This window comes from Ornithodoros turicata, unplaced genomic scaffold, assembly GCF_037126465.1.
Source record: "Ornithodoros turicata isolate Travis unplaced genomic scaffold, ASM3712646v1 Chromosome86, whole genome shotgun sequence".
Classification (NCBI taxonomy): domain Eukaryota; kingdom Metazoa; phylum Arthropoda; class Arachnida; order Ixodida; family Argasidae; genus Ornithodoros; species Ornithodoros turicata.
In genome coordinates, this window is record NW_026999394.1 from 478019 (window position 1) to 550107 (window position 72089).

The following is a 72089-nucleotide window of genomic DNA, read 5'->3' on the forward strand; positions in this document are numbered from 1 at the left end:
TTCGTCCCATTGCGATAAAATCTACCTCCTGGGCGCTTCTAGTAACTATATCAATCAAAACTTACCCAAGATTTGATGAAAAATTCTTCGTGAACCGGGGATTAGGCCTACCGGCCTCCATCGCTTCTGGCAGGCTCTGGCGAAATGCGCATGCGCCGTGCAGGAAGCTCGCTATGTGCGGTGCCATTGGCTTCACAGGAGCAGGTTGTAGAGCATGGGATGGTGATCCAGGATTGGCGAACGAAAGTCTCACGTGATCAATTTAAACCCGACGTCATTAAACCAATGGTTTAAGTAAGTTGGTGAATACGGGTACATGAGTCTGCCTTAAAAAAAAGAAACGACCAGATGTCGAGCAAATGACGTATTTTGCTCGATCTAATCTGCCTGTAATACAGAGGTGAATTGTTCTGATCCCCGCAGATATCTCAGGACAAGACCAGGTCCAACACAGGAGCTCTATCCCGTATAACCCTGAAGACAGTAAGTCACCATCGTCACCTCCAGCATCACTTCACCGAATCTTTTCATCGAGTCTGCGTTCAGTAGCCAGTGTAGCATATACAACTGCAAAGACAGAACCTGACCGCGTAATATATAGTGTGTACCAACTAGTACGTCGAATTACATAGTTACAATTAGAGAGCCACCCATACGTCTTTGTGTAGCAAATGGCGGATGCCTAAGGCCTCTGGCGTACTGCTGTACTTCCTATAGAATAGCGCATAATATCTACCACCGTATAGGAACCTAATGCAATCGTTTGTGGAAACATCTCTATGAGACAGCATCGTCACTATATCACTCTTAAAAATGAACTTCACCGCATAGCACGCTCCTAGCCAACCATAATCTCGAATGATATCGTTATGTGCCCCGATTTGTTGAAAACGGGAGGCGTACGCCTTTTTTGTGACACTCAAGGCCTGTTCCGACATATAGCAGCGCATTAATATAGCGCTACAAAGTAGCGCACAAAAACAGCGCTCAGTGTGATCGGATGGTTCTCACTTGCAAACCGGCGGTAGCACTATAATTTAGCGGAAGTTGGGTGGTTGTTTCCGGTCTCTCCCATCATGGCGCTTCAGGTATTCAACGGCATGCGGACGAACAAGTTCCATCACTTGACAAAACTGAAAATTGCCATACATTTTGGATGACAAACTCACCGGTTCCAATGCCGTCGCCGTGCCACGAAATGCGGAAGCAAAACAACCCCACGGCTTCCGCGACGTCACCTCTGAAGGGCCTTCTGATTGGCCGCACGAATGTAGTGCTAATATTAGCGCTGAAAAAGTTGACAGGAGCTCAGCTCCGCGACGCTCTAATTTTTAGCGGTTTGGAGCACTGCGAGGAGGAAAATATCGCGCTATTTTCGAGCGCTATATAGCAAATCGCTATATGTCAGAACAGGCCTTCATGCTGTTCATAATTGTCACAGAAAAGGCGTACGCCTCCCGTTTTCAACAAATCGGGGCAGATAACGATATCATTCCAGATGATGGTTGGCTAGGAGCGTGCTATGCGGTGAAGTTCAGTTTTAAGAGTGTACGTGTCGACGAAATTCCAGTCGTTGGTTGGAGCTAGGACTCGGAAGTGGTAGGTTCGTACTCTATCATCAACAGTCTCAGGTTTTCCCCGAGTGTTTTCACTGCCTATGCAGATTGGTGTCTGCTCAGTTCCCCCTGAAGACATCAAGAAAGGAGTAAAACGGGGAGTAATCGCAGCTTCTACTCCCCTAGTCTGCGATTACTCCCCATTTTAGTCCCCTAACCCGACATTTAGTCCCGACATTTACTCTCCAGGACTGCAAATTGTTACTGAACTTCACGAATGGTCTCCCGAATGCAACAGTCTACGTAAATATGTGCCCTTGGTCAATTTGAACGACATAAGGCTGTATAACTCAGCCAACGTAGCAATTCTCCAGTCACACAGAGTAAGAAACAGTTAGCGCATCTTTCTTCGCAAATTGTGCCCTATGTATGGCGCAAGATTTTATATGACTCGATATGTAACGGTTGACGGCTTGCTTCAAAGTATTTTCATGCATGCACACGAATTATGTACTTGAGAGAGAGAAATACATGATGACGATGATATGGGGATGACTTATGTACTTGAGACTCTTACAACAGCGCGTGAAATGCGGTCTTCACTCTGTAACATTCATTTACTCCCATGCAGGGCCGGCGATAGGGGTAGGCGAGTAAGGCGACCGCCTTAGGCCCCGCGCACGAAGCCCTCAACCAGAGATTACTTTTTTTTTAAATATCAAGTATGCACTTAATCGCACGCAAATGAGAGAAGAATGTGTTATGTGCCATTCCGTCATGTGATGCGAAAAAGTCCCACTTTTAAGAAAACTTCACCAACCCTGCAAGCTATAACCGAGGATTTCGCACCCTTCTCTCCTGCTGCCATATCTCGTACTGCTATAAATCTCCCACTGCAAAAATCTTATCGGTTATCTTTTCATTACTGCTGGTGTGAAACAGGCCCCGCGATGTGCCCTTGCCTCAGGCCCCGCACACCCCTAGCACTGTCCCTGTTCCCGTGCATTTACTCCCGAAAGGGACTATTTTTTGTGGCACTGCATTTAGTCCTCAAAAGGAGCAAAAATATTTCGTTTTTTTTTTCTTAGAGTGGAGGGCGCATACTAATCGAACGTCTCACGCCCTTTTTGTTCTCTGCCACCCGTTTCTCTAAATCCGTACGATGATCAAATCACAGTGATAACACGAAATATTGTCTGGCAACGCGCAAGGAGCACAAAACCCCACCCATATTCTTGCGCCTAAACTGGATGCGGAAAAGGCTCTCTGTCCACTGCACTGAGAATGTCCAGCGGTGTCTTCTAGGTCAGTGTTTCCCAAAGTGTGGTCCGCGGACCCCTGGGGGTCCGCGAGAGTGTCCGTGGGGGTCCGCGACCGTCTCTCACATTTCAGTGAGGATTTTCGTCCCCACAAGCACGCGTTCGTACATGCCGCCCGATTTCCAAACACCCAGACCTTCCAAAATTGCTACAAGCATGCTTCAACGGCTAGCTTCTAATTTCTGATAGAAAAGTCCTGCAATGCACGTTTGTCCGCGTCATACACATACAAACAAGAAGAAGAAACCAGTTCGGAATCGTTTCTGAAGCTGTATCGAAAGCGCGCAGCAGCTGACGAGGTTGCTGGTTATGCACTGGCTGTGACGGTGTGTGTGTGTGTGTGGGGGGGGGGGGGGGGGTCCGTGAATTGGTTCTCATCGCTTCCGGGGGTCCGTCACCGCCAAAAGTTTGGGAAACATTGTTCTAGGTCACGGGTGCAGCTCGCATTCCATGCATAGTTGCGAAAGAGGTACATTCATGGGAAAACTGCCACTCAACGAAAATCAACGATCGAAGCCAATGTTCGGGAGCTGCCGATAATTGAAACAGAGTCACTTTGTGTTCTACAGAATAATACACTCTTAAAAAAAGGGTGTACTTTAACTCTTTTTTCTTACGACATATATTACTCCCTTTTTGGAGAGTACGTTTACTCTCAAAAAGGAGTCTCCTCACTGCCTTCAGACCAGTGATTTCCCCAGAAATTCACTACTGGGGGGGGGTGCCGAGCTTTCAAGGGCGGGGGGGGGGGGGGGGGTGATGCTTGGTGAAGGTTCCACTTAAGGAATTTTTCTTAGACACGGAAAGAATCGTGGCAAAACGGTGACATATCTGCGCAGCTTTCCCGGTTTATTTGTACATGTTACTACTTTAGAACACAGTACATTAGAACAGAGATTCATTGTGAACGGCATTTCAACATTAAGACGCATAATCACACGACCGACAAAGATCAGAGACTACCATCTTGTCAACGAACACCTACACTCTAAATCTTTTCACACCTTTAAAGGTGTAACAGCGTGCATGGCGCACGCCTTTTTAGGTGTAATTTTGGTAACATCATAATGGAGCATGGTTTCGCACAATTTTTCTTTACTCGAGTGTTGTCTGTCGTGCAAAAATTCAGTCTTGCAACATCTCAACATTGTTAAACAGTATTGTAGACACTTGCGCGTGCTCGATTATCGATAGCGATGCATATATGCATTAGCTCGTACCTACGATATCCAAGACATAAAGAAAGCAAGATTTGCACTGACACTTGATCTTTAGTAGTGCTTTCCAATTTTTGTAAAATATCATCCTGGAGATGCAATCTTACGCAACCAGGTTGAATGTGCATAGCGCACACCTTTAAAGGTGTGAAAAAGTTTACAGTGTAGCAATCAACGGTGAAAACCTTAGAATACCTCGCTTGGTTGAGTTCAGCGCAAATGGCTCTTGATGATCCACATTGAGTTTGCGTGCTCGTACATACGCGCAATATATGCATTGCACAGTCACTTTCAAATGATTTTGGACAAATGCATGGTACGATCATCTGCATGACTGTGGTCCTACAGCCCAAGTTTGACAGTACAGGATGTAATTCGCTGCGCCTGACTCACTACCAGAACGTGTTGGTGGCCGAGCTGGGTGGAGTCACCTGAGAAATTTCAGGGGGGGGGGGGTTGCAAAAATGCAGGGGGGGTGTAGGGAAATCCCTGCTTCAGACTCTTCAGAGAGGAATGTTACTCTCCAGTAGGAAGTTAAAGGGTCCGAAGCGAGTGAGGAGGTTCCTTTTTGAGAGTAAACGTACTCTCCAAAAAGAGAGTGATATATGTCGCAAAAAAAAGGAGTTAAAGTACACCCTTTTTTTAAGAGTGTATAGTGTTCGTTCGAAATATCGGCGACTTCAGTCCTGGGCCTTTTGCTTCCACGCTCTAAGAAAAAAAAGGAGTAATAGGGGGAGTAATTGCAGCTTCTAGTCCCCTAGCCCGCACATTTACTCCCCAGGACTGCAAATTGTCACTGAACTTCACAAATGGTCTTCCGAATGCAACGGTCTATGTAAATATGTGCTCTTGGTCAATTTGATGGCACAAGGCTGTATCACTCAGCCAACTTAGAAATTTTCCACTCCTACAGAGTAAGAAACAGCTCTTCTTTCTTCGCAAACTGTGCCCTATGTAAGTCGTAAGATTTTATATCGCTCGACATATCATTGTTGGGTGTCTGATTAGAAGTATTTTCGTACAGGCGCACGAATTTTGTTCCTGACACTCTTAGAACAGAGCGTGAAATGCAGCCTCCACTCTGTGACGTTCATTTACTCCCGTGCATTTACTCCCGAAAGGGACTATTTTTTTGTGGCAATGCATTTACTCCCCAAAAGGAGTAAAATTAGTCTTTTTTTTCTTAGAGTGCACCTACCTTTAAAAAACGTCTGTATTCTGTACTTTTGGAGATCATGACGACGTTATTCCACAGAGTGGGATAGTACTTCGAACATCGTTCTTCAATGACACTCTAGTAAGGCGCACAAGAGGTAAACGAAAATGAGAGAGAAAAGACCACGCTAAGCTTTCGTATATAGATGTAGCTCAGTCTTTTTTTAAAATTTCCTCGTAAAGACTGCGAAGCAACTGGTGTTATGAACATCACAGATGTGGACGGATGCAGAGAGAAGGAATTAAGAATGGAGAGGGAAACAGGGCTGGTAGTACGCGTCATGTGCCGGATTCTAGGGGAAGTCTTTGGAACGAGCTTGGAGCTACGACACTCTAAGAAAAAAAAAAGGAGTACTTCTACTCCTTTTGGGGACTAAATGCATTGCCACCAAAAAATAGTCCCTTTCGGGAGTAAATGCTCGGGAGTAAATGAATGTCACAGAGTGGAGACTGTATTTCACGCGCAGTTGTAATTAGGAATCCCAGGTACATAATTCGTGTGCACGCACGAAAATACTTTGAAGCAAACCATCAACCGCGATATATCGGGTGATATAAAATCTTGCGCCATACACTGGGCAGAATTTGCGAAGAAAATTGCTATGGTGGCTGAGTTTATTTATACTGCCTTATGCCATCAAATTGACCAAAGGCACATATTTACATAGACTGTTGCATTCAGGAGAACATTCGCGAAGTTCAGTGACAATTTGCAGTCCTGGGGAGTAAATGTCGAGAGTAAATGTCGGGTTAGGGGACTAAAATGGGGAGTAATTGCAAACTAGGGGAGTAGAAGCTGCGATTACTCCCCGTTTTACTCTTTTTTTTCTTAGAGTGTGGGATGTCTTCGGGGGGAACTGAGGAGACGCCAATCTGCATAGTCAGCGAAGACACTCAGGGAAAACCTGAGACTGTTGATGATAGAATACAAACCTACCATTTCCGAGTCTTAGTAATTGTGTCCAGGGGAGTAGAAGCTGCAATTACTCCCCGTTTTACTCCTTTTTTGTCTTAGAGTGTACTTGTGAGTGTATGCTGTGTGTCTTGCATCTTTTTCTATTTGTTCCTTGAATTGTCTCGTACCTCGACCTCACTCCATGTTGACGTTTAACCAAAACCTCTATGCAGTAAGGTACAGGAAGCTCGTGCCTGTAGACGATCGGTTCACACCTCGTATAATCGCTCCTCCAGAAAGTAAGTAACCCAGCAGAGCAGTGATCGCACGACGTAGATATAATGCACTTAGGCCCATATTAGTAGCTTCAAGAAACACCAGCGCTGTTAGCTCTGAGAACACAATTGCACGTTACCAGGCGACCAGGAACCGTCGGCGCATGAAAGAGTTGAAACACGTGGTAGATTATTACGTACAGTGAACCCTCGTTAATATGACCCCCGATAATCTGACATACGCGCTTTACGACCATACTCATGGAGAGCAATGCAGTGAAACCTCCGCAAATCTCCCCCGTTATAATATGACAATTCCGCATTATGACCAAAATTTTTGGGAAACGACCATGGACATAATAAACGAGTGCTCACTGTAAACGAGAGGTTCGAAAGAGAAGAACCTTAAGAGGAGTAAACAGCATAATTCTGAAATGTGTAAGATTAGCAATTATGTTTCATCGTTGAATATGTATATGTGACGACAAACAGAGAACGTCCGTACCCAATGGAGTTGGCGGGCGCCCGCGCCAGCCACATATGTGACATATACCGGGTGTCTCAGTTAAATCCCAGGGCTAAATAATTCGCGAACCGGTGCACCAATCGAATAACTTTCTTTTCTGCAAGTATCTGTCCAATACCGCCTACAAGATGCGCACCGCGTGAATGAGCGGGAGGCGCTCATTATTTGAATAAAAATTCGAATGAGTTTCGTGAAAAAAGCTAACTTCTAAAGCAGGGCGCCGTCGGCATTAAAATGGGTACTACCCTTTTTGGGACCTTCAGTGGACACCTTTTAGAGAAAAATCTGCCACCGAAGCGGGTCATTTGTTGCAGTAATTAATTGGTTTCGGTTTACGTATTTTTGTCGCGGCTGGTCGCGGCGAAGCGCAAAAGGACGTAATTCATTGGTGTAATTCATTGGTGTAATTCATTGGTGTTATTCATTGGTGTAAGGACGTAATTCATTGATGGATAAGGGAGTGAAAGAGCGTCCTTTTGCGCTTCACCGCGACCAGCCGCGACAAAAATATGTAAACCGAAACCAATTAATTACTGCAACAAATGACCCGCTTCGGTTGCAGATTTTTCTCTAAAATGTACCTGCTGAAGGTCCCAGAAGGGGTAGTACGCATTTTAATGCCGACGGCGCCCTGCTTTATAAGTTAGCTTTTTTCACGAAACTCATTTGAATTTTTATTTAAATAATGAGCGCCTCCCACTCATTCACGCGGTGCGCATCTTGTAGGCGGTATTGGACAGATACTTATAAAAAAGAAAGTTATTCGACTGGTGCACCGGTTCGCGAATTATTTAGCCCGGGGATTTAACTAACACACCCGGTATATTTAGGGTTCCGCGTTTTCGGTTTTAATCGAAAAACACCGAAAACCATACGTTGTGTAAATTTTCCCTCATTCGGTTTTAATCCAAAAACACCGAAAAACATACGTCGTGTAAATTTTCCCTCATTCGGTTTTAATCCAAAAACACCGAAAAACATACGTCGTGTAAATTTTCACTCATTCGGTTTTAATCGAAAAACACCGAAAGGGACATTCCAGGACATGACAGAGATAAATTGCAGCAAATGCCCAGCACGTTGTTGATACAGATCAGAAAACCATACAGAAATGCGATGGTTGTGAAAAATATCCGTTTACTTTTTCGTTTGTCATAAAATGCCACCGCAGCGAACAACGCCATGTTGAATGAGCATCGTGCAGAAATTAGATTGTGATTTCTAGTCGCCGATAACTGTCGGGTAAAAGATGTACACGCGGGGAAAAAAACATCGAAAAACGCCGATTTCGTGAAAATCAATAAACATCGAAAAACATACGCCGAATCTGCCCAAAAATAAAAACCGGAAACGCGGAACCCTATATATATGTGACATATATATGACACATATATGTGACATATATCAGTTGTATTGTCAATATTATTAAATGTCAATATACGTGCCAATATGCATCGTTATGATGATGGTGTGCACACAGGAACGGGCAATGTTGCCGTGTGTTACCTACAGCCGGATAAAGGACCCTGCATGGGATACTTCCCGAGGTTTTACTACGATCGAGAAGCGCAAAGCTGCAAGACTTTCATCTACGGCGGTTGTCAAGGCAACGAGAACAACTTCGCGAAGGAGGAAGAATGTCTGGGGGCATGTGGGGGTAAGTAACAGTGATGGTATATATGTGCATGCATGTGTACAGGGTGTCCCAGCTAAGTGCCAACATATTTTTTAAGAAAAAGAAATATATATATATATATATATCTTTTCCCGAGATGAAATCAATTGCAATACAGTGAACCCTAGTAAATACACTCTAAGAAAAAAAGGAGTACTTTTACTCCTTTTGGGGAGTAAATGCATTGCCACAAAAAATAGTCCCTTTCGGGAGTAAACGCACGGGAGTAAATGAATGTCACAAAGTGGAGACCGCATTTTACGCGCTGTTGTACGAGTCCCAGGTACATAATTGGTGTGCATGCATGAAAATACTTTGAAGCAAACCGTCAACCGTGATATATCGAGTGATATAAAATCTTGCGCCATACTAGGGCACAATTTGCGAAGTTTAGTGACAATTTGCAGTCCTGGGGAGTAAATGTCGGGACTAAATGTCGGGTTAGGGGACTAAAATGGGGAGCAATTGCAAGCTAGGGGAGTAGAAGCTACAATTACTCCCAGTTTCACTCCTTTTTTTCTTAGAGTGTATGACTCCCGTTAATCTGACATACTCGCTTTCTGACCTGACCTTTGTTTTCGGGAACCGTTCTGCTGGCATGCAAATCCCCGTCGATAATATGACAATCCGTTTATCGGACAACGACCAAGATTTTGTCACAAGTAGGGTCGAACACAGACATTATCTTCCCGCTATTATGACCGCGTCGCGTCAAGTGCTTAGAACGGCGGTGACCAGGTCACAGTGTGCTACTGTTTTCTCGTGAACATGGTCGGAATGAAAAGCTGCGTTACCCGAACGAGGCAAGCGAACCCCTACAGGTTGCCGCGTTATTTTTTGAGCAGATCAAGGTCGATAACGTGTCCGCAATTGATGGTGCTATTGTCCATTTAGAAAAATTGTTTGACGTAGTTATTGTTAACAGATTTCTCAGAAAATAAATCATAATCACGTCGGCTTTTGTTGTGCGCAGCGGTGTGTCCGGTCCGCGGAGGGTGCGTTTCTCCTTAATATGACAATTCGCTTCATGACCAAAATCCGCGGGAACGGCTCTGGTCATATCTAGGGTTTCTGGTTTTCGGCATTTATTTTCAACCCAATTCGGGGCGTGTTTATCGGCATCTATATGGGGGACTATAAATCGGATTTTTTCGGCATCTATATTCCGCCCAAAAAATAAATGCCCGAATACGGGCATCTATTTATTTCGCATGAAGGAAAGCCTATTTTGCGCGTGAAGTGACAACGAACCGAAAAGAAGTGAATCGATTCATGGCTTCATTAACAATGTCTTTTATTGCCTGTGCCAAACCAGCAAACAAGGAGACTGCCTCTTGTTGTGATAGATGCAAGCGCACATCATCATGCTCGCATCTGTCATAGCGGCTCGCTCCTTGCGATTAATAACACGCAGTTTAGAGAACGCGCGCTCAACATTAGTGCTATAAACAGGAATAGCCAGTATGCTTGAGGCGCACCGCGATAACAAAGGCCAAACAACAACTTTATTTTCGACCTTGGAGAATGGGGTAACAAAGGCCATGTGCTGGAACGGGTCGTCCAAAACTCAATAGCAGATATATCCACCTGAGGGGAAGGGCATACAGCATATTCGAAAAACTCGCGCTTTATATCATCCATACGAGATTCATCTCGTAGAACAAATAAGAATAAGTCATACTAATAAGTCCTCATACAGTGAAGTGCCTTGAAGTGCCTCAGGAACGGAAACAGGGGTCACTCCAACTAGTAACTGGAGGGGAGTAGATAGAGGAATAGAAAAAACACAAAAATTAACTAGAAGGCTAGGGCAGGGGATGAGCGATCGGCTTTTGAAACTGTTTGGGAGCTCCGTACACTCGTGATCTCTTTTTAACCCGACAACAACATACCATAAAGGTTCTGAATAGTAAATTCACTAAAGGTAGGTGTGTCACTAAGTACGTGTGCTGCTAAAAGGCGGTCACCGACCGACACACACAAACGCAAACCGAAACAAGAGCACAGCCCGAAGATAATGCCACGCTTGAGAAATAGTCGACAAAGGGAGATTCCAAGGGGATTTCTCTTTGCCGTTCCAGGAATGGCAGCTGTCAGGATACGAGAAATTCGGATTTTTTCGGAATATTCCGAATCTGAAAAAAATCATTCGGGGGGTGTTTTCCGGCATTTTTCGGAAAATGCCGAAAACCACGAACCCTAGACTCATATCAACGAGGGTTCACTGTATATGGTGAAGGGACCTCCCTAGGAAGGCATTAGCGGTTAGCGGGCTCCTAAGACAATGTCTTAACTTTCAATAATTAACTTTTTAATTAGAAAAACTACGAAGTTGCTCCAATGAGAACGTCTGATCTCTTCGGTCACCTTATACCGGGTTCATTTTCAGAAAAAAAAAATCTGTTCGATATAGATCGTCTGCAAAAAAATTCGTGAAACCGTTACAAAACCGGTTCGGGAACCGAACTGTAAAGAACCGGTTTGAACCATCATAATAGCCTTCTGGAGCTGAACCGGAACCGAACCTTTATCGCCGAACCTAAACCGGAACCGGACCATTAGACGTTTCGGTTCGAATCTCATGTGTCACCAGAAGCTTCGGGGGTTCAGTGGGACATGGGGAAGTCGCACACAATGCTCTTCCTCAATCGGGTCAACGTCTTCCCAGGCGATAAATACAGTAGAGATTCAGGTCTACTTGTCTTTGCACACAAAGACAGGTATAATTTGTGTGAATGCTCAGTAACGACCGGAGTAACGCGTTACTTTTCTACTCGTTACTCAATTACGTTTGGAGTCGAGTACCGGTAATTGGTAAAGGTAATCAATTACTTTTTTCCGTACAAGTAACGGTAACGGTAGTTAACGATTACTTTTTTCGAGTAACGGGCACAAGTCTGCAACTGATTAAGAAACACGGAAAGTGCGTGGTTCGGGAAGGTTTATACTAAGGCCAGTGGAGGAGGGATGTGCTCTGATAGGACATACGCCGATCAGGCGAAGCTTTACGAGGGTAAAGCCTCGCGTATGTTGTAACTAGTGATGTCACGAACCTGGCAAGGTTCGAGTTCGCAAAAGTTTCGCAAAACTTTCGACCTTTTCTCAGAAAAATTCGCGAAAGTTCGCAAAAGTTCGACTTCACAGCGCATGCGCTGGCGTGCCCTGCCCGGATACGTAAACACTTCAACGTACGCCACTCAAGGCTTAATTATGCTTAATCACATCAGACAATATGGACTCCTGTACGGTATGTTCGATAAATCAGTTTGCTTTCCTTGGATTTGTACTTTTCTAGCAGCAGAAACTTACCTGCGCCTACCACGCTACCACCTAGCATTCTTACATACACCTCCGCAGAGTAAACAGAGAGTCGGTAAGGAAAAACAAAGCACGTAAGGACAACGGCGCAAAACTGTTAGCAGTTCAATCTTAAATGTACAAACTTCGTTTACCACGAAGCCAGAACACTAGTGCGCTCTGGTCTGGAGACGACTTTCGTCGCTTACCTGTCATCCAAGACCCCACGAAAAAAATCCGCTAAATTCAGCTGAGAATTTTTGCGAACCTCTGCGAAAGTGACAAGAAATTCGAAGGTTCGTCCAACCTTGCGAACCACTAGGTTCGCCAAAAGTTCGTGACATCACTAGTTGTAACAGCGCGTTGTCCTTCTGAATGGTCTTCCTTGCATGATGCGATCAACCAATGCATCGCCAGTTTCAAAAATACTTGAAAGCGTCAGTTTATGTTTAAGAGACAATCTCTTCTGCGCAAGACAACAGAGAACGTTTGTTCGCAAAGCGTTCAGAAACGGCGTAAAATACCGTCAAAACAGAAGTGCTGGAGTGTTCTCCTTGTATTACACTTGTCAATGACACATTTTTCAGAATTCCAGGACTATCCGTTGAGCCCGAATTCGCAAATATTTTAGTGCGCGACACTCTATCGAGATGACAGCACATGTTCGGGACGCACCAAACTTTCATTTATTAAAAATCAACGGCTTACACATTGTCCTCTAAGAAAAAGTCATTGACTAGAGAAATGCTAAGAAAACACGCCAGTACCAATGTTATGATGGTCGTTCAGTGCGTCCACGTATCTTGTGAGAACGAAAATCGCCCATAGACTTCTGAAGAAGTGATGTCGCCTTAATGAAAAGCCAAACAGATGATTTCTTATGGTGCTCACAGCCACCGTGGAAAATAGTTGGATTAACGTTGCTACACTGTAAACTGGAAAACACCCTTATGGGTGTAAATGGCTTGTCCTATAACTGACACCTCTTTTTACACCGTACATGGTCTGGAACACCCTTTTTAGAGGGTGTATTCCGTGTAAATCACCCCTGGAAAGGGCGCTTTTCTTTGAAAATGCCCTCTTTTGCACCCTTTAAACACCCTTTTAGGAGGGTGTAAGATCGTTAAACACCCTCCTAAAAAGGTGTATAAAGGGTGCAAAAGACGGCATTTTCAAGGAAAAGCACCCTTTCAAAGGGCGTTTTACACGGGATACACCATCGAAAAAGGGTGTTCCAGAACATACGGTGTAAAAAGAGGAGTCAATTATAGGACAAGCGATTTACACCCATAAGGGTGTTTTTCAGTTTACAGTGTACCGCTTATGTGTTCATAACGAAAGCTTCGGCAGTTCGTGACGTCAGAGTTTCGGTTCATGTTCTGTTGGAGACATCAATCCACTCATTAGAGACAAAACCTGCGCATCATATTTCACCCATATCTCAAAAGATAACTCTCAATAAATCCTACCTCGGCCTCACACATTCCTGCTGTCCTCAAGTAGCTATTGCTTAACTCAACGCGAGATGCAAACCAGGCCTGTGAACTCAGTCGTGAAATCTCATTCTTCTTCTGTGATTCATCTCATCATTCCTTCACCGTTTGTTAGTCATCTTTTTTTTTTGTCATCTTTGTCATTAATCTACCTCATCCTTCTTTGATCATCTGTTAGTTTTTCGTTATTTCCAAATTATTTTTCTTTATTTCTTATTTCTTAATTTTCTTCCTTTAATTCTTTCTTATTCCTTCCTATTTCTTCCTTTCTTTAATTCTTATCTTTTCTTTTTATTTATTTATTATTATGTCTTATTTCTGGAATAGCAAGCCGACGTCCCGTTTGGCTGACCTTCCCCGTTTTGTTTTCCTTTTTGTCTAATAAATATATCCCCCCCAAACCAGGCGTGAAAGTGACGTTCCTTCCGCCCATTTGTCTCCAAAATAGTTTGTTTCACATCCTCACGTAGCTTACAGTCCAGCAGAGCCCTAATATCAAAATTGACCGACTGCCCTTTAAAGGTACTATAAAGCAGTCGAGGTCGAACCTATACAATCGGCATGACGTGAGAGTGCTAGACTCAAACGTTCAGCACAACAAGTAATATGCGTAGGAGTTTACCCTAAGTATTTCTAATTGGTAAATACAAACGCAGTCAAGAATGTCGGTGCGACGCCTTTTGAGAAGAAGTCCTCAATTTGTCAAGCAACCCTGTAAACAAGGAGACCGATAAACAGATGCTTTCCTGTTGGGATTTGCAAATACTATCTTTTGAGAAAATGTAATTTGTGTGAAAGAAAATAAACAAAAGTCGAAACTTGCACTCAGTAGCTAAACGTCTATACCTGGGCCTTGTTTCAGCGCCGTGGCGCTGCAATCGTACGTCGCTCTGTTTGGCCCAGAGTCGTGCGCATGAGACATTTTCGCCGCCGTACTTGGCGGAGTTGGCGTTTCGTCGGTCTGCTTCGCCACAGCGTTGCCAGTAGATTTAAATTTGCATTTTTTCGGGAGCTATAAGGTCTATGTGAGAAATTTTTGCGGCATTTTACTCCTGAGGACGTACACAATTCAGGGCACACGAAACATGAGGTTCCACCTCGACTGCTTTATAGTACCTTTAAGGCTATTCTCCTCTCATTCCTCTACTTATTAGCGCAGGCGCAAAGAATCACGCACCCAGAACCGAAGAGGAATTATGTACGTCAAGGAATAACGATTATTGAACTCAACTTCATCCACATACTAATTATGGTTTACACTCATTTCGATATTTCGCAGGAAAAAATTGGAATTCACTTGCATCTGAGGTTAAAAAAGCGACTAGCCTTCATATTTTTTAGAAATATGCTCTCATATAAGATGTGAATTTAATTATGTTGTTGTCGTGACTCACATTGGTTTTTCATGTACAGGGTGGGTGCTAGAAAAGGTCAGTCACATCTTTGCGCGTGGCGCGGTACCTACTAGAGAGCGTAATTTGTGCCAGAAAAGCCTGGGAATGAATCGTAGTTAACCAGGCACTACATAACAAAGTAAATACGACCGCACAAATTTTCATCTTCATGCATTTCTTTTGCGCATACCGATGTAAACACGGTGGTCTGCCACTAGTTGAGCGCAGCTTCCGTCTAGGGGCGCTAGCGGTGTCAAAAGCGAAAACAAATTCGTGTCGGCTAGCGCCCCTTTGCGGATGCTATGCACAACAATTTGCAGATAGCCGTGTTCACATCGGTACAGCGCATAGGAAATGCACGAAGAGGAAAGTTTGCGTGGTCGTATTCACTTTGTTATTATTATTATTATTATTATTATTATTATTATTATTATTATTATTATTATTATTATTATTATTATTATTATTATTTATTGGTCCATCAAGGGGCCTTTAGGCTATTACATGAAGGAGTGAGCACGTATATGCAACACACTGGCACTGTATATCAAACAATGAACATCGACTAAAAAAAGAAAAAAAAAAACAAAACAAAAAAAGACAGCAGACAGAAAAAGATTATAACAAGGTGAAAAGCAAAGAATATATCTACGATAGAGAGCAATGATGTGCGTGTACATGGAGCGACAATGGTCAAGTGAACTCTGCGATTAATGCGTTGGTAAACTGGATATGATCATTGAGTTTGTTATGCAGTGCCTGGAAACCACACTTTTTTCAGAGGCTTTTCTGGTCCACCACAAATTACGCTCTCTGTGGTAGCGGAAGCCTGTCCGTCAGGTCGGTATCGCGCCACGCGCGAAGACGTGACTGACCTTTTACAACACCCACCCTGTACGCCGTAGGACTGTACCTATAATGTTGTCACTTTTATTATGCTCACATATGTATTTAGTTTGTATGCATATTTAGCATTACTGCAGATTTGCGGGACCGCAATACGGGTTCCCTAGCGGTCCTACCAAATATCTTTTGAACGCCCCCCTGATGGGACAATAAAATAAATCTCTCTCTCTTAACAGTTGTCGAGCAAATGATGTAATCTTATTTTGTCTGATGTGACAGAGATTAATTGATGCTTATCCTCGCAGGTATCTCTGTACAGCACGAGATCCAACAGAGAAGCTCTATCGTGGATGCCCCTATCTCTGATAACCGTAAGTGCCGGTGATAATCGTATCTTCGTCGTCGATCCAATCTTTACATCTTCATCCAACCCTTCAGCTCTGATGTACATCTATCGTTTCTTTCATGGCAATTTGTGATTGAGTTTGATTAATGGTAATGTATGAATTTTTCTGACACCGGTATTATTAATGACACTTCAATGATGCTTGTCGATGTTCAAGCTAATTTCTCCGTCAGTTCTTTTAGCCTGGGCATTTCAGTTTTCGAGTAAATTCGTGATATTTCACTGATTTTGCAGTACACTATAGTACACTTACACTGACGTACTAGTGTAACGCTAGTACACTATAGTGTACACTTTACAGTACACTGATTTTACAGTACCCGAGTTTCTTTTGCGCCATTACAACTCAAATCATCATCCTCAGGTGGTCACACAGCATAGAAGATTGGTACTAACTTTAATTTCTATCCGATTAATTATGTTGACGTGTCACGAATGATGATTTTATTATTTTTCATAGCTCCTAGAGGGGCAGTCAATATGTCGAGGGAAAGACAGTAAGATGGAGACGCTAATAAAACAAAGAGTAAAATCAAACTGCTGCGATAAAATGGGAAGACCAAGTAGCTTTTCTTTTCTCGTTATCTCGAGACAAACTATTCTGCTAAAAGCTTTTTACTGTTCCTATGGACGTTCATCCTTGCCCTCCACTGCATAAGAGGAACGGGAACGTATTATCGAGGTAAAGGCCTCAAGTCGTGAGGGCTTTTGGCGTCGCGGAGCAGAAAAAAAAGAAAGCCTAACTGGCTTCGTAGCTAACGACGTAACGCCGTCAGGAGTGTATACTGACGCTCATGGAGTTCGTTGCGCAGGGCGTACACTGTAAACTGAAAAACACCCCTATGGGTGTAAATCACTTGTCCTATACCTTACACTGCTTTTTTTTTACACCGTATGGTTTGGAACACGCTTTTAAGAGGGTGTATTATGTGTAAAAAAACCTTTGAAAGGGTGCTTTTCCTTGAAAATGCCGTCTTTTGCATCCTTTATGCACCCTTTTAGGAGGGTGTTTAACAATCTTACACCCTCCTAAAAGGGTGTTTAAAATGTCGTCTTTTGCACCCTTTATACGCCCTTTTATGAGGGTGTATAAAGGGTGCAAAAGACGGCATTTTTAAAGAAAAGCACTCTTTCAAAGGGTGTTTTACACAGAATACTCTCTCTAAAAGTGGTGTTCCAGACCATACGGTGTAAAAAGTGGTGTGAGTTATAGGACAAACCACTTACACCCATAAGGGTGTTTTTCAGTTTACAGTGTAGTACTAAATGAACGTCGAAAGTATTTTCTATTGAGTACCACATATAAGTAATTATTGTTTTTGAGCGTCGTAACACTATTTTGTGGCAATCCTGGGGAAGAGGTGGCTGAGAAGACGGCGAAAAATCACCAAAGTAGCCAGAGTAGCGGAAATGACGTCATAACTCTGCGGCGAAAACTAGTCAGTGTAGGGAGTGACAACTCTTCTCTGGGTAGCCGTTGCTATGACGTCACACACAAGCTAGCAGACGACCACGCGTCGTCTGCTACCAACCGTTCTCTTGACAGACAATTTGGATGGCGTTCAATTTGGAAATGTAGGACTGGTTAAAAACTGCAGTACATTTTCAAAATCAGCTAGAGTGCACGCATTTGCGGTATAAGTTGTTAAACAGACAGTATGCACCACTTCCACGTCGTCTCACCCGTCAGGCCAGTCCGCCATTCTCAGCGCAGAGTAACTCTAGTCATTCGAGAATTACGGCCAAAGGTGGCTACTCTGGAGTCACGTGATAACGAAGGTTCTGACGTCGTTACCCAACTCCCTGGCTACTCGGGTTGAATAAGAAAACACGCCAAAGTGTCGCCTGCGTGGGTCAGAGCAGGCCGCGAGCAGTTCAAATCCATCTCGCCTCGCCGCGCATCCTGAATCCACGAAGCGCTTCACTTCGGGCGCGTTTTCTTATTCGACCCGAGTAGCCAGGGAGTTGGGTAACGACGTCAGAGCCTTTATCATCACGTGACTCAAGAGTAGCCAGCTTTGACCGTCATTTTCGAACGGTTACTCTGCGCTATAAATGGCGGACTGTCCTGACGAGCGAGACGATGTGGTGGTGGTGGCATATACTCTCTGTTTAACAACTTACCACAGATGCGTGCACTCGAGCAGATTTTCAAAATGTTCCACAGTTTTTAAGCAGCCCTACATTTCCAAATTGAACACCACCCAAATTGTCTGTCAACAGAACGGTTGGTAGCAAAACGACGCATCGTCGTCTACTATCTTGTGTGTGACGTCAGAACGACGGCTACCCTTCTTCAGAGCAGTTGAGTTTCACCGCCGCTGGGTGTCTCTTCCGGGTGTACAATGGCAAGTTCGATGTTAGCCTATGAGGTGTCCACATCCTCGTGTTGTTCTCCCACTTGCGGCTTTCCAGTGTCATGGACTGTTGCATGGCGAAACGGACACGTATAGCAATCTCTAAACAGCCTTAGTCGCTGGGCGAGAGTTGGTGTTCAGAATGTTGCTCGAGTCTGTCTGAGTTGCTACAGGAAGCCGGCCCCTGTGGCCGGCCTTCCATTTGATGTCAATATACTCTCTCTTCAGAGCAGAGTAGAGTAAAGTTGTCACTCCCCGGGCGACTCCGGCTAATGTTCGCCGCAGAGTTATGACGTCATTTCCGCTACGATGGCTACTCTGGCTATTTTGCGCCGACTCAAAGTAAGACGAAGTTGCCAGACTTGAATAAGAAAACGCACCCTTGGATAACCAACACCATGTCACTGCTGCTGCACAAGGACATAAGACGCTCACAGCTCTCCTTGCATTCAAAATGACATTGCACGCCACTTTCTGACACGCTGAATGTGGGTAGATCGTATAGGTAGACAATCGTATTGCACACGTATAATGTGATACTTTTACAGAAGAGCTACCGCGTATCTGTTATCAACCGAAGGACCCAGGACACTGCGAGGCCTACTTCGAGCGGTACTACTATGACTCCGTCGAAGGTATCTGCAAGAAATTTATCTATGGCGGTTGTCAAGGAAACAGCAACAATTTTAAGACGATTGAGCAGTGCAACATTACTTGCGGTGGTGAGTGAAAGTTTTGTCTCCTACGCAGGTACATCACCGTTTCACTCCATGATCTCATGTCCCTCTTATACAGCACAGTAAATCACTTTACACCTTTCTTTGCTAAAAAAAAAGGTGTATTCTTATACAAACACCCTTTTCTATTCCGGAAAGGGTGCAAGAAGAGCATTACTAAAGGTGTAATATCGACATACCCCACGTTTTATCCAATGTCGATCATGAACGGTGTAAAGTGGGGTGTTGAAACAGGTGTTTACCGGCTAAAACATTTTTTTTTACACTCCATTTGTATTGGGAATATGGTGTTAAAAATGGTATTTTATTTCGTGAAAGAAAAAAATATGCTGGTTTCACAGCTCCGCTCAGCGAGTAATCACATTATAGACGATAACCTGAGTTAAAAACTGAGTTAAAAACTCATTATTTGACAGGGAGGGATGTTAGGAATTTAGCTGATATCTTTGCCTCGTCGCAAGCGTGGATGTTAATTGCAAAAACGCATTCCCGTCATCGTTACAAACGTTCCCCCCCCCCCCCCCCCCACATGTAACGAACGTTCCCCAAGAAATTGTATTTCAGCATGTGATTCATCCGACAAGGTAATATAGGCTACTGAGGGTGGCCGAGGTCTGTTCAAGCCTCGGCACTCACGTTGGTCCCACAGTGTTGTTACCAAGCTAACGAGGCGTGCCTGCGACGCATTGCGCTCCGGTTTAGGTCCCACGACGGAACACCGGCTGGAAGTCTACCGTGTTCGCGGTGCTGCTTGCCATAGAGGCAAGAACGTCGAACTGTATGTCTCGGCCACTGGTCACGGCATGCTGCCGCGGAAGCTTCTATTACACTAGCTATTTGCGAGGGAATATTTGCCAGTAAACAATTCCATCATAAAAGGTGTTTTCAATCGAATACTCCCCTTTTGAGGATGTTTTTGAACGTCCATTATAACAGTGTTTTATTAGGACTGCGGACGTCCCACTAGGACGTCCCACTGCTAAGCGGCGCAGCCGCGCAGGACACAAGATGGCGGTCTCGCTCGCCGGCGTGGCTGAGTGTCGCTACTCTGCTCCCTATTTAGTGGCTCTACTACCTGCGTTGCCGGTCGGCCACAGGGGTGACACATTCCCGCCATTGTTGTAACTACCCTCAAGCGGGTGCTTTTGGCAAAACTGCCATCTTGTCCTGGTCGCACGTCATAGGAAACGTCATTTTGAGGTCATGTGACTCTGTTGACATGTCGTTTTGCCGCTTACCGACATATTTCCGTTAGAGCCCTGCGCGGATGAGATTTTTGGCATCCGCATCAGACCCGCATCCGCGCACACGTTATCCGCGTCCGATCCGCATCCGCAGCATACACAACATTTTACATCCGCATCCGATCCGCTGAACAAAACGCACCAACCGCATCCGATCCGCAAGATCCGCACGTTTGGAATGACGCGTAAATACCGCATGTTGGTGTCATTTCGGATGCCTCCGTGCTCTCACGGAAGGACTCTCGACGACAAGCAAAGTAAAACCTTTCAGCAATCGTTCAACAAACGCGATATGGAGAGACTTCTGGAGCGCGTGGAACACTACCTCGCCGGTGCTCGCGTGGTTCGAGACGCCAGAATGCCTCCTCTCCAGTCTTGGCCGTGCACGGTCAAAGGTGTACCCGAGCATGCGCTCGCTGTCGGCGCGCAATTGCTGGTGGAAAGATTGCAGCACGCGGTATATCCGCATCCGATCCGCTACCGATCCGCTGCTTTCGCATCCGCATCCGATCCGCACCCGACGTCAAGCCTTCCGCATCCGATCCGCACACCGCAGAAAGTGCTAAATTTTCATCCGAATCCGCCACTGTCTTGCGGATATCCGCGGATATCCGCTTCCATCCGCGGATGGTGCAGGGCTCGAATTTCCGTCGTCATAACGCCAAGAGATGAACGTATTTTGCCAGCGTAAACTATGCGGTGCTTCTTCCGCAACATGGTAGCCCATTTCTCTTTACTTTAAGTACATCGCATCGTCTCAGTGAGTCTTAACGTGCGGTCGTCATCACATCTTTGGAAGTCGTCAACAGTAGGAGGCCTCATGTGCGAAACTGCACGTTTTAGTGCGAGATTATCGGATAAAAATAATTGCCGTGATCGAAAGACATCCAAAACGTCGCGCAGAAACGACAACCGCATTGTTTACAAACGGTTTGGCCGCCGATCACGGGCGCCGCCATCTTTAAGGTCACGTGTGCCTTGACGTTTCCTGTGACGAGCAATACATTGGATGCCACCCCTGTGCGGTCGGCGCGGTTTCGGTTCCCCTAGAAGTCGGCCCAGGACGCACATTTCCCCAGGGCATCAGTCGTGACGTCGCCCATCAGACGTTGCCCACATACGTGAGGCCGACAACGGCAAGCCCTTTCACCACCACCATCATCGGTTTCAGCTCACCTGCACATTAAAATTCGGCTTATGGACATTTTAACGCGCGTGCGTGTTTCAGGATTTCCTAAACGTGAAATGCCTCGTAACTGGGACAGCCTCTCAATATGCAATCTCGCTTTTGCCCGAAATCCCCCAATTAAAAACTTAACGCATTTTAGGGTAATTAGTCATCTCGTAGTTGCGCACTTTCTTGGAAAGGATGTGCGGCTGGCCGCAGAACTCAACGGCTAAAGCGACATCTATTGTTCTCGCGTAGCCTTCTTATAAAAATGTTGTAAAGCTCTAAAAAAAACCTGAATACTGAAACACCGAAGAAATGCACTTTTTGTCTGTATACCGAGGCAAGGTGACGCGTTGTTATGAGCGATGAAGCCGTCGGCGTCGTGGATTGATTTGGTAGAGAAGAAAGATTTGATGACGTCACTGAGGGCCAGAGATCGTCGGTACGCCATGCGAATGATTAATCATCATGAATCCATCCAATAACAGAATTATTTCACGGCGAAAAAAAAAGAACTAACAAAACCCACTAAAATGTACTCCAGCTGTATCTGACGTGCACGCGGCCTGGGGGCGACACTGGTAGTTTATTGAGAACGTGGAGGATTTAGAATATTTCGCGCGATTTTATGTGAAAGAGGGCGCCACTTGCACGATTATTTTTGCGCTCGTACCTGCGTTACATTGATGCTATAGAAACACTTTTGTTGTATGAAATCCTCACATCATCGAGGGCAGTACGAGCGCATCCTAACAGGTAATTATTCTGTGCAGGCGATTCGAGACACCTGACATCTCTCTACTCGAAGGAGACCGAAGCTTCTGGTCATGGTAAGCACTCCTTAGGCTCAGAATTTACGAAAAGAGAAAAGGAAGCACGGACACACCTTATATCTTTTGACCGAATGTCTCGGTGAGAATGTGTTCGCTCACCGTATCTTGGAAAGAGATGCAAAATTTCCGGAAATTTGGAATCGCTCGAAAAAAAAAAAAAAACGGTTTCTTTCGGGGTTTTTTCCAAAAGATTGGGAAAAATGAAAACATACGCGGTTACTGCTGTTTTGGGAAAATCTAGATTGCAGACTACTCGGGAAATTATTCGAGCTTACTGTATTTTTGATAATGGAGGTAATTGTGTGAGCAAGTCCTCGATTACGTTATCTGAGCGGGAAATACAATTTCTTCAAGGTGGGCACGGGTGAACCTTAATATCTTTTCACATTTTTTCCTCGTATAAGATAAAAAATATTACTCGTGTACTTGAACTTGGGAGTTGTGTGGCGCTGTTTGTATTTTTCCTTTCTTTTTGCCTACCTCTTGTGTCAGTAAAGTTGGAAGTGACGCTCGTCCTGTCTGTTCCTCCGTCTCTTTGTCTTTTGCCTCGTATTTACCTCATTATGCATTCGCACCAACTAGCCCAGTTGCTCTTCGTGCTGCTGAGCGTGCGATGCATTGCAGGCCAAGCCACAGCATACAATGAGGTAGAAACTTTAGTAGTGTCCAGTGGCGTAGCCACGGGGGGGCTAGGGGGGGCTCGAGCCCCCCCTACCTGCCGCGGACCGACCCACACAAATCGTGCAAATCCGAGAACACGACGATCCGTGTGACGATCGCGAAAGTTCTTGCAGTTCATGGCGTCTATCTAAGAAGCACTCTTGAATGGTTTTCAAAGTATGAGCTTTTCAAAATACCTCCAATCTCGTGACACCACTTCATTGGTCATGACAGCCTATACATGTAATCGTACTGTGAACGTCTAAATCAACTATTTTCGTTCCTTTTTTTAATCCTCAGTTCGCAGTGTGCACAAGTATGTGTGTGTGTGTTGTCGACACAGGATCAGCGGGGGGGGGGGCGAGTTTTCGTATCGAGCCCCCCCCCCCCCACCTTGGAGGTCTGGCTACGCCACTGGTAGTGTTCACCCTATAGACATAAATGCAGAGCAGAGCATCCCATGAGACTACTGTCTACTCAGCGATAGGTAATTGGAACAACCCGTCCACTCCGAATAGAACTCCGACATTATGTGAACGCGATGGCGATCGCTTGAAGCAACCAGACGGAGCTCTAAGTTGGTGGTTGCTGGCGGATTAGAGGCACGTAAGGCACTGTTGGCGGGGGTTGGAACGCATCGAAGGCACGAAAATTTACAGTTTTGAATTTTGTCGCCTGGACATTTTGGGCTATTTTTTCCGGAGACGAGGAAAAAAACCGAAAAAGAACAGTTTTTTCCCCAAAATTTCCGGGCTTCGTGTCTCTAATCTTAGGTTAGACAGCACGGAGCATTTTATTACCTGGGAAAGTAAAGTGTCTCGAATATTAGGGCTAAACCGAGTTGTTTTTGGGAAGTAGGCGTAATCAGACTTTTCTCCGTATCGGGGAGAAGTCGTCCCTTCGAGACAGGCATTTTCGGAACAAAAAGGGCTCGGATAACCTCTCCTGGTCAACGCACATTGCGCACAACACCTTCAACCTCCACTTCGAAGACCAAAAAATTACAGACAGATAACTCAAAGATGCGTTATTATTAGTGCGCATGCGCGCAGTGTTTGTTGAAAAATTATGCGCGTAGTCAACTGTAGTCAACTGTAGTCAACTATCATAGGGGACAATGAAAGAACAGTGTGTAGCTGAAGTCGGTACCTTTTGTGCCTTTGTAAATTTATATTTGTATAACTTCATGTGATGACAGTGATGACTTCAGGAATCCCTAAATAAGACAGTTACTTGGTGCAGTGACCGGGGTATGGATATCAATTCAGAAAAATGCGCAATGGTAACTTTTACCAGCCGCCGTAATCCACAAGAAAAACTGATGTTCTGAGGCTGGAACAACATAGAAAGGAAAAACACATACAAAGCCTCAAATTGCCTAAGAAATGAACGATGAAAGATGAAAGTCGCTGAAAAGGTTAGCGAGCTGTGGGACTGGAACCCGCATCTTCTGGATTACCGGTCCAGGGCTCTACCAATTGAGCTAAGCTCACACGACTCCCCAGTGACTTCTAAGGGTGCGTCATCTGAAGGTACAAACCAGTCACTCTCTCTCATGAGGATGAGTGCGAGAGAGTGGCTGGTTTCTCCCTTCAGATGACGCACCCTTAGAAGTCACTGGGGAGTCGTGTGAGCTTAGCTCAATTGGTAGAGCCCTGGACCGGTAATCCAGATGATGCGGGTTTGAGTCCTACAGCCTGGCTTTCAGTGACTTTCATCGTTCATCGACCATAATCCACTACTTTTAGCCTATAAAATTGATGGGTTGCCTGCATTTAGGGTTGATTTTTATAAATATTTAAGGGAATGTATAGATTTAAAAATATTTAAATATCTCGAAGCGAAGCGACAGGAGGTGATGGACAACACAGACACTGACGTCGCTTTATGCATCCGTCTAGGGGTTACTTTGCATTCTCGGCTTTCTTGGTATGCTCACATCGAGAATGCATGTTCTAAAGCTCTGAAAAAAAAGGTAGGCTTCCTGAGGATGTCTCCAAAATTTTCAACTGTCGAGACTATCCTGCTCGAGTACAAAACTCTGGTAACGTCCAGTTCTGGAATATGCTAGCGAAGCCTGGAACCCTTACCGCAACTCTGATACAGAAAACCTCGAGCAGGTCCAGAGTATAAGGCAGTCAGACTTATCTTGGCGAGGTACGACTCTTTGTTTTCGCCAAGTACGGAGCCTCAAGATCTTGGTCTCAGTCCACTTAGACCGCGCCCTCTCGCTCTGAGGACTTTTCACGGGTTCATTAGCGGTAAAACTGAAGATTTCTTTCGGTAGATACCTTTCTTATGCCGGAGCGTCCTCTCTGAGGAGTGCTCATCATCTACATCTCACGCAGTTTCCATACCGCGTAGACTGCTTCAAGTATATAGTTTCTTTTTCGTGTTGTGTCACCTCCTGGAACACAATGGACGGCAGTGTTCGCGAACTGCTACAGATCAACGAAGAAAGATGAAAGTCACTGAAAAGGTTAGCCAGGCTGTAGGACTCGAACCCACATCTTCTGGTTTACCAGTCCAGGGCTCTACCAATTGAGCTAAGCTAACACGCCTTCTCAGCGACTTCCAGGGTGCGTCATCTGAAGGGACAAACCAGCCACTCTCTCTCACTCATCCTCCTTTCACTCATACACACATTTATCCGACAGGGATCGACGCGAGCGGCAACTGTTGAACATCCAGCCTCAGAACATCAGTTCTCTCATGCCTATAGATCGCTTTGTTAATGCACTCTTCCAATAACCTCTATTGAGCTTGGCGTATACGTAAACAAACAAACAAATAAATAAATAAATAGACAAATTTGTGCGAAGGGTCCAATGCGGTTGTTCCTAACCTTCCGTCAACCCCGCGTGTGAACCAGGGGGATGAAAATTCTATTGACAACCGGATAGCTGGGGGAGCGAAAACCCGCATAGGTATGCTGCTCCACGCAAGAAATATATACCGGCCATTACGCGAGGTTCCCCCTGCAGTAAATAGGTGGCGCTACGGATGAACTTTGTTTTTAGGTAAAGACAGCCTTGTACGTATTCGGAGTATTGCGCTATTTTGGTACTCTACTCAATGCTTTTTGTTTTGTGTATTTCTACTCTATTTAAAATACATTTTATGGTATTTTCTACATATTTTGGATCTCTCTCTCTCAAACGCCCTGTGTCTCGTCTTCCCATTATCCTGCTTGTTGAGTGGAAATTTGCTGAGTCAGTCGGACTTGACTTGTACATTTGCCCTTCTTGGAAGTCTCCATTTAGAGATCATGCCCCTGTGTAGTAATCCTTGGCGAGTGAAGCTTTTATTATGTGTGCCCTGACGCGGTATCGCCTAATTCTGACCTCGCCGAGCAGGGACCCCTTAGAAGTTTGCTTTGTTCTGGGTCACATACACTTAGCGGAGTTATGTGGTATCTCTTTGTCACCTTTTTGGGACTCGTGTTTAGATGACTCCTATCACACAGCGGCGGCAAGCGTAGTGCGCGGGGTTTAGTTGATTCATGTCACATACCGGCGATTTGCCGCATGACCAGTGACCGGTGACTTTTTGCGTTCGAGGGTAAATAGTGTCTTAATTGTATTTCAAATACTTTTTGAAGTATTTCGTACTCTATCTTAATTACTTTAATTTGTACGCATTTATGCTCTGTCTTAATTACATTCTAACGTCAGTATTTATTATCTTACCTTAAATACATTTTTGAGTATCTTGTACATGTCTGATTACAGCTGAACGAGGCTGGTTCGACCCGCCAAAGAAGATTCCAATTGGAAATGGTCTGTGCCTGTACCTAACAATGACAATACCGTGTTAGCAGAAGAGTCTGCAACGGTAGGTGTGCTAGCTACTTTTTGCCCCCCCCCCTGTAACAACAACAACAACATAAATATATGAATGAATGATGATGATGATGATGCGGGATGTTTCTCTGCCATGGAGGAAGGAAACACAAGGAGCGGCTCTTCACCCCAGACTAGCGTAGCCACCCTCTAGCGGTCGCTCGAGTCAACATCGCTCATTGCAGGTCCCCCAAGGTCCCCATTTTCCCATGTATTTGTTCCTATCCTAATGCGTGCAATGCCGGAGGCCGCCCTTAGATACCCCATTGTTACCAGACGTTGGCTTGCGTGGATTGTAGCGCGCTAAAGATCCAGTTGAAGCACAATCCAAGCCAGGCCAAGTCACCGAAGGAGAAATGGACGACTGCAGCGCCTGCGGCGCCTGGTACGACAGGTACGCTATGTGATGCACGCAGCCGTGCACTAGATCCTTCCGATCGCTCAACACGTTTAGAAACGGACCAAAAAGTGAAACACGACAGAGAAAGTTGTTATATGCGTTTTATTTGGACATATAAAGACTAGATTCATTCGCAGAAACAACAAAAACATTTTGCCGCTAAACTTAGCGCGCTGAAGTGATCCGGAACGGCAACAGTGGGGTATCTAGTGGCGGCCTTCTTCGTTGCACGGTTTTCCGAGGTGAGTTTGGGGGACCTGGCTCATTGCTTCCTGTCCACCACGTGATCCCCTCTAAAGTTTCGGTTTTGCGAGGCTTTGTTTCTCGCGCTGCTCTCCGCATGATTTTGGTTTTCGAAAGTAATTTATTGTGAAAATGTGTTGCACCATCGTGGACACGACGTGTGGTAACGTGTTCCTGTCCCGGCTTTAGCTCTCGTTGAACGGAGAGCAGCTCTCTCAAGGGAACGCGTTTTGTTCGTAAGTACACGGTCAGTTGTTTCAGTCGCCCTTGTGTGTTGGAGTCATCTTGAATTGTTCATTTGGGACCTCAAACTGTGCCGCAGATTCATTTCATATCTTCTGTTGTTGTACAAATCTGATTAATGGAACGGCATTCTTTACCACTTAATCAAGGAACGTACATACGTTGGAAGTAACCGTTGCCACACGTGATGTTTCTGGTCCCGCGTACTCCTTTTGCGTTCTGCACGTTGTGACTGGTCTTCTAATAGAACAGCAAACATTGGAACACATAGAAATAAAGTTCAAGCACGCATTCAACGTATAATACTGCCATCTGAACTGTGACACAATTACAGCTCGCGTCGTTTGCTCTGCTGGCGCCATGCTGTCTAGAGGGTCACGTGGGTGGTCACGTGGTAGACAGGAGCATCCCAGAATGCTACGCTCGTCCCGATGGAAAACTGTCTGAGAGGCCGCTCCTTGCGTGTTCTCTGCGCTGAGTACAGGACCCATTCCAAAAAGGTTCACATGAAAGGATGAAGTGGGAATGAAAACAAAAGAAATCCCTACAGTTATTGAAGGTGGCCCTCAGAAAGGAACGAAAAGCGCCAAGTGTACGGTACTGATGTGCGAGGTTACTCCATGGGCCGAGAAGTTTGCAGATGTTGAATGGCCTCTAATCCAACAGTTCAAGTTCCGTCGCTCACATATGTACTGACTATACAGTCATCTATAACGTGTCGGATTGTTGCCGGGAAACCACAGTTGCACTTGCCGGTACTTCAATAAAAACAACTCGAGATCCGGTAGCTTCGTACGCAGACCACGCGCATTCCTCTGGGGGAGGGTGGATATGTTTATTACAAAAAAAAAAGGCAGGCAAAAAGGAAAGGTCAGCCAGGCAGAAGCCGACTTGATATTCCTTGCAAAAAAAGAAAAGAAGAAAACAGAACCAGAAAAGGAAAAAGACGCCAGCGGCACATGGGCAGCAGGGGGGCATGAGGAAGCATTCCACTGGAGGATGGCAGCCCGCATATACATATGGTCCACGAACGTTTCAGAAGCGAGTAAGGCCTGGACAACCTGGAGTCCAGCGGCGTCCGGGTGCGCCGCTAAGATGGCCTTGAAGGCGGCTAGAATCAATAATAATTGGGGGTTTACGTCGCGAAACAACTGAGATCATTAGCGACGCCACAGCGGTAGGTCTGTGGATTGCTTTTGCCCACCTGAGGGTTCTTTAACGTGCGATGAAAGCTCATCCCACGGCACCCCGTATTTAACTTCCCTCGCGGAAGACGGCGTGTCTAAGCAACTTGTACCCTGCCACTAAGTTACTGGCGTCCTCGGCCGTGTTCGAACCCGCGATCTCGGGATCATATGGCGAACACGCTACCGACTGAGCCACCGAGGCCGGTAGGCTAGAATCAGGGGGACCAGCACAGCTGCCGGGGCACCATCCGCTCACTTGTCGCTCAGACTACCTCAGGCGCGGAGGGGAGAGGTGTGTTTGTATGTGCACCAATTTGTGAAGCCCCAGCGGCCCTCTCGACAACTAGAGGTATACGCCGCCGCCGAGTGCATAAGCTATGGTGGCTAGATATCGTATGCCTGGTGTACGAGGCGCGCGCCTTGAGGCGGAACGGGCAGGATCAGGATCAGGATCAGGATCAGGGTCGCCTTATCCCTTTTGAATCAGGGCAGAGCTCGTGTAAGAGCTTCACAGGCGTAGAGACAGGAAAAGTCTCTGAAAAAAAAAAGAAGAAAGAAACACTACAATATCGTCAACTTTCTCTCGACACTTTTTGCCAGGCTTCCAGGTGGCGCTTTGTCTGCTCTATGCTCTGTGTCGAGTAGTCGCTGCCAAAGCCCAATAGCGAGGACATTGGTTCCGGTTTCGGTCTTGTTTGTTCCAGTGTCGGACAAGAGAATAGTATGTGTTGGAGGTCCTCGTCTTCCCCGGTGTTGCAGATGGTGCATTCAGCGCTGTCAGTGTGGAACAAATCGTGTATTCGTCGTCTAGTTAATAGGGATCCAGTCCGGGCTTGAAAAAGGAGTCCACTTCTGTGGTCGCCCCTGTAGAACGTTTCTGGTGCTCGCTGATCTTTGTTTTCACTGTAGAAGTCCATGTTCTTCTTTTTACCCGTTGCGGTTCGCCACCTTTCTTCTTCTATCTTGTTCATTTCTTTGGTGATTATCCTTGCCCACTCTGTTTCGCTTTTGGCTTTCTGTCTTGTCGTTCCCTTGCTGTACATCCGGTCTATTTCGTTGATTCTTTTGATCCATGAGGTTTTAGTGTGTATGTACCGGATGTGGCGGAACATTCGTCCTATGTAGCTATCGTCGGGACTGTGTATGAGCCGGCCGAGATACCTGAGTTTTGACGCGGAAGACGGCGACAGGTGGCGCGCCAATGCGTAGGTATGCCAACCTCTGGTGAAGATGCAGTGGAAAAGCGGCTACCGAGCAGCGCATGCACGAGTAATTGTTGGCAAGAACGACAGCATCATACTTTGGTGAAAATATTACGACAAAATAAGCACGCGGTCTTCACTCTGACTCGAATTAAGCTCTTTTTTTTTGTTATCCCTTTCACTCGTAATCATGAATGAGATGTGCAGCGAAGGATTCTTTTTCTGGCAGGGAGGTGTCACTGAAGTCGTCGCATACAGCTTAACATTAGTTAATATACACTCTAAATCTTTTCACACCTTTAAAGGTGTAATAGCGTGCATGGCGCACGCCTTTTTAGGTGTAATTTTGGTAACATCATAATGGAGCACTGTTTCGCACAAATTCTCTTTACTCGAGTGTTGTCTGTCCTCCAAAAATTCAGTCTTGCAACATCTCAACATTATTCGATAGTATTGTAGACACTTGCGCGTGCTCGATTATCGATAGCGATGCATATATGTATTAGCTCGTACCCACGATATCCAAGACATAATGAAAGCAAGATTTGCACTCCCACTTGATCTTTAGTAATGCTTTGCGAATTTTGTTAAATATCATCCTGGAGATGCAGTGTTACGCAACCAGATTGAATGTGCATAGCGCACACCTTTAAAGGTGTGAAAAAGTTTACAGTGTAGAACACTACTCTATATGTTGTATTGTCTTTTTGGTTCCAGTTTATGGGGTAAGGGTTGATTGATTTTAAAAGAAAAAAAATGGAGATGGTCGTCTCGAGCCACTCGGGACTGGCTACTCCAGGACGCGTTATTAATAAAAGAAAGGGAAACTACACTAAGGGGTAAGGGTTCTTGCATCTAACTAGCACGCGGGAGATCGTGAACAGAGGATATCGATTTCAGATGCGGTGCCGTCGTAACAAATATAGATATACATGCAGATACATCTTCGTCGTACAATGGCTATTCACTAACATACTTCAACCCAATGACAAACCAATACCACGTAATTTATTGTGCGCTACACACATACACCCGCACATGAACAAGACCCGTATACAACTTCAATCAGCGGGCAACAAACAGCAACATTTTGGCAACCCTGACGGCTTAACGTCGTTCCCTCTTCTGTGGTTAGCGTTAATAAACGTCCTTTTGAATTTCTTTTTTTTTCCTGCTATCTCGCAGTCCTCATCTAATTTCTTTCGCTTCTGTCCTCCCTTTCGTGGTTCACAGCATTAGTTTTCTACAATGTATACGCTATATTAGACATTACTATAAAGAACATAACATATAAAATACTGTTTTACAAATCAAATGAACATCCGTACAAACTAGTTTCATTGTAGCTTCGCTTCCTTAACAAGTTTACACTTTTTACTACGTTCAGCCGAGCGCGTTTTTTGCCCTTCAATAAGAAGTGCATTCTTGTTAGAGCATAGAATATGACTATATGAACGAGAGGACGCTCTCTCAAAGATGTCAGGCAAGAGGGTATCTGGTCTGCTGTTCGGACGCTCGAAGCTCTAAGTACGACAGCGATATTGTAAACGAAATTGCGCCTCACTTAAAAGGCTATTCTTTGGAGATGTTTCTCATATACTGCTTTACAAGATGACCGCAGTTTTCGCCATATTGGACATCACTTTCACGCTCCTTTAATTGGATATTCTACTTGTGCATTTTAACAGTCTCGGGTACACATTTGGAATGATCAGCAAACCATCTTATCGACAGGGGTATCATATGGGAGCAAGCATTGTGTATATTTCAGTCATTTACTGCAGTGCGAAAAAATATGGAGTGGAAAGAGCTTTTTTTAGGTTGCAGCAAACTAAAGGCTTTTATTCTCTCTCTTGCAGGCAGATGAGGCGAAAGAAAAGACTCTCGTAATAAAGCTGAAATGAAGCTCGAATTTTTGTGTGTGTTTGTCCCCATCTTCATGTGCTCCAGGTCATAGGAGCATACAACACGAGATTGCATTACTAGCAACAGTATTGCTAATTTGGAAACTTAGTAACATACTGTAACATACATATTGTAGTGCCAGCACGTACTCTAAAGTACCTTGTATGTGGACTCCTGCGTTGTTCCACACATCAAGCGTCATAGAGCCTCTGGTCGCACCAGTGCGACGTACGTTGGCTAATTTGGTCTGTGGTCTTTCGAAGAAATGCATGGAAGATACTTGGTCCACTACTAGGCATTACTTTCCTTCGTGCCGACATCCCGTACGCAGCTCTCTGCAGTCTTGGTCCGTTGCATGGCGACGACAAGCACAAACAGCAATCCTTAACGTGACGTCATTTCACGAGGAAGAGTTGGTATTGCACTATTTCTAGTTTTAGTCCTAGTTTGTTGAGATAGCAAATATCGGAACCAGTCCTTGTGACTGGGCTTCCGCCTCAATGCCAATTCACAGGATTGTTCTGAACATGACAAGGGATTAAGACACCTCGTGTAGGCGGGAAGGCCGCGAGTAGAGGGCGCTCCGTTCAAGTATAAACCAGAGCCGTTTATAGAGAGAGTTTGGCCATTAGGAGGAGCCTAACTTAAAGCGCGTCATGCGACGTCACGGCTAAACGACCTCCCTCGTCGTGCTCCATTGTTATCCAGTCGTCAATCGGTCGCCGACGCCATATTGATGCTGATCATTGTTTACATTCCAAAGAGAGAATACACGTGCGTACCTCTTGCTTGGAAAGCTTTTCGTCCTTGAACTCTCTCAGTTCGGACACAAAGCCCCCCTTATCACTGGCGCGAGTGGGTCATAAGCCGGTTATTCCTGTAGATTACCTTCAACGCGACCACGAAGCTGTCGACCAGCTGGCGGACAGCATCAATATGGCGCGGACTAGATGGCTGATAAGGGGATTCCGCTCGGATTCAGGCTTTTTGGGCGGCGCAACGACGACTCTGACGTCAAAATAAGCTCCTCCCATAAGGCGGCAAAAGATCAAAGAATGGCCAAACTCTCCCTATAAATGGCTCTGGTATAAACAAATTCACTAATGGAATCCATGATGTAACACACGTTTCCCGCAGATATTTATGCTTAGCAAAGCTGATATTCCCAATACTGGGAGAACCTTTCATACTGCACCGAACAACCTAGGGGTTACTTGATTACATTTTATTATTATTTTTATGACTTCGTGTTAGCGCCGCGAAGCAACTGTGGCTATGAGTGGTGTACAGACGTGGACAGATGAAGAGAGGACAGCAGGAAGGATTAGTATACATCCTGGGCTGACTTCAAGGGGAACTGTGCTGACATTGTGTGTCTGGAAGGTCCGCAGAAAAAGCACAGGGGATTTGAACCCTTGTTGCCTCTCGGTGCAGAAAGTTGTCACCTTAGGTACTGTGCAATGGGAACTGCATGGTTACTCATCCCATACTTGCAAGTTCCAAAACAAACATTCGGTAGCGTGGTAGAAGTTGTTTAGTCATGTGGTTTCCGCTATATACTGGGAGGGCTACCGCGTACTCAGACTTCAGGGTACTTTAACTGAGCATGGAAGGACTAAAAAATGTCAGGAGCTGCAGAGATAGGGACTAGGAGCCTTAGGATATATATATGTATTCACACAAAAGGTACACTGTCAGCCAAATTTCTGCACTCCTCCTCCAAAGCGATAAAAATTATGCGTCCACGTCAAGTATAATAATTGCTTTCCTTCTGCAAGGTACTGTATAAGTACTAATTTTTGCGAGGACCTATTTTTCGCGAAATTCGCAAACGCCCTTTTTTTTCGCGAATTTAAAGTGCCGCAAAATATTCGAACCAATGGCAGAAAAATACAAGAGGGAAATATATAAGAAGTTCGACCCAGGACTCTGAGGCAACTTATGACACGGGGTTTCTTACACTATTAGACTGCATTGCCTCGCAAAGTGTTCAGTTCGCCGCTGCAACTGGAGTCCAGCCTTCATGTACAAATCCCATGCGAATGTAGGTGCCCCATGATTCCAGTTCTTTGTAAGCCTAGATCATCCCGCATGCGTGTACGCACTCTGCCACTCGGATAGGCCTTTGTAAAAGTTGCCACATCACTAACGAGTGCCAATCGCACCTGCTCTATGTGATGACAAGTACAGGGTTTTGACTGTACAAAGCATTGCACAGAGCAGCAAAATGAATAAGAGGGCTAAAGGGTTTTGACTGTACAAAGCATTGCACAGAGCAGCATAATGAATAAGAGGGCTAAATGGTTTTGACTGTACAAAATATTGCACAAAGCAGCAAAATGAATAAAAGGGCTAATATTTGACTGCTTTACACATTGTAGTGACTAGTATTCCGGGACTTCAGTCGTGATCACAACACAGAACGCAGCAGACAGTCAAAGCTAGGGCAGATTCTATTTGTGCTTTACAAGGTAGGGCAGCATGTGTGAGAACTAAAACTTGTCAAGTTTTGACTTCATATCTTTCCATGCATGTTCGTGAAATCTGATGCGCTCAATGGCAATCCACTTTTTAGAAAACACCACAAAATCAGCCCACTTACATTCCGTTAACGGCATTCTGTTCTCCTTGACACTTGACCAAAGCACGATGCTGTGAGTCTGTGTAGGCGCCCTTGGTGCCAGCATGGGCTAAGTACTTGCTGCCTTGAGTTTAGTTCCAGCTCCACGGGCTCTTCCAGTGATACACTGATATCCTGGCAAAAGCAGAAACACGAGTGAATATCAGTAGTGAACCTGGCATTGCGAAGAGCGATTTTTTTTTACACTGAGAACACAAAGCGGAAGGCTGGGTTTAAGGCTTGAACAAAGAAAACTTAGGTGTCATCGCATCGTCTTCCGGCCTACTTGCATAGAACATTGAGAATGTTGCGATGTTCATTGTAGCCTTTGCAGAAACCACTACCCAGGCTATTGAGTGAAAGCAACGGTGTGGGCGAGTTGCTACATACAGACACAAGAAACAGTGCAGAGACAGGACGTGAGTATACTAACAGCGGGCTTCGTTTGTCTACTCACGTCCTGTCTCTGCGAGGTTTCTTGTGCCAGGCTATTGAGACTGAGAGCAGTCACAAGGTTCTATGCACATGGGCCCTGCGTGGTGTGTGCAAAAAAAAAAAAAAAGAACGATGTGGTAGAGTGGAACATGTATGAGGGAGCGATAACATTTGCTTGTCCCTCCAAGTGACTCCTGTTCTGGAGGGGCCAGGTTGTTAAAAAGTACAGTCCTTGACGGCTACCATGGAATGTGTGGTTTGAGTCCTGCAGCCAGCTCAGTAACCATTCCAGCGCCTCCATGCAAAGTGTAGACGATTTCCTTTCACTGAATTGTGTTTGTTGTAGTTATCTGTACAATCTCGACAATGTAAGTACACGTGTGACCTCTGAAGGATTACATGAGGGCATTAACAAGGCCATACACTTACAATCAGTATGATTCGTTCTTCTATGGTGAATCCGTCAGGAAACACATTACGCATAAGAGAGACAGTTCCGGAACAAAATTGATCTTACTGGACCCTGCTGAGATGTCAGCAGTAATCCATGCCTTAAAGTTTGCAGGAAGACTTCCTTGTTGGTAGGTCATCGGCGAGCAAGGATGTTGCTGAAAGGACTCCTTGCAGCTCGCAGGACAGCAGCGAAGTCGTGGTTCCCCAGGTCAGCTTGACGTCCTCCCAATTTCTGTAAAGAAGCCAGCTGGTGCTGTGGCTCCGGATTCCCAGCTCGTGCGTCGAATAGCCGTACTGGCATTGGCTCACGGGGGTTCCTCCATTCCAGATCTTGTACCCTCATCGATCCAATATGCTGACGACGAGGACGCCTCCACAGTTGAGGAAGCTCTGTGCACGCAAACTCCGGTGGTGCCTCCTTCAAGTCCATTCTCTTTAGCAAAATAAGCAGTCGTGGCGTTGCAAGGATATGACTGCATGGACTGTCTTTTCCAATGGGGCACGCAAAACATGCATCAGTGACTGAGCAGCTCTCAAATTTCAGCTGCACTTGATATGGCGGGCCATTTTTGTTCTGGCTTCGGTAACAAGCTGCCCGAGCATAGATGATGCCATGACTGTAAAAGAGCAGAGTAAAGTGAAGAAATTTTCTACTTGCTTATTATATCAATCATCTCATTACACCACACGTTTCGCATGATAATGAATAGTATGTAACCACTCCACGGGTGCAATGTGCACCGAAATCATGCCTTCAACGTTTTGGGAACCGCATTTTGCGCGAGTCAAGCAGGCTATAGAGCTACGTATATTTGCTAGGTCGTAAAAAGAGCGCGCAACGCTTGCGCGACTGCGTGCACTTTCTCGCGCGGTCATCAACTAGACGTTCAACTTGACGAGAGCACGGGGGGCAATGTGTACCTGATGTGACAGGTGTTTGTAAATACCGACGAAGGCTGGCCGTACGCCTCGACGGTGAAGATGTAAGATTTCCCCAGTGTTACCGAGACGACGGCTGCCCCACTGTACACAGACCTGCTACTGTGTCATCTGACAAACAGGGCAGTATTTTTCCGCAGGACGCTTTTCTGCATGTCATGACCAAAAGATGGGAAACGCGACCGCGGTCGTCATCGTAGAGCAGACAAACACAACGCACGTTTACCGGAGGTTCGACACAACCAAGATGGCCGACGAAGCCTCGGGGCTCGTTGTTGCCAGATGCCAAGTTAATTTTGCATAACGCCGATTCTAACTTTCCGCAGGTCTCGCAGTATTCGCAGCATCCCTAAAACTCCGCGCCCTGAATCGTCAGCAACACGGTTGCTCTCCTTGCAATAAAACACGCTGTCAAACATGCCATTGCATAAACCCTGAGTAACCCGGACACCAGTGCCGTGCACTTGGCGCTCTTCTTTCCTTTCTGAGGGCCACCAGCCTCCTTCACGAACTGTAGGGGTTTCCTTCCCTCGTCATCCTTTCATGTGAACCCTTTTGGAATGGGGTAGGGTCCTGCACTCAACGCAGGGAAACATCCCACATCATCATCATCTATTCATCTATGTTGTTGTTGTTGTTGCATAAACCCATTCCCTAGTAACGCCGATTCCTCTGCATTCAAGACCCGACACTCTTTGCACTGCAATTGGTTTAATTCACGGTCTTGGATTATGTGCGAAAAACGCAACATCCAGTGTATTGGTGAAACATGAAACTCCATGCGAGAAATATTTTGTGGCCCAAACTCCAATATAGCCCCGCCCCTGTATCAATACACTTTAATGCATAGGGACAGGAATTTAATACTCATCTATCAATTGTACTCCTTGAACACGAATGTGAAAATGGCATAAAATGAAAAAAAAAAAGAAAAATCGCGAACCCTACCTAAACTTTGCTCCCTTCAGCCACATAGGTTAAACATATACGCTGGCCCATTACAGTTGTTCAATTTCCAATTAGCCATCAAATAAGTCGTCCTTCCGTAGTCCAGGAAATGGGGATGTTGAAGGAGGGGTGTCCGACAGCGCTGCCGGCTGGAGACCGCAGAGCGACCTTGTGCCTTCCCCGAAACCCGGGACCCAGGCAGCACAATGTACTGAAAGTCGAGTGCAATGGGTGTGGACAGGTAGGTGGAAGGTCTTGAACAGACCCGTGACGCTAAAGCACATTGAGAAGACACACACCGTCCACCCCCACTGCACTCGACTTTCAGTGCATTGTGCTGCCTGGAGAGGGAGGATCTGGAGGGTCGCCTTGCGTTTTTCGGCTGTCTGCGCTGTAAATTTTCCCCTGTCCTATGTAGGTCTGTGACACATGTGTTGTAGTTGCTGATCTGATTCCCCCTTTACTTATTATATTTTCAGCCTCCTCGGCTAGCTGGAACAGCGTCTTCGTTTGTGTTTTGGTCTTCTATTTCCCTTAGATATTTCCATCTTTCCCTTCCTCTCTACTTGTACATACGTCCAGTTGTATGGCTACTCTTTGACCTGACGAACGGTACAGGCTCTGCACGAAGGTCTTGTTTGTGTTAATTGTAATAAAGCGTTCCTGCCCGTTTCTTTTCTTCTCTCTGTGTAAATAGTGTATACATCGTTTCTCAGAAACATCCTTTCCAGAAATATCGTTAACCGAAGTACCGTTTATCCTGAAAGAGGGAGCAGTCGGATGAGTAGATTTCGACGCACGTGTCATTGGTTGGGATTATCAGTATGAGAACATGCCCTGACATTTGTTGGAACCGATTACGTGAAAGTACTTATACAATATATATAATACTACATATATATATATACAATACTACAACAATACTAATACTAATACTACTAATAATAATACAAAAAATATATGCAACTTCCGGTTGCTCGTATTTATTGCTATGGTAGATCTGAAAACACTGCGGTATACTGTATACGATGAGCGAGGAAAGTATTCTGAGTACCGAAGAAAGTACGTTAAATGCCTCAGAAATACTTGTCGCAAAAAGTATGGAGTAGATACTAAAATATCGGGAAAAGTATTTAAAATATTATGCATGTTTCAAGTACGAACTCAAGATACATTCAAGCATGGTCATATACGCTTGCAATTCTGATGCAGCTTTTCTGTGGCTAAAATCAAGCATCGTAGAGGATGAATGTTTCCTACGTTACGTTGCGAGATACTTGTTTCCTAGCAACGACGCTCCCGCTGCTCAAGTGGCTTGCCGCCTACATTTTTATACAGGACGGGTTTTGTGGCCTTCTATAGGATTGGGCTGTAAACGCAGCAAAGTTTATTATAACGACAACATTGAACGTGGGGATAATTTTGAATAAGACGGCAAAGCCGGAGGGTTCTCTCTATACAGCACACGTGGCAGTCATTGCACCCTTTTGCGCCAATTATCTGAACAGCGGTAGTGGGAGTGTACAATCTGTTTCCTTTAAAAGCAAACTGCTTCAGTATTCAGATCTAACACAGGATGTCCTTCCAATACGTGACCTTCTACAGTAATGATGAGGAGATATGTAGGAAGCGGTTGCAAACGAGACTTTGTACAAATTGTTTCCGAAACGCTTCGAAAGGAAATCGATGTCGTTCATATTTCAATAACATTCACCGTGTGGGCGAGAACTTCCCGGTTGCGATTTGCTTAGTCTACGGATCGTACTACCATGCTCATAAAGCGAACAAATCTTCTACTGAACAGAAATGCAATGAAGGATCGCTAAACGTGATCCAAATACTTCAATCGAATGCGTTCGAGAGAAAGTAACAATATTTACGCGTTATTATTAATGAAGAAATCATTGACAGGAGTGTTTCTTATTGAGACGAGTTAACCATGCATTCTGAACCTTGTGTTGAGGCAAGCACGCAGCCTTCTTGAGAAATAACCTCGTTACCTGCAAACGGCGGGGCAGTGGATTAGAAATTAGAAATAAAATGCATCAACAACCATCGACGAGATTCTAAGCGTAGAAAATCCAACGAGAATGTAAGAGAATGTTGAGTGAATGTTGAATGTAAGTAAGAGAACGTTGAAGAAAGTACCTGAGGCCGGTTTCACGTCAGTTCAGGCAGGGAGGTCCCATCGACCTCTTGGATTTTCATTATTTTTTTTATATTTAGAAGCTCATCGTACATGATGACCAACAGCGGTAAAATGAATAATTTCTACGAAATAGTTTTCGCGCAAAAAAAATCCTGAAAATCCGGCCCTGAATTCGAGTGTTTCAGTTTTGCCCTGTTCGCACGCGTATATCTCAGAAGTTTTAAAAGATACTGCAGTGAATCTTTTTAATGCTTTAGTATGCCTACAGGCCAGCAGTCCAAGCGCAAATTTTGGCGCGCAGTAGCAACGCTCTATAATATAAAAAATGGCGAACATGCTCTCTCGCGCGGTTTTGTTTCAATTTCGACGCGTGATTTCTCTGACTGTAGATATTCCTCATTACTCTATTTGGCATCATTTCACTCAGCTTTTAATGCTCTTTCATCTGGTATATATATCGTGCGTATACCCCCTACAGGTATCTGCTGAAACAGCCAAATGTTAAGGTATATTTCGAAAAAACAAGGGTTTTGACCATCCGTTTCTCGAAAAGGCCCCTTTTTATTTCATTTATATTTTGCCAGGACATGGCCCGATGTTAGACATTTCATTTTACGTAAAAACATCCTGCTTCAAAAGACATACACTGGCGATTAGACCATTAAAACGCGGCCCTAGTCTGCGTGCGTATTTGTCGGAGCTCGGCTGCCGGTACCGTGGGATGGCGGGCCTCCTGTCGATGTCGTACAAGAAAGGGACAACTTTGTGTTATCAAAAGTGGTAGTTTATGTAGATATATTTACGAGACTGCGAAAAAGCAGTATTTTGCAATGACAGCGACAAATGATTTCACTAATTTTCTATGAAAATGTCACTCTTCTGCACTCACTGTCCACAGTACTAGCTATAAATGTTTCTCGGCCTAGACTTTCCGGTGTCTTGCTTTGCCACGCATGCGAACCCTGTATGCCACTTTGATGCGGTATAGGTTTACCCATTGTAGCCACGTCCTCAGGCCGTACATGTGGAGTAAATGGACGCGCGTTAGGTGTTTTGGCAAGCACGTTATCGCATCTTGTGACTCTAAGATGACGTCACGCTCGATTGAACGCAAGTTAGGTGTCATGACATGGTGCTTGATTGCTGTCACACCGATCCTCTCACACGCACTTTTGTCGTGGCCTGTTCCTGAACAGCCATGTCTCGCTCACAAAAGTAGATTTGCAGAGCTCTAACAGCCATGCCGATTTTTAAAATGGCTCGCCGTTCCATCTGACACGTAAATCATTAGCTGGAAGAGGAACATTCTCGTCAAGACATTCTTCAATAGCTATGGAAGCTAACAGTGACTGTGCTGAATCGTGACAGAAGTCTTAGCTCACCACACCAAAACTGTGTGTTTCCGTGCCAGCTGTTACCACACATGTGAATATGGAAATCTGTTTTCCACAGTGGCACGCTTGTATTTCGCTAGGTATGGATATACTGTCCAGTTTTGAGCGAAATAGGAGTGCATTAGGTGCGTATCCCCTATGGCTCTGCTCTGAATGTATCTAATGTAACTCTGACAAATGCGAGAACACGCCCACTTCCCTAGCTCTGAGAAGGAATGTACTGCTGCAACTTCAGCACACACACACGCATTTCGTGCTAAAAGCCCTGTGCATAACTTAAAAATATCGTAAAATGAAGTAAACCAAGCTTCGCAGGAACTTGCGGGAACCCTGAAAAAAGCAATTCCTAACTCGATATTTATTTGTGCAGTATTGGTATCACCGTTGTACGGAGCTTGCAAGAGTAGAGGTTTTACCTTCGCTGACCATTAAGTTTGACCTAGCCTTTGAAATACGGCTTTACGGCAACGTAGGATTTCATTATGATGCTTTATTGGGAATCGCTAACTCCCAGAAGTGAATTATTTCTTCAGCAGGACGTCAAAAGTTTGCCTACGAATAGCTCAGGTAAGGCTAAGGCCACACAACCTTGCTCAAACAAAGGGAGCATCGACACGAGGCCCGCCATCCCGCGGTACAGGCAGCCAGGCTCCGACAAATACGCACGCAGACTAGGGCGGCGTTTTAACGTGCTAATCGCCAGTGTACGCCTTTTGAAGCAGAATTTTTTAACGTAAGATGGAAGGTCTAATATCGGGCCATGTCCTGTCAAAATATAAAAGAAATAGAAATGGGCTTTTTCGAGAAACGGACGCTCAAAATCCTCGTTTTTTCGAAATATACCTTGACATTTGCCTGTGTCAGCAGATACCTGTATGGGGTACACGCACGATATATATACCAGATGAAAGAGCATTAAAAGATGAGTGAAGTGATATCAAATAGGGTAGTGAGAAACATCTACAGTCAGAGAAATCACGCGTCGAAGTTGGAACAAAACCGCACGAGAGAGCATGTTCGCCATTTTTTATATCACAGAGCGTTGCTCCTGCGCGCCAAAACTTGCGCTCGGACTGCTGGCTGGATTGGCTTGACTGCAGTATCTTTTAAGATTCGGGAAATATACGCGTGCAAACACTGCAAAACTGAAACACTCGAATTCAAGGCCGGATTTTCTGGATTTTTTTGCGTGAGAAATATTTCGTATAAGTTATCCATTTTACCGCTGTTGGTCATCATGTACACTCTTAAAAATGAGTTTCACCGCATAGCACGCTCCTAGCCAACCATTATCTCGAATGATATCGGTATCTGCCCTGATTTGTTGAAAACGGGAGGCGTACGCCTTTTTTGTGACAATTATGAACAGCATAAGTGTCACAAAAAAGGCGTACGCCTCCCGTTTTCAACAAATCAGGGCAGATAACGATATCATTCGAGATGATTGTTGGCTAGGAGCGTGCTATGTGGTGAAACTCATTTTTAAGAGTGTACGATGAGCTTCTAAATATAAAAAAAATAATGAAAATCCAAGGGGTCGATGGGACCTCCCTGCCTGAACTGACGTGAAACCGGCCCTCAGTATATTTTGAACAGAAGATCATTCTCTGTTGGAACAGTCTATCGGCGTCCACTTCCCTCGACATTAGATTTTAATTTCGGAACATCGGACAATGTTCTGAGGTGAGAAAGGATAGTGTCGTTACTTTTAACGGGTCTTTGAGAATACGCAACAAGTATATAGCCACTAAATGTATGAGTCCTCGCATTTTTTATAACCCGCGATTATTTCGTTTGGTCGGACTCAAGCAGACTTGTAGAAGTATTCTATTTTGAGGTACTGTATTTTATGTACTTTTATCGGTATTTAGTATCTTACTAGAAGCATTTTGTCTTCAAAATACTTTCTTCCGTATTTTCGGCTCTCTACTTAAATTACTTTGTCAACTGTCTTCGCAGTGCTGCCAGGTTCACGCTGCCTTTCGCAGTTTTCTTTCTTCCTTGTTGTTCCCTCCCCTTTTTCCTGAGAAACTCGCCAAGACTCTCGGACAACTTCTTCGGGAAACGCTGCCCCAGCATGCGTCATGCCCAGCAGCATAAAATGCAGCTCCGGCGTGTCGTCTGTCTTCGACGCTCCTCTTCTTAATTAATGCGATTTTCCTCTTCTTCCCCTCTCTATAGTATTCTCAACTTCAATTTACACACTGTATCTAGTATATGTATACCTTTTTTCTCTCACAGTGCAGTTCCCAGCTTAGGTTCCAGTATACATTTGAGATACGCGCTTCTTTGAAGTGTCATCGATGGCTTCAAAATGACGTGCGAGCCGACCGACGTCAATTTCTCCTGCACGTCGGTGTAACGCCACTGACGTTATAGGTATTTTTCGATGTTTAATCGGATGTCTAATTAGAACCATACGAAAACAATGGGCATTTGCCCAGTAATCCGGGCTCTACTCATATAGCGGTGACACTGGCCGTGCGGTTGTAATTACCGAATATGAATTGGGCTCTCCACTTTTGTGCTGTTTCTGCTGAGTTTCTGCGAAGATTGTGCTCGATAAGTACGAACACACGGAAGCTGCGTATGCCACATCTGTTACTCTTATTCTGCTCATACCTACGCGAAAATAGGCACTAATATGCCGGCATTTAAAGCCACTATATGAAAACGATATAGCAGCTTCCCCAGCACCCAATCGGTGCTCCAGTATTGAGAAGGCACTATTAGAACCACAAAGGCATTTGCCTAGGAATCAGGGCTCTAATAATAAGTCTCGTAGGAAACAGATGCAGCGGCACAAATTGTTTCCGAAGCCCTTCGAAAGGAAATCGATGTCGTTAATCTTTCAATAACATTCACCGTTGGCGAGGACTTCCCGGATGCGTTTGCCTAGTGCGCGCGTTGCACTACATGCTCATAAAGCGAACAAATCTTCAATCGAAAATAAATGTAATGAAGGATCGCTAAACGTGGTCGAAATACTTCAATTGAATGCGTTCGAGAGAAAGTAACACTATTTACGCGTTATTATTAATGAAGAAATCATTGACACGAGTTAACCATGCATTCTGAGCCTTGTGTTGAGGCGAAACATAACGGGGAAACATCCCATGTCATCGTCACTTCTTCATTTATTGTTGTTGTTGTTGTTGTTGAGGCGAACGCGCAGCCTTCTTGAGAAATAACCTCGTTACCTTTATGTCCTGCAGACGGCGGGGCAGTGGATTAGAAATTAGAAATAAAATGCATCAACAACCAACGACGAGATTCTAAGCGTAGAAAATGCAACGAAACGGTAAGATAATGTTGAAGAAAGTACCTCAGTATATTTTGAACGGAAGATCATTCTCTGTTGGAACAGTTTATCGGCGTCCACTTCCCTCGACATTAGATTTTAATTTCGGAACATCGGACAATGTTCTGAGGTGAGAAAGAATAGTGTTGTTACTTTTAACGGGTCTTTGAGAATACGCAACAAGTATATAGCCACTAAATATATGAGTCCTCGCATTTTTTATAATCCCGATTACTTCGATTGGTCGGACTCAAGCAGACTTGTAGAAGTGTTGTATTTTGAGGTACTGTATTTTATGTACTTTTATCGGTATTTAGTATCTTACTGGAATCATTCTGTTGTGGCGGCCCGGTGACGACGATGACGACGTGCCTCTGCTGCCACGCCCTACGGCGCTGGCACAACAGTTCTACCGGCGCCGTCCTTGTGTGAGGCCACGATCATCTGCACGCTGGGACATTCCGTCTTCGCCGGTCAGGACTCGTGTAGAGGAACACCACCTCCTCTACACTGTCTTCAAAATACTTTCTTCTGTATTTTCGGCCTTTCGCAGTTTTCTTCTCTTTTTTCCTCGTTGTCCTCCCCCCCCTTCTTGTTCCGGAGAAATATCGCGAAGACCCTCCGACAACTTCTTTCGGGAAAATGCTGCCCCAGCATCATCATTTAAAACTTACTTCGTAGCTGTGATGTAGGATCTTTTCGAATCCAATCCAATCCACGATCTTTTCGCTTTGTGCGCCAACAGTTAAGATGTACCTATAAGAAAAAAAAAAAAAATGCCAGTCACCAGTGCTATCATTTTTGATACCGGATAAGCTACTTCGGAACATTTCTGTTGTGTACAAAGCTATGATACATGCATTGCTTTATTCAGATCAGGTCTAACGTTTTTTTCATAGTCATCTTTCATACGAGGGATGGTTATTTCAGAGAAACATGGGTGAGCGTACGAGGTCATGCACATTTATACTGCTTGCCATGTGAAGACACTTTAGTGTATAAGCATGACCATAAAAATGACTTCAGGGAGATCTGGGACTTTTCGACTTGTTCCTTGGCTTATATCTTGACATTTGCAGTTCAACTCACAAAAAAAAGAAAGAAAAAAAAAACGCTAACTGTAACCCTTGTTACAGTTCTTTCATGGCGGTGATCAAGCTCCAAGGAACAAGGCGAAAAATTCCAGATGTCCCTGAATTCATTTTTAAGGTCAGGCTCACACACTCTACCTCACACGGGAAGCAGTATAAGTGTATTCGTGCGCTCGCCCATGTTTCTCTGAAAGAGCCTGTATGAAAGATGACTATCAAAGAAACGTTATACTTGACCTGAATAACCCAGTATCATGGCTTTGTGGACAACAGAAATGCCCGGAAATAGCGTATCCGATATCAAAAGTGGTATCACCCACACTCTTAAGAATGAACTTCACCGCATAGCACGCTCCTAGCCAACCATCATCTCGAATGATATCGTTATTTGCCCTGATTTATTGAAAACGGGAGGCGTACGCCTTTTCTGTGACAATTAAGAGTCACAGAAAAGGCGTACGCCTCCCGTTTTCAACAAATCAGAGCAGATAACGGTATCAGTCGAGATGATGGTTGGCTAGGAGCGTGCTATGCGGTGAAGTTCATTTTTAGGAGTGCATCACTGAAATTTTTTTTCTCTCATACGTATACGTCTCATCTGTTGGCGCACAAAGCGAAAAGATCGTACGTCACAGCTACTAAGTAAGTTTTATATACGTGCAAGAGGAGTGGACACCTAAGAGGTTCTCTTCCGAGCAATGGAATGAGTTAATACACACACACATGTAAAAAAAAGAAAAAAGGAATGAAAAGAACAATGGCACATCCAAAGAACTTGCTCGTGAAAGCATTCTCCGCTTGTGTTCTGTACAGGCAGTATATACTTGATCCCTGTTCATGTCGTGATTACCCTAGTCATGTCACCGACTCGACTGACCGATGTCGGATTCCACACGGCCAAATATCAGCCATATGGTACCATGTAGCCTGAATGGACACCTATCTCCACACTCTAAAAATAGAACTTGACCGCATAGCACGCTGTGCTCCAACCATTGTCAAGAATGATAGGGTTATCGCTTCTGATTCCAAGAGAGAGGTGGGCGTACTCCTTTTTGTGGCAATTTGGATATATGAAAATTGCCACAAAAAGGCGTACGCCCCCTTCTCCCTTCGAATCAGAAGCGATAACCCTATCATTCTTGGCAGTGGTTGGAGCACAGCGTGCTATGCGGTGAAGTTCTGTTTTCAGAGTGCGTGTCTTTCCTTATCTCTCACTGACCAGCACCGCGATCTGGGTAAAAGTTGCGCAAGATGGCCAGCTTGATGAGCGCAAACTGCACAACCATCGGGTCTCTAAGGAGGCAAACACGTGTTTTCAACCGTTATTTGCTCTTTAATAATGCGACTGCCTAGTGGTTTCTTTCCGTCTACGCTCTTAAAAATGAACTTCACCGCATAGCACGCTCCTAGCCAACCATAATCTCGAATGATATCGCTATCTGCCCAAATTTGTTGAAAACGGGAGGCGTACGCCTTTTTTGTGACACTTATGCTGTTCATAATTGTCACAGAAAAGGCGTACGCCTTCCGTTTTCATCAAATCAGGACAGATAACGATAACATCCGTGGCAATTGTTGGTGCAGAGCGTGCTATGTGGTGAAGTTCTGTTTTAACAGTGTAGTGTTTTGTGAGTGGCCCGCTCAGTTGTTCATTCGGTACGATGCGCCGCAGTGCGCATACACGTTTCCCAAGTTACCTTCAATTAAAAAATATTATTTCAGTTTAACAAAAAATACCTCTGAGATTTTTTTTTGCTACATCTTGCTCGGAAGACGGTGCATCGAAAGACACTTTCTTCACGCTTCTATCCGGACCTCCTCACACGGAATTTTTCGGTAAAAAATGTGCATTTTGTCGAATTTTTACAACTTCCCGATTTTTTAATGCGGCTTACATTGCACCGGCGGGGTTGAATTTTTTTTTTTGTGTTGAAAGTACAATACCAGGGCTATATGACAAAAAATTTTGAAGAAGAAATTCCAGAACGTTATATTACAAAAAAAAATGGTAATCTTGCACAAACTCTGCAAATTTCGTGCACGCCGCAAGCGTGGAGCCCGTCGAATGCGGTGGTGAAAATTCGTTCACACGGTAAAATGAACGCTCCCCTATCAAATAAGCCGCTTTTTAACATGGTCCGTGCCTTACCTGGGTCGTAATGCTTGCTTAGAACGACATAGGTTTTCGCCAAGCACTGCATCTTTGAGGGGCTTTGCACCCTATAAATTTCAATTTCGTTACAAAAGACCAATGTTCTGTTGCTTTCGGAGTCATAAGGAACCACAAAAAAAATTCACATAAAATTCTAGGGGGGGGGAGGGTTCGAGCGGCACCTCTGGATCACTTAGCGTGGAATGTTCCATTTGCCTTTTAAAGCGTATTTTCCTTTACTGGGAGTCCAGGAAACCAACAAAAAGAAACGCTGCATGAGAAAATGAAATGTGTGGTGGCAGAGGTTAAAAGAAGAAATGGTAGGAGGAAGAATGCTGATTTCTACTGAAAACCTGTAGTTCATTGGCTCTGGCGGATATTCCATCGGGCGAGAACTGATTCTCAAGCATTTTTTTGCTACTTTGAACACACCCTTACTGTCAAGCACATATACACCGTCTAAAGTAAATCTGCACATTTTGTATAGAATGTCTGTTTACTGGTTGAATAGACTTTCTATTGGATGTGGCCGGCCAATTGTGTATAGAATGTCAATTCAAAATTCTTTAGCGAGCAGTTAGGATCTCTATACACGTTTTATCGGCACCTTCTATAGAAATTGTATAGACAGTAGAAAAGACCTCTTTTTTTTTTTCGCAGGGTTTTCTGTCACAAAAGTGGTCAATTCTCTTTGCGCCTGGATACTTTTCTTTTCTCAATTCCTTCCCTCTGCAAAACACAGCAGCGACTACCCAAATTCTAGAAAATGATAGTCGTAAAATATAGAAAGCACACACAGCTGTCAGTCTTATTGTGACAGCGCTAGTGCATGGGCGAGTGACCGGTGGCAACTTCCTTGTCCATGGGTGCTCCAACCCCCCCCCCCCCAGGAATGGTAGATTTGGTATACTTTTGGGAGGGGCAACCGAGGGGAAATCCTCCCCCACAAAAAGTCCCCCCCCCCCCAGAAGTATTTTTCTGGGTCATGACCGATCATCGATCTTCAGAGTCTTCACTCTAAAAACTCAACTTCACCGCATAGCACGCTCAGCTCGAATACTTGCCACGAGGGTTATCGCTTTTGATTCGAAGAGAGAGAAGGTGGCGTACGCCTCTTTGTGGCAATTTGAAACGCACGATAATTGACACAAAAGGGCGTACGCTTCCCTCTCTCCTCGAATCGTAAGCGAAAACCCTATCATTCGTGGCAAAGGTTGGTGCAGAGCGTGCTATGCGGTCAAGTTCTGTGTTCAGAGTGTTCAGCAACATGAGCGGGAGGTACAGGAATGTGTTTTCTAAAATGACCCACGACTTGGAGTATATTTGGTATACCGGAGATAACGGTCTGTGTTCTATACGCGAGTTCTGAAAAATGTGTACCATTAGCCAATAAAACGCGTTAGGTGTGGCATTCTGAAGCTGATGTCCACATTTTGTCTGGTATATCCATCCAACCGAGGCTTCGGTTGATGTTACATAAACCGGCGTAGTGTTCACAAGCGTATCAGTATACGGGTATCGCAGGAGCTATTTCTCTCTAACCAATCAGCTCAGCCTACGCAGACTTCCTCCCGGATGTATCGGGGGTGTATAAACGACAGCCTGGCCTAACAGAAACAAGTCATCTGCGAAACTTGTGCTGTCTTCTGCAAGTAGTAAGTCCCATTCTGCTCCTTGTCTACATGTCCAGTGTTAGTTGGCTATCGATTTGGCTATGGACATGGCTATCTAAAAAATTAGCGCTCTCCCTGCTGGTGCAACGGGGAGTAATTTCGTTCAGGTTCTAAGAAAATGCGGGGATAATTTTAAATTGTGCGTAATGCCTTGCAGATATGGGTCAAATGTAGGAGCATAACTCCAATGGGTTATCATGTATCGCTGGATAGGATAACGCGCTCTGGGGTTTGACGTAAAGAAAACAATTTTTGACTGGCGATGAGTACCTTAAGTAGCACACCTAACTATCTCGCAAGTCGCAACCTGGTTGCCCGATGTAAGAGATGGCCGTACTGGGCCTGATGTCTTCTGTGACTTTAAGATGACTTTACGCCTCCATTCACGAGAAACTTGATGACAATTCGCTGTTCGATGTGCGCGCTCACCTCGTTGTCGGCCATCTTGTCCAGCTTGGGGCTTCTGTTTTGCACAAACTTTGGACCACCACGTGGTGGGGCCTGTCGCGTGTGAAAATGACGAAAAAGAAGTAGCGCGAGCCATTTGTACACTCAGGGAGACAGAAAGTAACGGTTTGACTTGAACACTCCTCGTACATTCGCGTGGCATGCGCGACAACTGAAGCTTTTTTTTTTCCTTTGCGATGGCGCGTTTCGGATGGTTGGCTGTTGTTTGACTTGGATGCAGAGTTGAAACGTCCGGGAACGAGACGCCGCGCTCTCAGCCAATTACGCAGCAGGAGGAGAATCACGTGGAAAGCCGATGGTATTAAAAGGAGACGACAAATTAGAGCGTTAACCATGGAGCAAAAGTGTCACGCTTTACACCATAGAGAGAGAGAGATACATGATGATGATGATATGGGGATGACTTCCGCTCATTTCTTTCTTTCTTTCTTTATTTACCCTCAGGTCAGAGAATTACAGAGGGGAGTGGCAAAATAAAGGAACATACAACGAATTTACATACAAAGTAATTGGTCCAGCAGCTTGCGGAAGCTGTTAGGGTCCCGGACGATGACGGTGGAGGCGGGAAGATGGTTCCAGTCGTTCGCTGTTCTGGGAACAAATGAATTGGCGAAGTGATTTGTGCGACTAAATGGAACAAGTAGTTTCTCTGAGTGGTCGAGGTAGTTGGAAATATGATGGGGTGGTGAGAGCAGGAGGGCAGAATGTTGTGGTAGTAAAACTTGTGAAGCAATGTGAGGCGAGCTATTTTGCGACGAACAGAAAGAAGGGGAAGGGAGGCTTGTTTCTTGAGTAGCGTTACGCTAGAGTGTCGGGAGTAGTCGGAAAATATAAAGCTCGATTTTGTAAGCCTTCTAATTTGTTAATGAGAGAATCCTGGTGCGGGTCCCAAATAGATGATGCGTATTCCAATTTTGGGCGGACTAATGTAACATAAAGCTGCCGTTTTAAGTCGCAGGGTGCCTTTGAATAATTGCGTATAATGAAGCCAAGTGTTTGGCTGGCTTTGGAGAGCACAGAATTAATGTGGATGTCCCATCTAAGATCACTCGAAATGTGAACACCTAAATATTTGTAACTAAGTACGCTATCCAGCTTAATGTTGCCAAGGAGGTAGGAATTAACCAAGTGTTTAGTGTGACTGATTGCCACGCATTTGTTAACGTTCAAGGACATGAGCCAAGTTTCACACCAAGAAGATAAGCTGTCAAGATCATTTTGTAATGCAGATACGTCGCTGGAGGAGTTAATAATACGGTATATTACGCAATCGTCGGCAAAGAGTCTTATATGTGATGATATAGAGGAAGGTAAATCGTTAATGTATATTAGGAATAGGAGAGGCCCGAGGACGGAACCCTGGGGAACTCCTGAAGTGACAAGCGTAGAAGGAGAAAATGAATTGTTGGCGTACACAAACTGAATTCTGTTATGAAGGAAGTCCCCGATCCAATCTACAATTTTAGGATCGATTTTCAGGGCTGACAACTTCAGAAGAAGGAGATGATGAGGAACAGTGTCAAAAGCTTTGCGAAAATCTATGAATATGGCATCAGTAAGTGACTTAGAATGCATGGCGGAGAATAGATCGCTCGTAAAGCATGCCAGCTGAGTTTCACATGATAGCCCTTGCCGGAAACCATGTTGTAAGTTAGAGAAGAAGGAGTTAGCTTCGAGGAAACGGATAAGGTTGGAATAAATGATATGCTCGAGAAGTTTGCAGGGGATGGAAGTTAACGAAATCGGTCTGTAATTACCCGGATCTTGCTTTCTACCAGACTTGTAGACAGGAACCACTTTCGCCGTCCTCCAGTCGTCCGGAATCCTACAGCACTCAATAGATTGCGAAAATATTTGGTACAATAAAATGCCAATGGTCTCCTTGGTACTCTTGAGAAACTTAGACGTGATGTTGTCGGGTCCACAGCTGGAAGATAGCCTTAGATTGTCAATGAGTGAAAATACACCAACAGGGTCAATCATAACAGGGTCCATAGGAAAAGCTGTAGTGAATGAATCATTTATGGATGGTAATAGAGCCTGAGGATCTCTTACAGTGTACGACTTGGAGAACTCGTTGTTAAGAACACACGCGCACAAATCAGGGGATATAGCAGTATCATTGACCGTGAGGTTTACAGTATGACTATTATGAGGCCGAACGGAATTCCAAAACAGCTTAGGGTTAGTACGAAGAAGTAATGGCAATGTTGTTTCAAAGTACCTATTTTTTGTAGACCGTACAGACTGTTTAAACTCATTCGCGCTGTGGTGATATCTAGCCCACAGATCGGAATCGTTACTGCTACGTGCCCTGCGGAACAGCCGCTTTTTCTTGTTTCTAAGCCTCTTGAGTTCATTGTTAAACCACGGGGACCGACTACACGCTGGAACAGTAATCCGAGGTATATGAAGGTCAACAAGACGATTGATTTCACGCTTGAGATTCTCGTTTAATGACCGCCATGAAAAACAAGAAAGGAAGTCTTCGGAAAAAGCAGAAAGTTGATGGCATCGAAATTCGCTCTCGAGTAACAAGTGATGGTCTTGGTAGTAACACGTTCACGAATGTAAGGTATGTCAATAGAGGAAACTACGATAGCGTGATCACTAATGCCAGCTAACAACTGTATAGAATGGACAGTATTCAGGTGAGTTGGTCCAAGATACTCGAACGAGTAGAGCCAATTCTAGTGGGCTGCAAAATTAATTGGGACAAGTTAAAAATAGATGCAACTCGAATAAAGTCGTCACAAGTCTTATTGCGGGCAGATGAGACGGGTAGCGGATCCCAAACAATATCAGGGAAATTGAAGTCGCCGACGACGTATACTATTGATGAAGGGAATCTGATAGCTATTTCGTTGAGTGCATCATGAAACGATGAAACGAAAGATGGCGATGAATCAGGCGGGCGGTAACACACACCTACTACAAAATTATTATTCTTACAACGAAAGGAAATCCACACCATTTCAAGATCAACAACTGAAAGGTTAATGACAACAGGTTTCAAACATGGCCTGACTGCCAAGAGTACACCACCACCTATACGTTGTGCCCTATCACATCGAAAGTGATGAGTTGGCGAATATTTCGTCATTATTTATATGGGGTGTCAACCAAGTCTCTGTGAGGGCCACAATATCAGCGTCACAATCATCAATGTGGGACAGAAGGCTTATCATTGGAGCAGATGCTGCGAGTATTTGTATAAAAGAGCGTCAGGGGCAGACCCAGTACATCAGGAATTTTTATTTAGATAATCAGTATGTCTACTAGTAAGAATATCGCTACTCAGAACCGTGGTCGCGGTTGCCGTGACAAGCTCCTTACGAGAGTTAGCTACAAAATCCCAGCAGTACACCTTGTCACGCAGATACAGTTTGTCGTAGGCAAGTCGAGCTTTAATACCAGAACTCCTATCATCTGAGCAGCTATTCCACAACAGTGTCCGCGCTTCCTGAATTTTCTTTGAAAAATCCTCACTCACAGAAATGCTTGTACCCTTCAATTTGCTACAGTTACGCAGTATTTGAGACTTTTCTTTAAAATCATACACCCTAAAGATAACAGACCTACAACAGCATAATGCAGTTTTCGCCAAACGCACGCACAACCAATATGAAATCAATCTGCAGTTCATGATCGACCACCGCAATTTATTCGTGGGCATATTGTTGCCGTCCTACACATTATTAGACAGGCAAAAGCAGTGGACAGAATTAGCCGCAATATTGAACTGTGTCAAGAGCGTTTACTGGGCCTGCTGAGACAGGTGATTTTTTTAGGCAAATCCCCGCGTATGGTTCGTGTCTGATAGTGAAGCGCGGCCTCTGCGGTGAAGCATGTTCCTATTTTGCTCGCAGTGTATAAGTTACGGCGCTCAGTGCCGGCAATTTGTTAAGTATGGCGCAGAAGAAAAATGAAGAGCTCCCACAAAGCAATGTGCATGCCTGGTTGTACTGGGTCAGTGGCGACTGACCAGCTCATTTGCTAGTTACAAGCCATGTTCAACGGGACGTTTAGACATGGATGGAGTGGATAAAGTTAAAAGCAGCACCCTCGGAGAACGGGAGGTGGTCCGTATCTGATTGGTCATGCTGGCATGCAGGGCACAGAAGATCTTGGTCTAAGCAGGCCACCCTGGAGCACTGCACGGGCTTTCGGGTACGTCCCGCCCGCTTTCTCTTTGCAGGCCGGGCATGCACGTCGCCGGGCCTAGATTCAGCTCGAACCTGTGTAACCCCACTTTTTGCGAGCCACGGTCAACTTTTACAGTCCACTTCACTGGGTCGGACTGCGTATAGGCTACAGATTGGTCGGGGCCGGAAACCTAGAAATTAATCGGGATTGGTACGGAGTCGTCGGGCATCGAACATTCGTAAACCAACGACGCTTCTCAGATTCGCACATGTGACGGATGTGAAGGTCATAAGAAATACGCATGTTTCTGACAATCTTCAATGTGCGACTGATAAAACGGCATAGATAGAGGCAGGCTGGTAGACGAAAGGGACTTAACACGATGTTGAGATTTGGGGAGATATGTTTGGCCAAAATACACTCTTAAAAATGAACTTCACCGCATAGCACGCTCCTAGCCAACCATAATCTCGAATGATATCGTTATCTGCCCTGATGTGTTGAAAACGGGAGGCGCCCGCCTTTTTTGTGACACTTATGCTGTTTATAATTGTCACAAAAAAGGCGTACGCCTCCCGTTTTCAACAAATCAGGGCAGATAACGATATATTTTGAGATGATGGTTGGTTAGGAGCGTGCTATGCGGTGAAGTTCATTTTTAAGAAGGTACGCCAAAATCGAGGTTGGTCGCAGCTATGAGGAGGTGTTGAAAGAGGTCCTGGGCCGACTTCTAAGATATCTGAAAGAGTCTGAGGAAAATCCCAGACAGCAAAGCCTGGGTTCGAAGCCGAGTACTTCCCTGTCTGCAGTTTATGACACAGTTATGAGGACTTGCCCATTCATTTGGAGGGGTGGTGGCTGCTGAAACACATGAGGGTTGCTGGTGGTGCCATAGTGAAAGAGTAGCAGTCAAACAAGAGAAACCCAGTCCGTGTCCGTCAGGAATCGTAGTAGAGCTCTAATGGCAAAACGCTGGGATGCTGGGTTGTTTCGGGGCCCTAGAGGAATTTTCAGATTTAATGGACCTGAGCTTGGGTTTGCATGGAGGGACAAAAGACAAACACGAAGCGGCTCAAGTCATCAAATGGCTCTTTCTCAAAAGACCACATAAATTGTTATGCGAGTACAGACCGTGGGAGAAAGGGCAAGTGACGAAGAAACCAAGGGCAGCTTCAAGGGCGCCTCACTGACGCAATACCCTGACGACTAAAAAATGACTAAAGCTTCCCTCATCAGACGTTTCCTTTTTGCTTGTTGCAGTCTACGAATAACCCAAGTTTCATTCCACACGAGTTCACAATTTTATTACAATACGTTTTTCTATACTGACCTACACTCTTAAAAATGAACTTCACCGCATAGCACGCTCCGAGCCAACCATTATTTCGAATGATTTCGTTATCTGACCTGATTCGCTGAAAACGGGGGGCGTACGCCTTTTTTGTGACAATTATGACCAGCATAAGTGTCACAAAAAAGGCGTACGCCTCCCGTTTTCAACAGACCAGGGCAGATAACAATATCATTCGAGATGATGGCTGGCTAGGAGCGTGCTATGCGGTGAAACTCATTTTTAAGAGTGTAGTCTTTAGAACTGATCCAGGCGTTACAAGTATAAATAAATAAATGAATACCTTTGGAGGCTGACAAGGAGCTCGGAATAGCTGACGCACTTCAGTTGAAAGAAGCAAGGAACACATCCGTGCAAGAAGCGAAATACAGGAGACGGATGAAGTACTACTTCGACCGTCGCCACAGTGCCAGTGCCCTGACATTCAAATAGGTGACCTTGTGTTTGTGCACACTGGACTTCCCGGACCACAATCAGTCTTACATGGTCCTGTTCCTGTTGTCCAGACAGCCCATAAGCAGGGCATACTTAAAACGATTGGGTACACACACACCAACGGACAGTTTAGACTTGCCACTATTGCCAATGTGTTTAGATACCATCCCAGGAGGGATGAACCCGTGACCCCCCCGCCCATGTAGCCACCCGGGAGAGACGAGAAAGAAGAGGAGTAGGTAGAATAGAATAAAGGAGAAGGTTCTGAGACATCTGAAACTTCTCTCTACCATTTGCTCCCTAAGTCAGCGAAGAAACCTAAAAAAAAGCATGTTCTCTCAGTGTTGCTGAAATCACGTCTTGTTGTCCCACCGAAATCCCCCGCCTGGATAATTCGTGAACAGGTGGAGCCATCGAAGAAATTTCTTTTTGGTAGAGATCTTTGGGACATCGGCCATGAACTGAGTAGTGTGCGGCTCATTTGCATACACTCACTAATTAAATAAACATGCTAACTTTTAACTCTTACTTCGCACGCTTACGGAACCTCTGTTTTACGCATCGGGACCTTCAGCGAAAAATATTCCAAGAAAAAAAAAGGCGTCGACACTTAGTGATTTTTCCGAGTAATTAATTGGTTTCGGTTCACATATTTCTTGCGCGGAGCAGTGCGCCAATGCGCTCTTTGGATCAGCTATCCGGCTGTCAATTTCGTGTTCATTCGCCTGGTTCACCCAGGGGGGCGACGAAAGATTATATAGGAACAGCCGCAAGAGACGCTTTGGTATTCGTTCTCAAAGCAACTGATAAACAGCGCTGGCGGTTCTGTCGTTCCGTAGGCGAGATAGCGTGCTCTTATCATGGATGATGATGAATGCGCCACGAGCGCTGTCAATGTGGAGTAGTGGGGTACACGCTTAAAAATTAGCTACACCACATTGCGTGCTCCTTAACCATCATCCCGAATGACAACGTTCTCGCTCGATTTGTTGAAAACGGGAGGAGGAGCCTTTTTACGCTTATGTTTACAAAAAAAAAAAAAAAAAAAAAGCGTACGCCTCCCATTTTCCTCACATCAAGGGACAGACCGTTGTCATTCGGGATGATGGTTGGCTAGGAGCCTGCTATGTGGTGTAGCTAATTTTTAAGAGTGTACCCCACTACTCCACATTCACAGCGCTCGTGGCGCATTCATCATCATCCATGATACGAGCACGCTATCTCGCCTGCGGAAGGACAGAACCGCCAACGCTGTTTATCAGTCGCTTTGAGAACGAATACAAAAGCGTCTCTTGTGGCTGTTTCTAATCTTCCTTCGCCCCCGTGCGTGAACGAGGCGGATGAACACGAAATTGACAGCCGGATAGCTGATCCAAAGAGCGCGTTGGTGCACTGCTCCGCGCAAGAAATATGTAAACCGAAACCAATTAATTACTCGGAAAAATCACTAAGTGTCGATGCTTTTTTTTTTCTTGGAATATTTTTCGCTGAAGGTCCCGATGCGTAAAACAGAGGTTCCGTAAGCGTACGAAGTAAAAGCTAAAAGTTAGCATGTTTATTTAATTAGTGAGTGTCTGCAAATGAGCCGCACACTACTCAGTTCATGGCCGATGTCCCAAGGATCTCTACCAAAAAGAAATTTCTTCGATGGCGCCATGCACCTGTTCACGAATTATCCAGCCGGGGGATTTCGGTGGGACACCCGGTACGTAGTTGTAATTGTGTCTTGTCGTAACAAGACAGAAAGGTGGGTGAACAACCTACTTCCCACTGGCCAGGCGTGTTCTAAAATTCTGGTAATATATAGCATGTCCATCTTTCCAATACAGCGCTGTCGCTGACACAGTGAAGAGCATCAACCAATCATGAAGGTCCTTCTCCTGTTACTCGTCGTCATTGGATGTGAGTATCCATGTCAACGTTACCGAAACATTTCCAAATGTTTACGATGCTGTAATAATTCTATTGCAGTGGCAGCAGCTGATGCCTTGCCTTGGAAGGGACGTAGAAGTGCTGATCCCGGTAAGAAGATCATTTTACACATCCATCGTCGATGAATATTAGTAATATGCTGGATAGCTTATAATGAAAGAACATCAGTCGACTGAGTCCACCTTTATAGGGTTTAGGACCCTCATTGGGTAACAATAATAATAATCGATGAAATATCCAAGTGGTTTTAGACCTACAACATAAGAGGGTAGTCAGTCAGCACAGATTGTTCCATAAGAAGATATACAGCAGACTTATATCTATTAAAAAAAAAAAAGAAAACAGTCATACTGCACCGTCTCGTGTTTTCTCGATGTGGATCTATAGACTGTCCTAGGCACTACTAGACCATGTTGTTCCTGCTCACGTCCCGTGTATTTACAACGAGCGTAGTAACCGTGTCAATGTTTCCGAAACATGTCCAAATGTTTACGATGCTGTAATAATTCTGTTGCAGTGGCAGCAGCTTACGTTGCTTGGTTGGGACGTAGAAGTGCTGATCCTGGTAAGAATATCATTTTACACACCCATCGTCGATGAATATTAGAAATATGATGGATAGATTATAATGAAAGAACATCAATCGACTGAGTCCACCTTTATAGGGTTTAGGACCCTCATTGGGTAACAATAATAATAATCGATGAAATATCCAAGTGGTTTTAGACCTACATCATAAGAGGGTAGTCAGTCAGCACAGATTGTTCCATAAGAAGTTATCCAGCAGACTTATCTAGTTAAAAAAAAAGAACGGAAAACAGTCATCCCGCATCGTCTCGCGTTTTCTAGATGCGGATCTAGACTGTCCTAGGCACTACTAGACCATGTTGTTCCTGCTCACGTCCCGTGTATTTACATCGAGCGTAGTAACCATGTCAACGTTTCCGAAACATGTCCAAATGTTTACGATGCTGTAATAATTCTGTTGCAGAGGCAGCAGCTTATTATTACGAACCTCTGCGGGCTCGTAGAAGTGCTGATCCCGGTAAGAATATCATTTTACGCATCTATCGTCGATGAATATTAGTAATATGTTGGATAGCTTATAATGAAAGAACATCAATCGACTGAGTCCACCTTTATAGGGTTTAGGACCCCCATTGGGTAACAATAATAATAATCGATGAAATATCCAAGTGGTTTTAGACCTACAACATAAGAGGGTAGTCAGTCAGCACAGATTGTTCCATAAGAAGTTATCCAGCAGACTTATCTATTTAAAAAACAAAGGGAAACAGTCATACCGCACCGTCTCGTGTTTTCTCGATGTGGATCGAGACTGTCCTAGGCTCTACTAGACCATGTTGTTCCTGCTCACGTCCCGTGTATTTACATCGAGCGTAGTAACCATGTCAACGTTTCCGAAACATGTCCAAATGTTTACGATGCTGTAATCATTCTGTTGCAGAGGCAGCAGCTTATTATTACGAACCTTTGCGGGCTCGTAGAAGTGCTGATCCCGGTAAGAATATCATTTTACGCATCTATCGTCGATGAATATTAGTAATATGTTGGATAGCTTATAATGAAAGAACATCGATCGACTGAGTCCACCTTTATAGGGTTTAGGACCCCCATTGGGTAACAATAATAATAATCGATGAAATATCCAAGTGGTTTTAGACCTACAACATAAGAGGGTAGTCAGTCAGCACAGATTGTTCCATAAGAAGTTATCCAGCAGACTTATCTATTTAAAAAACAAAGGGAAACAGTCATACCGCACCGTCTCGTGTTTTCTCGATGTGGATCGAGACTGTCCTATAAGATGTACTACACTCTTAAAAATGAACTTCACCACATAGCACGCTCTTAGCCAACCATCATCCCGAATGACAACGTTCTCGCCCTAGATTTGTTGAAAACGGGAGGAAAAGCCTATTTTGTGCCGTGCATAATGAGCACAAAATAGGCTCCTCCTCCCGTTTTCAACAAATCAGGGGCGAGAACGTTCTCCCAAAACGCTTCGATTGTTGTTGAATAATAGTAATATGCTGGACAACTTTTAATGCAAGTACCTCAGTCTGTTGACTCCACCCTTCGCTTACACCAATCACATCTTTGCCGCATCTGACGTTGTACCCATCTTGTCATAGCCCACGCAATGCGATAGATTAAGATCCACTAAAACGCTCAACGCATCAGCACAGACATGTGTCTCCTGCTATAAAGACGATTATCACATTCGTGTCACATCAGATTAGTGTCCGTAGCGAACGCTGATATGCTGGGTAACCACAAGGGTCAGCACACCGTCATCATGTCCGGCTGCAGGCACGCCCTCTATGTCTGTGATGATGAATCTGAGAAGAGATCCTTCGACCTTTAGATTAAAAACCTCGGACATCGAAAGAAGGGTGGTACGTGCTCGTTACACACATGTTGAGAACACACAACGAGTCTTAGGTCTTAGGTTACATGCAGGTATGTGCCGTTGACTAAGCGGTGGTTGTGCTGTGTTCGCTGACTGAAGTTGGCGCGGAGGAAAGACGACAAGGAGGCGTGCTCTTCTTCAGAAAAGAGAAGTGACGTGAGGATGGGACATGAGCTGTAGCTTCTTTGGAGGCACGCGGGGGTCACGTTACCTGAATAGCCCAATAGGGTCGCTTTGCACACGACACTTTGGGGGACACTTTGACGCGCTAGACCGCACCTCTCGAAGTATTCCGAAACTATGCGTTGAGGTCTCCCGTAGAGATGTGTGTAATCGAAAGCGAAAAACGAGCGGTGATGTCACTGGAGTGGCCACCAATCTCGGCTTCACTTCTCAGAGCAATAGGACTCCTCCTCTCTTTTCTTCCTCCATGGAAGTCGGTCTCACGTTAGTGGTCAGCGTCTCTATGTGCATGAAGATGAGGATGACGATGGTAAATGATGATGGGGATGAAGAGACAATAAAATAAATCTGGATCAAGAGACGATGCCTCTTCGTCGGGTCTAAGATACGTCTTTTCCTCTTTGAGTTGTCACGACATCCAATATGTTGTCCGAATGAGACTTCCTCCGCGACAGCAGAGAGAGAATCGTTTTCGTGTATACCTGTTGATCAAACCACAAACTATGTCCAGTAGCCAATCAGATACTACAGCCCAAATTCAGCCAGGGAAATATTGCAGAACTTGCAATGTTTGCAAAACGCGAAGAGTACGTTTTGGTAATTTAGGACATGAGGAAAAAAAAAAAAGAAAGAACTCGAAATGAATAATGTAATCAGCACAAAGTAACCACGGCATAACTTTGGCTACCTTTATGCTAACACTTTTCCGCCATTAGTGAGCAGTGGCAGTGCAAGACGCATCGTGAACACAGGAGCTTTCTTGGAAGCCCCTCTAGCAACGTGGGCGGAGCGTGACGCTCCACCTTGAGGGTACCGTTGAGGATGAGGTGTATGCAATCTGGGCGACTACCTTTGACGAGAACAGGTCTCATAACGAACGACACATGAATAATGATATGAGAAATAAGAAGACGACAAGATTGTGAGCGCGAACTCTCAGAGCAGATAAGTGATCACGAAGCAGACGACAGCGTCGTCCCTGACACTACTCTGTTAAACAATGTTATGAGCACTCATTTGCAGGATGTCTTTTTTTAGGCGATACAGATTTGTCATAAAAAGCTATAAGGGCTCTAGACGTGCTGTTTTCACATTTGTCATCTCTGGGTCGACGGACGTACTTGGCCATATGTTGCTCAACTGTGAAATCACTAATTACCTAAATATAGTTAATTGACTTTTTAATTATAAAAGCTACTAAGTTGTCCCAATGAGAACATCTGTTCCTTCTGGTGACCTGATATCGTAGCTGTTTTCGGAACAAATCTGTTCGGTAGATGGTCCGTAAAAAATCGTCAATGAACGCCTTTTTTTCTTGTTTTCTTTATTGCGCATCTTCCGAGACGCGTCGTTCCTTCACCCCCGGTATGGGATGGTGAAGGAGCCTCATAGCATCGAAGATTCCGCCACACTGCCGCCCCATGCGTCGAAGATGAGGTTGAACTTGAGGAAACAAAGCAAAAACACATCTATCGGGCGATGCTATCGGAATGCCCTTATCTTGGGCTGCATTTTCTGATAATCTTTTTCTAGGACGCAAGAGGCGACCAGTGTGCTCTTTACCCCTCTCACATTGGGGGTGAACGAAAGGCTAGTCTGCAAAAATGCCCAATGAACAAAATAAAGAAAAAAAAGTGTGTTTTTTAACGATTTTTTTTTTCAGGCGATCTACTGAACGGATTTTTGTTCTGAAAACGGCTACGATATCAGGTCACCGAAAGGAACAATTGTTCTCATTGGGACAACTTAGTAGCTTTGATAATTAAAGTTAATTAACTATTTTTATGTAATTTGTGACATGACAGTTGAGAAACATATGGCCAAGAACGTCTGCCGGCCCAGAGTTGACAGATATGAAAACAGCATATGTATAGCCCTTATAATTTTGTGATGAAAAATGTGTATCGCCTAACAAAAAACACCCTGTATAAACACCAGTGAGATATATAAGAATTGTGCACGCGGTAGGGCGCTTGTCATGCCAGGAGCTTTGTCCCTAGTCATCAGGAGGAATCTGTTAAGATAAAAGAACGGAAGCGAGTCGACGAGCTTAACCTGTAGGTCAGGAACCTCGGCTGCGCACTGTGGACAAAACCCCAGGGTTCTGGTTGACAGGTGGACGGAAATTTGTGGATTGGGTATGATTTCACGCTGCTGTCTGCTGTTCTGGGAAGGGAAAGCTAATACCAAAATGACTTTAAAGGAATGGTGTTCATTCAAGTGTACAGAGATGGGGACATTTGCTTTCTTCATTATGTCGCATTTATGGGTTTTAAAACGAATTCTAAACGTAGCTACAGTTTGGCAAATGTATTGTGCTTCGCAGAGATTACACTCCAATAAATATACCCTCTCAAGCCTCGCAAGGGACGCAGATGCAGACCATAGGCACTGACCACAGCACAAATTTTGAGTTAAAGTTAATGACGATTTCGACTGCAACTCAAGCAAAGACATTTTTTTTGTTAGGATGTAATCTCTGTTGTTGTTGTTATTGTAATCTCGGATTGTTACTGGCCATCAAAGATAAACATGCAGCTCAGCCCTGACAGTTGATTCAGATAATGGAAGCAGACCGGTTCCGAAATGAGAATTTCTACGTTTTTTAAATGTTTTAGCGCGGGTGTGCCTTTTTTAGTAACGAATACGAATGTGCCCTTGCACTATATTCAATGTAATCTCTGTAGAGCACAATGCACTGACCAAACTGAAACTACTTTCCAGGATTGGTTTCAATAACAATAAATCGGACATAACAAAACAAACCAATTCTTCTGAACCTGGCCATTCTTTTAATACTCCAGCCGATTCATCTTGCAATCGATTTTCCCTTCCTACCACAGCAGACAACAGCGTAAATCATACCTAATCCACAAATTTCAGTTCACGATCAACGAATACCCAGCCATTTTGTCGCCAATGCGCAGCCCAGGTTCATGACCTAGGTTAAACTCGCTGACACACTTGGGTTTTTTTCTCCCGTTTTCTTCTACCCTTACAGATTCCACCTATTGACCAAGGACGATACTCCAAGAAATTATTCCCTCGCATATCCCTCCCGAGAAACGCTGACCTCCTATGTCATTGTAATATTGTGAGGAGGAAGATCACCGATCCCAATCATCCCCATCGCTCTGATCATCGCGCGAGACCGCGCCCAATTCATTCTGGTCTCGGCCTCCATCCTTTCCGGCTGCTTATAAAGAACCTTACCTCCATTGGCTACACCTGTCTCGCTTTTCTACCTAACAATATTAACGTCCCCGCAGTTGACTTTTTACTAGTTGGGTTGTGAGGAAATATTGCAAGTGCATTCTTTTGCAGCGCCTCGAAATGTAGGCGTATTTGGGGAATTATTAGTGCATCACGTGTGTGGTGGAACAAATTCCGAGTCACTTTTTTTACTCCACTCGCGGGAGCAGGTCGCTGCTTTCTATGCTGAGAGAAGAGGCCACAAAGGTGAGCATATTCGTTTTTCTCCTCACTAGACGCAACAAAGACTCCCCGTTGTGGAAGCACAGGTCATATTCTGCTCGAGAAGAGGTACCCACCTACAACAACCGCAACCTAGAGTCGTGCTCAACTTGAGAAGGGAAAGAAATCGAGCCAGTCAGCTCTCAAAATATTCTTGTGCTGGAAATAGGATGGCGGGACACAGAGAGGTCACGCTCACTCTTCAGCCCATTATGCTCACTCAGCGTCCGTATTGGCTGTTAAGACAGGCCACACGACACTATACGCCACATGGTGGTGCTGGAGTATTTCTCCTGGCTCGTTATTTCGACTCCTTATCTCCAAGGCGTATGTAGTTGACGCGGACTAGATTTCCTTTTAGCAGTGAGGTGACATTTTTAACGTCGTTCGAAATTCTGCCTCTTCTGTCAAGCCGCACACCAGGAGTTACCATGCAAAATATTTTCTCTCTGCGGTGCGTTATAGGTTGGCAATAAAATTTACAAAAAAAGAAAGAAAGAAGAAAAAAACAGAAGCCGTAGACGGCCGACACGTTTCTCGCGTGTAGTATTGGAGGTTCCACGCCTTAGCCACGTTTGCATGAATACGACAGAAGCGTATCGAATCGACTTCAAACAGGCAAGAAGATGATGCGACACCGTTTACATGGATGCGCATCGAGCCCAGACCGGAGGTGGCGCCACGCCATGTCCTATTGGAAAGTTAGAGGTGCACTTCCTCAACCAGGGTGTCGGAGCGAATCGAAAACCGGAAGCGAAAACCGAAAAAAAAAAACGCTATTTTGGTGCGAACCGGAACGGAATCGAAACCGTATACGTTTTTTTTCGCTCAGGAGGGAAACCAAAAAATTTATTTAACGGTTTTCGGTCCAAGCAAAAACTTAGCCGGTTTGGACTACGAGTAGGCGAATGAAACAGTCGTCGTGTGTTCTCAAGTAATGTCATGGACACATCACGAGGGTTACGGTTACGGTGCAATGTACGTGGGTAGAGTATGACCCTTAGGCTCCCTTTCTAACATTTTATCGTTCGCGCACATAGACTTAGATGTACATGTGGCCGGTTGTGACTCTCTATCAATGTGTGACCCAAGGGGGCTGCGAAACGGCTTCTCTATCTGTAATCTCTCGTAACATGTCCCTTGTTTGAGAGCAGCGAAGTTGAATACATGTACGTATCCGCGAGGCAAGCGCGTGCGAAGTGGCGCCTCTTTTGTGGGCAGGACACGAAGAAAAGGAAATGGAGCCGTCGAGCGCGTTTGTGAGTGAAGGTGTTCCTCGATTTGCGACGTACTCGTGCGGTAATGCTTGCTGGCGAGGAAGCAGAAACAGGCATTCGGATGGGACGCGATCGCACCAATCGAGCAAGAAAGTACTTTACGTATGACATCACAACAAAGTCCGTCTGTATCATGCGCTTCAAGAAAGGAGAATGCCTATTTGAACAGACAGTCACCTGTAGGAGCCAGGAGCTACCAATTTCACAGCTGCCTATTAATATTAAATACAATGTATGCATATAAACGGGTTTACATTTTGCAGCTTTGATTTTTTTTCTGGGAAAGAATATCTCCACCAGCGGAACCGGTTACAACCGGTATGAACCGTTATTTTTTTGCTCCGGAGCAGAACCGGTACAGGACCGTTTATGATAGAACCGGAACGAAAATCGTTTCGGATCGACACCCTGTCCTCAACTACTGCTGTTTCCGGTGTCCCGCTACCTTCGCGCCGAACATTAAAACGTCGAAAACGTAGCATGTACGCCCCATTTTCAAGCGTATTTCAGAATGAAATCTGCCCTACGGCTGCAAGCCCTGCTGCTTCTGTCAGTATAGACTAGCCTACATATCCAAAAAGGAGCGTGGCTGGGAACTCCCTAATATCACAGCTTTGTCATCCTGACTAGGAGTAGCAGACGACACAGCTAGTCCGCAGCTGAACGCCACTTCCCATAATCCTCCCTTCCTCCTTCGATGCGCATCGTCTGTTTGGATGCACAATCTGAACACGCATTCAGTGTCTCGATCCACCTCTGTTTAGCGAATTGAATACGACACGCTCTCCTAGCGAATTGAACCGTTTACATGGGTGGATTTGATTCGACAACTGGATACGATGCGCTTGTGGCGTATTCATGTAAACGCGACTCTTGTTTCTTTCTTTTTGCTTCGCAGCTCACGTAACCTTTATACACTGAGCTGTGCCGCTGTACGTTTCTGGTCACGTGAGGGGAGTAGCATACGTCACAACGTGCTCTCGTTCTGCGAAGCGCTCTGTTCACGAGGAGAACGGTTTTTCAAAGGTGTGCGGTACAGAGTCCTACCGCTCGCTCCGTAGGTCACATGCGTTCATTGTTCTTTTGCGGGAACCCATTTTATTCCTTGGAAAACACCCTGGATCGAAAAAGAAACAAAGGCGTCACCCCAGTGCTTCCTTAAGTTGAACACAACTATATAGTTACCATAGTTGAGCTGCTTCTACTCCTGCTACTTCTTTTGTCATTCCGCCCTGCTGATACCGTGATGCAACTATCATAATGCACGGTGTACTGTCAAGAGAGAGAGAATGTGTGTATGCGTCCACTCCGGAATAAAGCGCTGGAAAACACAGAAAAGGCTTCCAGTTTTAATTCGGCAAAGAATGCAGTCGATGCCAAAGCATCCGGTCGTTAGGGGCATCGGTGTAACAGAAATTGTATTTCTTTGTGTGCTTTTGTATCTTTTAATATTGCGTGCTAGATATGCTATGACAAGTGTTTTTATATTGCGTCCATGATTATTGTATTACAACCGTGTACTGCACGACCTGTCCAAATTAAAGTCTCTAACCTCTATCTTGCAGGGTGACGAGCGACAATAAAAGCACCTGGTAACCAAGCTCGAAATGACGTTTTGCTCTTTTTCTTCGTGTCAACCGACCATACAAATAAACGGCACATGGAGAGATTACTAAATTCAGTGTTGCTAATTTGAGTGCATAGGTACAGTCTGCGACGACTGCAGTGCGTGTACACTGTAAAGTAACAGAATGTCGATGAATGTGTTATTTAAACAACTGCTACTCGGGAACACAGGTGGAGAGAAGTCAATGGCCTTCAATGCCGCCCGCTTAAAATTTAGAGATTGGAAACCTTACTTAGCGCAGAGACAGTGCACCTGACCCACTGAAGGCAACGAAAAGGACGGGCAGCTTTATTTTGCAAAGGGACGCTCTTATTCTGGAGTAGTTGTCTATTTTAAGTGTTGGGAACACGAAGCGCCGTCACCCACTTGAGGTAAGTCGCGCTGCGAGGAAGGATGTGGCCAGAGGGCATCAGATCCAGAGAGAAATCCATAAAGAAATCAGGTAATGTTATGCAAGAAAATGTAGAACATATTGGTTGACTTTGAACGTGTCGAAGCAACAAGAAACGGTCGAGGACGGTCTGCGTCTCCAGCTAAGTCTCCCAACGTGGTTTATGTTACACGACGAGCTCGTTGCAACAACTATCATTAGAAAAGACCCAAGGACAGTATAGTGAAGTCTGTCTTCGGATCTTCCCAAATCCTGTGGGTGCCTGTGCGCAGAGAGCATGTACAATATTCCAACTAGGCAGACTTTATTCTGAAGGGTGCTCTACCTAAAAGTTCAAACTATTGCTAAACGTTTCTGGCGCTAAAAAGGAAGACCTCTGTTCAATCTACGTCTGAGCAGCCTGTTCTTAGCGTACCATACTCCCACGACTTAGCGCACAGTAGTAGTTATTGGCCATCAGTTTAGCCCATTTAAAATTTGAAAGTTATTGCATCATACAGTGAGTCAATACAAGCGGTCAGTTGACAGACAAGACAGAGTGGACACGAAGGTTTAATTTATTTAAATCAAAGACGTCATTCGGAAGAAGGCAGCGACATCAGTCATATTCATCGCCAGCCAGCGTCTTGATGGTTGCGGAGTGTCACACCGTGTGGCGCCATATTTTCAAAGCATCACACTAGGGGGCAGCATCCTCGTCATCACGGTGGCTATCGTGGAAGGCAGATAAAAATGCTGGTGGCGGCCGTGCATGAACAATAATTGCAATAGTAATCCTACATGTATTGTCAAACGTCAACAATCCGCTTCTTATCGCAACAAGATAATCGCGAACAGGTGCAGGCAAGCACGGAGAAGAATTACAATAAGTTAATCACAACCACTCTGCTAATCGCAACAAAGCTGATTGTGAACACACACAGACACCCTGGTAATTAGAACAAGGTAAATACACTTTTTTATCGCAAACATGCACTGCTTATCGCAGACAAGGTAATCAAGGGCAAAAGTACGCGAATAGAGCAGTAAAAAGCATATGCCTTTTGCTTATGGCACGCTCGGAAAGCCTGCCGCCTGGGAAGGAGATGTTTCGTTTTCGAGTCTCATTCTTTGCAATTTTTTGTAAGTGCTATATAAAGGGAGGCCAAGCCAATGCCTCGATATCGTGGTTTACCGAATATGTAGGAAACACCACGTGTGGCTTTTGCTCCTGCTTTTCTCGTCGGTGCAAAAAGATGAAAAATGAGGAATTTGGCAAATATTTCACATCTTCATGGAGGAGTTCAACTTCAACTTCATTGGCCGAAATGGTTGCAAGTGCGTCAAGAAATGGACAAGATCGAGGTGCTCGACCACATTTTAGCATCTGACAGACATCGGTCTTGGGAACGCAATTCGGATGCAGAGGATGATGTGTAAATAAAAAGATTTTGTCCTCTCTAAGAGCGAGAATTTCCACTTTCTCCACACATACGAGTGTACACACATACGCAATGTCTTCCCCTGAATGCTTGTGTCGTTCTTTTAGTTGTATATTAAGTGACTGCTTCATGTGTCGTGAATCCACCCTCGTATAGCGAACATACTGAGGCATCAAATCGACGTAGTAGATCAACGTATTAAATATTCTATAAAATAAGTTTTTAAACAGATTGCAACATTTATTTTACTGAAAAACAAGCTTTCGGATGGAGTCTGTCTGAAAGCTTGTTTTTTAGTAAAATAAATGTTCCAATCTCTTTATAAATACTTATTTTATTCGCTTGCGAGCGCTAGACTTCTCCCATTTTTGCCTGTTAAATATTCTATGTACAGAAATATGCTACACCGGGTTAGCAGGACGAATTTTGGGACAAAGTGAAATATACCAAAGACTTACTTCGCGCGTGGGATGTGTCACTTGCTACATTCACCGTCGTCAGTTATCACGTGAACGGCAGGGAAGGGTAACGGTAATGGTAACGGAAACAGAAACGGAATATTACCGAAATTGGAGGTGGTAACGATAACGGAAACGGATACGCATACCACGGTCCTCCATTACCGGAAACAGAAACAGAAACGAATTTATCGTCCGGTATTGAATTCGGGTAATGACTATTCCTGTTGTGCGATGACATTTGAGTGACTTTTCATTTTTTGTTTTTGTTTTGATGACTCCATTCCCTGTAATGCTCTAAATACTACACGAAAGCATGGAAGGAAAGCGCAATAGTGGACCTCGAGGGTGCATCTGTCGCTTACATCGTCCGAGTCCTCATAATTCCATGACATCAACACATGACTATACTCCACCATGGCAAGTGGATGACAGCCTACTATTTAGTTACTTATTTTGTACTTTGTTCTTTTTTTTAAATTTCACCGTGGCCATGATAGTATCATTTACTACTGAGAGCGTCTGCTTATGAATGCGACACTGAATGAAGGTTACGCCCATCTGGAGCTGCTGGACTCCGAGTGACTGAAGACATGTTCCTACATTTTGCAAAATGTGCGCATCCCAACGACGTAAAATTACTTATGGAGTGTGTACGCGTGACACCGAAGGCACTTGGGCAAAACAGGGTGCTGACAGAGCTGCAAGGGCTGTCCTCTCGCAGCTCTGTAACAACCGTTTCATTACCGGAAACAGTAACGGAGCCGTCACGGAAACGAAATTGAAGGGCCGGTATCAGAAACAGATAACGGAAACGAAAATATAGCAGTAACGAAAATAGAAACGGTAACCAAAATATGTCCGTTATCCTTCCCTGGTGAACGGTGCCAATTCTTTGAAGGGGGATACAGGTCTTCTCATTGAGGGTTCTCACCATTAAAAATACATCGATATTCCTACTGGTTCGCATGTTTTTTCAAAAGCAGCAATTTTAGAACCATATCCTACAAGGCCAGTTGCATCGCGATGTGGCGCATTGTTTGCAGCATTGACCAGATGGAACATTTCGTGCAGCAGCATTATCTTTGGTAGAAAAAGATTGGACTATTTACTAGACACATATAAGGAAGCAATATCATCGCTTATTTACACGCGGATATTTAAAATTACATGCGCGAGAATTACAGGCTACACAGCGGGTGTTTTTTTCTGGACGAGCGCCAATATATTTAGGCTCTGAAATGAAACGATGTTCTCGTCTCAGCTTAGTCAAGATACTGTCCATGCTCACCTTCCACGTCGTCACGACATCTTGAGATGTTCATCCTCGTCCGACATTAAACACCTCTCCAAAATTTGCATGAATTTACTGAATGCGTCGTTGGCTTCAGATACGTTTCCACCTTTGAAGAAGCACAAACGCTTTCTACGATGGCTCGCGAACTAGAAGATACACAAGAATTCTTGGCATTTGAAGTGCTATTTGTCGCAGCAGCGAGAACAAAGCGTTCTTTCGTCGGTTGTTGCCGTCCTACATTTTAGGATGCGTTGATCATATGCGCTTCATCCAATGCCGAAGAAAGTTCCTCCCTCTATCGGTAACGTCCCGACCTTGAAGGAAGGCGAAGATGTCAACGTCAGAACCATACAGCGGGCACTCTATCGTATACTCAAGGAGTACGGATTTGGTCCCAGTAACTATGAAAGTAAACAAATAAAATAAAACAAATCACGTGCTGAGTGGAAGGATGTGGCCAGAGGGCATTGGATCCAGGGGCAAACAAATCATATAATACTAGGTGAGAAGTTAGTTGTAGAGCGTACATCATTACAAATGACTGACTATTCATTCCATTCTTCAGACGTCGACGAAGAGGAAGCACATATAGGGTAATGATGGAATTGAAAAAGGTCATTTCCTGGGATGAAAAAAGGGGCAATCTCCATGTTTGCGAGAGTAAAACCGGGACTAGTGTACCCAAAAAGGGAAAACACACACTTAGGATGCCTACGATGCTTTTCGTTTAGGCCCGTTTGTCCAACGGGCCTAAACGAAAGGCTGGTTTTAGGCTTCTAATCAACTCACGACCGATGTTACACATGCTGGCCTAGTTCACACGTTCTTGGGCACCCCCTAGCGGGCTGGCCAGTATGTTTAAAGGGGCCGTAAACAGGTACAAAAGGTGCACATTTCTTTGTGTTATATTATTGAAACTTATGCAGTAAAAACTCCTTGCAATTACTAACGCTCAAAAACAAAAGGCGCTTGCATACGGATGAAATATTCACTGCACTCTTTCGCATTTTAGCTCCGCCCCGCGCTCTAACTTTACGTCATTTTGACGTAGCGCTTTCCTCACCAATTACGATCGAGTGTTCCGCGTATGATTTTATTTCAAATGCGGAATTGGACTAGATGAACGTGAATCCTCTTCTATTCAAAATCTAAACAGTTACAGCCTCAAACTGAAAAAGAAATGCGTTTAATTTAGGTATCATACGCGCACTACGTTTTCTGGGCAGTAGCACGCAGCACACCACGAGCGCGAATGAATATCCGGGACTACAGTTCCGGAATCTTAGGTAGGTGCGCGATGGAACATCTTCGTCATCTTCGAATGGTTCCGACAACTGGGCTGCCGTACTTTAGTTTGAGCCACGCGGCATCGTGTCACCAGCTCGCGTGGCACAGTGGATAGCGTGCTGGGGCTAGATTTTGAACTTAGCGCTATCCCGTAACGCTTGCTAAACGCTCGTGCTCCCTGGTCGACGGCCAATGCGCGTGACGGAATGAGCGCGCAAATTTTAAAAAATAGCTATAACGATCGCTATGTGCACATCAAGATTGAGCCCCTGGCCATGTCACGTCGTGACTGGGAGGAACCCGGGTTCGAATCGCGTCATGTGATAGCAGTCCAACTGTTGACGTTTGCCCCAGCCGGAGATGTTGAAGATGTCATGACGTTGAATTTCGGAGCCACGGAGCGCAAAACGTCGTTTCACACAAACAAACTGAGCGCTCCGACTCACAGCTGATAATGAAGTATGTTTATTGGCTGGTAATTTGAAACGTCATGTGCGCAGCTCGGCCCCCCGATTCGATGGCAAAACGCTACGTACCATGTGACGTATGCGTGGTGGAGAGAGGCTCGCTGGTTACTCATCTTTGAAAGCAGTTGTATGGGTCAATGAGCTG

General features: G+C 44.8%; 1 protein-coding gene and 1 long non-coding RNA gene across 2 annotated transcripts; both read left to right on the forward strand.

Moving 5' to 3' along the window:
- The first annotated feature begins 424 nt into the window (after positions 1–424).
- LOC135374600 (actinia tenebrosa protease inhibitors-like) lies at positions 425–22564 on the forward strand. The gene is made up of 6 exons (XM_064607538.1): positions 425–483; positions 6436–6501; positions 8484–8660; positions 16014–16079; positions 19020–19193; positions 22397–22564. Exons 3-6 carry the CDS (start codon positions 8534–8536, stop codon positions 22537–22539), a joined length of 510 nt encoding a protein of 169 aa, XP_064463608.1. The 5' UTR covers positions 425–483; positions 6436–6501; positions 8484–8533; the 3' UTR covers positions 22540–22564.
- A 4292-nt stretch (positions 22565–26856) lies between these two features.
- On the forward strand, positions 26857–32145 carry LOC135374599 (uncharacterized). The gene is made up of 2 exons (XR_010417023.1): positions 26857–26950; positions 32093–32145. It is a non-coding gene; the product is annotated as an uncharacterized LOC135374599 (long non-coding RNA).
- Positions 32146–72089: the final 39944 nt, after the last annotated feature.

Excerpts from the sequence above, each read along its gene's own strand:
- LOC135374600 (XM_064607538.1), top strand. The coding sequence starts at position 8,534 with ATGGGATACTTCCCGAGGTTTTACTACGATCGAGAAGCGCAAAGCTGC. Across the intron at positions 16,080-19,019 it reads TGCCCCTATCTCTGATAACC|AAGAGCTACCGCGTATCTGT; the intron begins GTAAGTGCCGGT and ends ATACTTTTACAG. Across the intron at positions 19,194-22,396 it reads GTGCAACATTACTTGCGGTG|GCGATTCGAGACACCTGACA; the intron begins GTGAGTGAAAGT and ends TATTCTGTGCAG.